This window comes from Porites lutea, chromosome 4 (assembly GCF_958299795.1).
Source record: "Porites lutea chromosome 4, jaPorLute2.1, whole genome shotgun sequence".
In the NCBI taxonomy this organism is placed as follows: domain Eukaryota; kingdom Metazoa; phylum Cnidaria; class Anthozoa; order Scleractinia; family Poritidae; genus Porites; species Porites lutea.
Window position 1 is genome coordinate 5813281 of NC_133204.1, and position 57500 is coordinate 5870780.

The 57500-nt window shown below is 38.9% G+C and overlaps 4 protein-coding genes across 4 annotated transcripts in view; 1 reads left to right on the plus strand and 3 right to left on the minus strand.

The window, feature by feature from the left end:
• The window catches only part of LOC140934075 (uncharacterized), a 15256-nt gene extending 5052 nt beyond the window's left edge, over positions 1 to 10204 (minus strand). The window contains exons 1-9 of the mRNA XM_073383758.1: positions 9687 to 10204; positions 9182 to 9290; positions 8977 to 9096; positions 5027 to 5087; positions 4063 to 4784; positions 3666 to 3758; positions 3042 to 3134; positions 2037 to 2210; positions 190 to 287 (exon numbers count right to left, since the gene is read on the minus strand). Coding sequence (XP_073239859.1) covers positions 190 to 287; positions 2037 to 2210; positions 3042 to 3134; positions 3666 to 3758; positions 4063 to 4784; positions 5027 to 5087; positions 8977 to 9096; positions 9182 to 9290; positions 9687 to 10204 — 1988 coding nt within the window. The remainder of the gene's footprint in view (positions 1 to 189; positions 288 to 2036; positions 2211 to 3041; positions 3135 to 3665; positions 3759 to 4062; positions 4785 to 5026; positions 5088 to 8976; positions 9097 to 9181; positions 9291 to 9686) is intronic.
• A 16614-nt stretch (positions 10205 to 26818) lies between these two features.
• LOC140934076 (major facilitator superfamily domain-containing protein 12-like) lies at positions 26819 to 32670 on the minus strand. The gene is made up of 7 exons (XM_073383759.1): positions 32536 to 32670; positions 32150 to 32242; positions 31532 to 31624; positions 30131 to 30304; positions 29394 to 29491; positions 28263 to 28396; positions 26819 to 27542 (listed from the first exon to the last, which is right to left on the minus strand). Exons 1-7 carry the CDS (start codon positions 32536 to 32538, stop codon positions 27493 to 27495), a joined length of 645 nt encoding a protein of 214 aa, XP_073239860.1. The 5' UTR covers positions 32539 to 32670; the 3' UTR covers positions 26819 to 27492.
• Positions 32671 to 34611: 1941 nt separating this feature from the next.
• Positions 34612 to 35882, minus strand: LOC140934849 (major facilitator superfamily domain-containing protein 12-like). Its single transcript, XM_073384412.1, has 3 exons — positions 35359 to 35882; positions 34848 to 34956; positions 34612 to 34761 (listed from the first exon to the last, which is right to left on the minus strand). Exons 1-3 carry the CDS (start codon positions 35874 to 35876, stop codon positions 34621 to 34623), a joined length of 768 nt encoding a protein of 255 aa, XP_073240513.1. The 5' UTR covers positions 35877 to 35882; the 3' UTR covers positions 34612 to 34620.
• A 5642-nt stretch (positions 35883 to 41524) lies between these two features.
• Positions 41525 to 42813, plus strand: LOC140934077 (F-box/LRR-repeat protein 12-like). Its single transcript, XM_073383760.1, has one exon. The coding sequence runs from the start codon at positions 41605 to 41607 to the stop codon at positions 42811 to 42813; it is 1209 nt and encodes a 402-aa protein (XP_073239861.1). The 5' UTR covers positions 41525 to 41604.
• Positions 42814 to 57500: the final 14687 nt, after the last annotated feature.

Consider the following 57500-nt stretch of genomic DNA (forward strand, 5'->3'; position numbering starts at 1 on the left):
GTCAGCTTCTTTAAGTTTGGACTTCCACTAAGAATGAGTGGAATGCACAGAACGCAATCTGATCAACCGTGTTTGGGGTTGGGAGCAAGAACGTTTTGACCTTGCAATTGGGCCGTTATCGCCCACTCTTATATTATTGGTTATATTATTACTAGTTAATACAGTAGCTTTTTTTAAATATTAAGTTACCTTTCTTGGGGGAATAGTTTCTGAATAACACCGAATAATGAACCTCCAGTCGCATTTGCCATGAAACCCATAAAAGCAAACACGACGCCAGATGTGCCCTGCAAATTCAAAATTTCTCAAGTAAAAATGTGAAGACCTAAAAAGGGTTTTTAAATGAAATTCAGACATCCAAATATTTGCTGAAAAAGCGAAGGACAGACACTGAAAGTTTTCTTGGAATTCACAACTTAAGAACCTAAATCTGACGTTCCTCAGTTAGTGAAGGTAGCTTTTTCCCTTGCAGTACTACCCTGGGAAATTTTCCACTGAGGCTCTCATGGTAAAGTGAATGAAGAAGAAGAATGAGAAAATTAAACGCCCTATCAAAATGCCTTATCTTTGAATAAAAGGGTCGTTAAATCTTCCCATGTTGGAAACTGCAGATAAACATATTGTATATCCCTTATTAATACATGTAGTTAGTCATGTAATTAGATATTTGTGATTATAGTGATTGTTCTCGGATTACAATTTCTGGTCGTGTACAAGGACGATATATAGTGCGTTGTGTAAAGCTTCACGAGGGTTTAATACCAGAGCGTCGATCACTTTGGTATCCTCTTCTTCAAATGTTGAGTAGATGATAAGTTACTTGTCTATTTATTTATTTTTTTTTTTTTCAAAAGTTAGCTTGACTTCATTTTAATAGAGTCAGTGTTTCCACTCACTCATGTGGCCAGCAGCTACTCTAGTTTATCGGAGCCCAAAAAGGGTCTTTTTTTTAGCCTGTGAACAGGCTCTCTCCCTAGTTTCCGCTCGACCAAAGGCGTGTACACAGGCTACTTTTTTTGCGTTTTAAGAAAAGAGTTCAACACTCAGGCGGAGGATTGTCATGGTACGTCAACATGGCCACCGTTTCCGAGTTGCTTTGGAACACCAACATGATGGCCGCTGCGACGTCATTAGAAAACAACTGTTCCTTTGACTCCCTATAACTCGAACCTTCAAGACAAATCGAAAACAGTTGGAGTTATCGGGAGTTCGAAGCAAATAATCAGAAATATAAAGGAAATGGGATGGAGAAGCAATGCAAGTATGATGCACACTTCACAGCACAGCGCTAAAACATTGTATTTCAATTGGACTGACGAAAAAGAAAAGACAAAGAATACACAGTTGTTTTGAAACAAATTTTAATGTTTTGGACGGCAGTTCGCTGCTTTTTTCGACTTGTCAGACGCTTAAACATGGTTCGAGTTATCGAAGGCAAAATTGTAATAGAAAAGATCTGAAGGGAAACAACTTCTAGGTAGCGGGAGAATCGCGTTATCGTGGGTTCGAGTCACCAAGGGTAAAATTACAGTAAATGTATGAAGGAAATCCAGGGGAAATCGATTTTGGTTCGTCAGTTAGCGCGAGGTTCGAGTCATCGGGAGTCGACTGTATTTATAGCACGTTTACAATACTCTTATTACGCCGTTTAAATGGTCGACTCTTAGATACTAAGCCCCGGTTGTTCAAACGCTGGATAACGCTATATATCTACTGGATAAATCGTTATTATCAAGCAGATAAGTATCAGGGAAACTAATTGCGTTATCCACTAGATAGAGATTTATTTGGTGGAATTAAGCGCTATCCACCTGTTGAAAAACTTTGAGCCTGGCCAAAAAATAAACCACCATTCAGTAGATACATGTATTAGGAAAACCAATTGCACTTAAGCCAGGGGATAGAGATTTATTCGGTGGATAGCACCATCTGCGTTTTTTAAAACAACTAAGGTCAGATGGAAGCATTGCTAAGTAGGCTCTATTTTGAACTTGTAACTTTGGACGTCATAATGTTGAGGCACGTGATAAGCTCACCTTGTTGTCCCCAATAAGTTCTGCTGCAAAGCTAAGGGCAGTAACAAACATTATGGAAAACCCAGATCCTAGCAAAACAACTGCAGGATATGTCATCACTTTGTTTGACTGGGTTATGAAATAAAACCATACACCAGCTCCAATCACGAATAAGGCAGATAGAGTAAGCAAATTCTGAGGAGAAAGAAAATCAATTAATAGCAGGTTAAACTACCCCCTCCGTATTTAGAAGACTGTCGTTTTGATAACAAAAACTCTACATAACAGAGATATACATGGATCTCCTTTTATAGGTTAAAGCCAGAGATCATAGGCCACCATTTTCTCCATTTGTTGTCTCCGCCTCGCTTGAGCGTTCTTTTTTATGCAAGCGAGTCTTCTTGACGTCAACGAGATCAACAGATTGTTCCACACGGTCCGCATATTATTGCTAAAAATAACTCTTTCGAAATTAAGGTATCCCCGCCAAGGTCTCCAGACTCCCTCTCTAATTATTTTCTCTTGGTTAAGGATGGCATTATGTCGAAACATAGAAGGCTTCTTGTCCATATTAAAGAAAAAAAAATGTTGCGCATTAGTACGCTTGTGTCAAAACAAGGGAATTTTTAACAACGCGATTCCGACGTGGCAAAGGACAGGACACACAGGTACTTCTTTCCTACCACAATTTACGAAGAGTAAGTGTTTTCCACGTGCCTGTACATGATGACGAGGGTCGAGTGCTTTTAAGCTCGTAAAGCGTTGTCGCGATATTGTGCCAACAATCTAGGAACCCGGGGAAACTCCCTCTAATAGTTTATACGAGGAGATTTCGGGTTAATGCAGTAACTGCAGTGGCGGATCCAGGGGAGCCCCCCCCCCCCCCCCCCCCCCCCACCTATTTTTAGACCAAACTAAGGCTCAAAGGGCCCAAAAAAAATTTTTGTTGAGCGGGTCCCCCCTTTTCCCTATTGATTTCTTTCATTTTGAGCAGTAAAACACATTGATACGGAGGGCTGGTCTAACCTTGTTTCCGATTATTTTAACAAGTTTCTTTGAGATTCCTGAGGACACTGTAGCGCTGATCAACATCACAAGTGGCAGATATGCAATCGCATCCTGAAAAGGGAAAGTGAATGATCGATAAGATAAAGATTGTCCTACTGTAGCTAATTTTGACAATCAGATTTCTTATCTTACGCTGGTAGCTTGAAACCTGAGACAAGTCCGACAGTGCGCTTACTTCGCCTTCCTTCTCTCCACCGGTGCTCTGTTTCGCTGGCTATTTAAAGCCTCTAAAGCGACACGGAAATTAAAAAGGGAAGAATTCGAAAAAAGGATTTGAGGTTACTGCTGGGAATCGAACTCGGGACCTTCCGCAAGGCAGGCCAGGCATATTAAGTACTTGCGGCGTTTTAACCAAAGCTTGCAGCACTATTATTGATTACTAGGTAATAATGTACCCGCTGATGCACTTATAATAAGAATAATATAACAAGGATTAAACCATTAAAACGTATAGCACTTTAATATAGTCAACATGACATGGATAATGTCCATAGAGATTGCATAGAAAGACACAGGGCCACAAAATAGTGACGGCCTGCGAGGCCTGAAGAAAAACACATTAACATAATTATGTACACTCACCTTCCCAAAGTCAACGCTGTAAATAAGAAACAGTGGCAGATACGCGTAGGCAACGTCTTGTAAGACTTTTGTACAAGCGAATATGATTGCTACCTTAATGTATGAAAAAATGAGATAATCAGTTACTGAAGATGATTTAAAATTTCCAATCAATGCTTTGTGCCTTGAATGCATGTATGTACAATAGGGTGAAATAAATGAATAAATAAGTACGTATTTAAATAAATAAATAAACACAATTGCATATATATCTATATTGCGCCTGCCAGGCTTCATGGATATACGATCACTTGCGCATTACAATAAGCAAAAATTATATAAAAGCAAAAAAAGCACAAAAAAACTAATTCACATACTAAATGAAATGGAAGGTAAAAAATGTAAAGACTATAATCACCATGTAAAGACGTGGATCCTTGAGCCAGGCTCTTATTGTTTTAGGCGGCAGAGCAGATTCAGGATCGTCTGACACAGCTGACAGCCTTTTGCAATTACTTGTAGTTAGTGCGTTTACATTTATCTTTGTGATTTGAGGATCTGGGAAGCTAGGACATATTTCCGTTTCACTGCACTCAAGTCCTTTATTGTCGACACCAAGCCGAGAACTGGGACAAGCATGGGAAAAGTTGTCTTCTGCTTCTTCTTTTCTTGAGCCGTTAGGACCACTCGAGCCTTGTATCTCTGTACACGAAATGGGCCTTTTATTTCCATTACATTCCCCTGACTTTTCGACGGTGACTTTGTCGGATACTTGTTCATCTCTATCGGTGTCTAACCCCACCAGACCGTAAACAATGCTCAAGAGAACGCTTATTTTCCGTTCTTGTGGTAATTGTTTGACATCATTCAACACTTCGTCATCATTTTGAGTCCTTGATTCAGAAGAAGGAGATGAATGTACTTCTAAGCCCTTGGAAACTGTTCCCATCTCTGCCTCGTTTACAGAAGGGGAAGCATCCTTTCCGTTATTTTTCTCCTCTTCATCTTGAGCAAAAAGGGCGCTGATAAAGTGCCTCGCGAAACTTTTTTTCCTCGCAGGATTGCCTTCCTCGTTGACTGAGTCTGTAGCCTTTAGAGTCCCAAGGAACCTGTCTCGAATAGCTTCCTTCTTATGCGTATCTATCACATAAATCAATGAAAAAGTAAAAAAAACACCAAAATATTTATATACTTAAATTTGATTTTATATATATGGATCTAAATTGCAATCCACTCTCAGTCTATATATCTGATGATACGAAACTGGTGCCAAAGCTTTCTTCATGGTCACACAACATAATTAACACAGCAAAGCCTAGCTGTCAAAACACCTTTAAATTATTTATTTGATAATTGTAAAAAAATGGCAGACACTATCTTACCTGTTCCCATGAAGGTCATCGACTGAACTATGAGATTTGAAGCAATGTAAGAGGACTTTCTCTGCGATAAATTTAAAACAGTTAAAGAGAACTACATATTGTTTTGGACTTAAATTCATCCATGCCTTTTTAATTAGCTCGTTTGGCGTCTTTTTAACCCCATTCAGAATGGGCTTTTTTGGGTTTTCTAGAACCGTGGTGGGAAAGGGAAGCTTGGAGATCATCTCCTATAACTTTAAAACCGCTAATTAAAGCCACCAAATTTACACACCATTATGATCCTGCATAATGTTATCACCGTTTTAAAATCCTCCTATATTTTTATTGTTGCAAAGGCGAAATGACGTCATTATGACAACAAATTGTTTAATACATTGGATGAACTCACATATGTATCACTATAGAATTCTTTCCACTAAAAATGCTAAATAAATCGGTAAGGTACTATAAAAATCTAAAATAAAATACTTCAGTTTTTTTAGTAGAAAAAAGGCAATAAATTGTTGCTAAACTTTTGGCTGTAATGAATCTCGGTTCCCGGAAATGTTGACGTAACGTCCGGGAATTTTTTTACTTTTTTATTTTTTAACTATGCTAAGTTTGTCACAGCTTCAACTGTTTTAGAATTATTCAATCATACAGTGAAATTGTATCGCGCTGTGCCTTATGCAAAATTCGAAGGAATTTGGGGTTTTTCTGTCCCGTCAATTCTCTTAGCGGACCTCTTAGGAAACACATGTTTACTTGCACGAGCTCAAAAGGTCCTCGTTTGTGATTCGTGATTGGTGGCTTTCGATCCGTTTCGTTTGTTTCGTGTTTCAAGGGCGTTGCTTTGTGATCGTCCTGTTTCGGGCAATAATCGACTAGTTAAGTTTGCTTCGCAGATTTTCTGATCTTTTTTATTCTTGTCCGGCTTGCAAGAATAAAGCAACGTCTGCCTCCTTCCTTCGACAAAAATTCCGCTCACCATCGCGATTTACCTTTGCTATTCTTGGGCAGTCTATAGAGTCATTCTCATCCGATGCAAGCTGGGCGAGCGCGTTACATTTTGATTTGCATTAACCCAAGGGAGGCAGCGTGACCGAGTGGTCAGCGCGTCGGACTCGCAATCCGGCGGTCCCGAGTTCGAGTCCCGCTCTGGCCACTTGCTGGATTTGTGCTCGGTCGTCCCGAGTTCAAATTCTCGGCCATGCTTGTAAATAGCCAACTGGTTGCCTTCTGCCAGTTGGGGTTTTTAATCCTGTTATGTTGTATTTGAATTATTTGTTTCTAAATATTTGAGTGGAGTGCCTGTAAATTAGCTGACTAGCTAAGTGCACCTTCCACTATAAACATGCCTTTAACCTTTTAACCTTTTAACCCGCCTTCGCTCAAATGATTGACGGAACAGAAAAATCCTAAATCCCTTCGAAGTTCTCAGGGCGCGGCGCGATACAACGAATTTCGCTGTAATATTGAGGGTATTCTCAAAATTGCACCCTTCCCCTGACCCCCGAGGGTTTAGAGAAAAGTAAACCTCATTAAAAGGTCTGATTTGAAAAGGTTTAAAACTTATGCATTTAGATGTAAAGTATAAACAAGCTATCAAGGTTATTTCATCATTAAATTATGCTATCTGGCTTATTATTTTCGCATTGCTTTCTGTAGTGTCTTTTAAAATTCTGACAGTTTTGGTTACTTATTCATTAGATTAAAACTATCTAGTTAAACTACTTGATAATCTACTACTATGAAGACAGAGATCTTTGTCACCCTATGTAAAGCTGGTATGTATTAATAGAGTGACAGATAAATAAATTTATTGCATAGTCCCTAGGCCTCGTTATTCCGCGCGGCTTATGCGTTTCGAGTCACGTGGTCAAATCGAAGAAGTCAGGCCTAGACAAAAATTCTCAGAAGTGAGACAAAAGTGAGATATCCCATGCGATGGTTTTCAAGACCAAAGTTTCGCATTTCAAAGTTAAAAATGTACCGTTAAAAAACACAAATGGGAAGGGAGAGTTCAAAAGAATATTCAGCCAGGTTTTTTCACTGGACAAAGGAAAGATTCTCGTTACAAATTTGTCCTTCGAGGAATTTGAGGTTTTTCTTCACGGCGGAGCTTTTTGCCTGTTTTGAAACACAACCAAGCAGAGAAGTTTTGAAGAATTTTCGCTTCACACAGCTAATGAATTTTATTTGAAAGTGTAATTTTTTTCTGATTATTTAAGATTTGTACTCTACTTGCTCTAAGTTTATTACACACGGTGTCAATGAAGTATCCTTTTTGAAGTGAATGCTTTAAAAATTCGCGCAAAACATATTTAGTTAGAATGAGAAGTCGAATGATAAGATTGAAGGAGCAGAAATCAATCTTCACAGGACTATGAATGAAAATTCTGATGGCTTTTCAAAGTCGGCAAAAGTCGATCTACAAACTATTTAGCAAATATCTAGAAGGGTTTTTTAAATCATGAATAATTGCTTGCTGTTTGCAACGTCTTGAGCTCCAGAAAGTCCGACTTTTCCGACGCACGCTTGCGCATTCTGTTTTTGTCTAGGCGCTTCCCGTCTGTTCGCCTCGGATACGTCACCGAAGGCAATTGACCGAGAAGGCTTGGGAAAACGCCGTAAAGGGACTAGGCAAGATAACTTACATCGGAGCTCTTGCGCGCGCGGAGCGCATGCAGCGGAGCACCATGGGTAAGAAATCTGTTAATCTAAGCATCCAAGAAATTTTGGTAATCACGTGATCATACACACGCCCGTCCATACCACAGACATACCAATGTAAAATAAGTCAATTAACAGGTCTTGCGACCCAAATGCAACACGAGGGAAATGGCATAGCCATGCGGACTTTTAAGAGACAAAACAACAATAACAAACTGGGTCGAGTCCGACTAAATTTAAATGTCTTTACTGGCGTGGATAACAGAGAAAGAGCTAAAAAACAGAAGAGACGAATTTGGTTGGAAGGAAAACATGAAAATTGGCAGTGAGAAAGTGAGTAATGCTAGAGGCCAGCAAGGTGAAAATAGGCGCCGGCAGTGAAAAACAAAAACGAACAGGAACACAGGCAGCGAAACTTTTGGTGAGCACATACGACATTTCCTTCATAAGATACGTAACTGAAAAAGTTTCACGTTGTAGTCGTGCAAAACAACTCCAAATAAATGTACAAAAAAGTGTGCTGCACGTGCAAAGTTGTTATTGTTGTTGTTGTTTTTTTTTTTTATTGGCTAATTAAACCTACTGATTTGTTTTTTGTTGCCGTCGCCGTTAAGCATTACACGATTTTATTCTTTTGCTTGCCGATGGGTAAATTATTAACATATTAACGAGAGCTTCGCTTTTCAAAGCCCTGGCTAAATCTATATATTAATACGGCTTATGGCCCTTACGTGTGTCTACGTCAGACGAGCAATTTCACCATCGTGCCTTACAATGCAAAATGACAGTTCCGAAACTGAGCTTGGTGGCTTGCCTAACGAAAACTTGCATAAGGGTAGGCTAACTAAACAGCCAACATTTCGCAAAAGGCCACCACTAGTTTTCTCGTGAAATGACGTCTGAGGAACAAGTGCAGAAATTCCATACTGATGACGTACCACCACCTTTATCTGGGCTGAGTGCTTCTGATTGGTAGTTCCACCTGGTAACTATCATCAACCAATAAAAAGAGCTATCCAGATCTAGATGGGCAGTAAAAGGCAGGCAGTATGGAATTTCTGCACTCTTTCCTGAGACTTCATTTTGCAGAGAAGCCAGTAGTGTCGCACTAACTGTCGGCTATTTTCTCAGGCTAGCATATTAGGTCTATTATATAACTAGCCTCCCTCACAGCCGTTTTTTTTTTTTTGGTCACGTAACGCTCCTCTCCAACGTTGCGTGACGAGACAATAAACGTCTGCGAGGGAGGCTGACTTGATGGTCTCTAGCAGTTTTCTCTAAGGAAATTCAAACCTTACCACAATGCCTGCAGCCGTCACAGACAACTTTTTGTTGATTTGACACGAAGGCTCTTTGGTTCCGATGTGGAAAATCAGACAAAACAAGAGACCAATTCCAACCAATATTAAAGACATGACCTGAAAAAAAGGAAGCAAGGAAAAAGTTTTATAACTTTGTAACGGATGAAGCTCAGTCACTGATGTCCATACTATTAATAATTACCGTGAAATCCATTGCATTTTCTGCTGTTAGATGTTCGCTATTGTCTTGCCCGAAAATAGCCCACGCCACAACTAAGGTTAGGATACCACTCAGGAAAGAAAAAGTGGTCCTTTAAAAAAAAATAAAACGAAAGAACAAAAGATGAGTGTTGGAACATGTCAATTTTGGATGTCTTATTAGTAACTGAGTTCGTAGTACATGTTGCATGGCCGCTTTGTTAAGAAATCTTAAAAAACTTTCAAATGGAAAAATTTTACAAACATTCACATTTCCCTCAAACACTGATATTCTTGATTTAAATTCACCATTTTTGTCCCCCCAAAAATGCAAAACAAAGTTCCATCAATTTCGCCGTAACAGCCGCCATATAAATTTATGTTGCAAGCATCTAAACAATAGCAAATAGCACCTGTTCCCTAATATCTAAAACGCAAATAATGAGAAAGTGCAATTTGACTCTGCATTTTGTTATTTTCATGTTTGAGTCATTGAGAAAATGACAAACCTCCATGCGCTCATTTCCACAGCTTCGCTTTGATTTTTAGCGATGACAGGAATGATCGACAAATGTCCGACGTTCATAAGAGCGCCTCCAAAGGCTAGAATGGTGTTGAGCACACCAATATATACCATCCGCTGCCATTGTCCTCCATCGCTCTGGCAGGGGAAGCAAGTGCTAAAAAACAAAGGTATAAAGACTGCTTCCACGATATTTGCTATCAGAAGCCAGCTTTTTCTTCTCCCCAGCTTCCAGGACAGAACTGGAATATTCATGCTGTCCACTAGAAAGGCGCAAAGAGGGGAGAATACCACGTGAGTCAGTTCCTTCTGAAGAATTAGCCAGCCAGCGTTAGCCGCAGAGAGGCTTAGAACTTTCATGAAGAAAACAAGTGTGAAGGAAAAAACGAGCTGACGAAATATGTCATCGATCACGTGACCCACACCACAGCAAAGGCGTTGAATTGCCGGCGTCCCAGAATTCGAAGCTGGCTCCATAAAGTAACGACAGCACAATATCCGCATCTTAACTGACACCTGCAAATAACGTTAGGAAAACAAAGTATTGCTAATTGGTTTCGATATGGTTTTGTTCCGATTTATTGAATACGTTTAATTAATAAATTGCAATTATGCGAAACTGAGCGGACTCTTCACGTTCCTGTATAATAGGCAAGTCAAGTCATTTCCAACCACGTTGTTAACCCCTTCACTGCCAGAGTGTTTGATGGAGTTTTGTAAGGCGAGTCTTAAACTTTTGAGTCCGTAGACGAAATCCTATGATGTGACCATTCAAATGAAAGCTCTCCGCCTGTACTTTCATGTGGTGCTATTTTTTTGTGTCAAAATTTTAGAAAATGAAATTTGGAAATTTGGTCGAAATTTGCCTTTGGCCACAGTTGGCAGTGAAAGGGTTAACAGATTTATCTATTCGATTTCTGCACCGGCATTTCTTGAGCCAGCTGCCCGAACCTTTTCTCTTCAATAGCGTTTTTTGCTAAGGACCAAACTTTGGCAGTCGGCTTAATTGTTAAATTATATCGCGAATAAAGTGACGTGAGAAAAATGGGCCATGTAATAATTTTAAAACAAAAACCAAGCAGAAATTTGAACTTTCCGATCCAAAAAGGCGGCATATGTTGAATGGGTTTCAAGCATACAGAATTTTGCTTTGTTTTTTGTTTTGTTTTGTTTTGTTTGTTTGTTTGTTTTTTTTTTTCACAATGGCAGGTCTAGATGGTGCAAAGATTTTTGTTCAGTTAACGTTGTCATGGTAATATCAATTTTACATAAAACATTTTTACATTTTTTAAAAGGTCAGTTAGTGCTGAAATTTTTATGGCCATCGGACCCGGATAAAAACGTTTTTAAGGCGATTGAAGAATACTCGGTATGGTCTCCGAAAAACTGTATCGAAACACCTTTTAAGTTTGACAAGTAATTGAGGAGTTTCGGTTTATCAACATGAAATGTTTCAGAGAAACAAATTTTAGCATCGATTTTATTATCAGATTAATTTTATACCATAACTCATAATAACTACAAAACACATTTGTTTAGACTGACTGCAACTCTACGCAAAAAAGGTTCACCACTGCTTTAAGGATTATCACATTTTTTTTTCTGTTATCCATTTTGCTTTCTTCTATTGCTTCTTTGTCCTTGAGCGACCATAGCCATCCAGACAGAAACACTGACAACATTAACAAATGACGGTATTCTTTCAGCGAAATTCTGTCTGCTCAGTTTGGCCTACATACACAATCAGTACCTGGAACCACAAACTAATGAATTCCAAATTAATTAAAAATAGTACAAGAAAGCTCGTATATGTTTGTTTTAACATGTCTTTCGCTCGGTGTAAAATTGTTTTAAAGTAAGGCACTTTTGTCAGTCGAAGCATGTGTGGTGAGACACACAAAAAGTTCTTTTCTTTTCTTTTCTTTTCCCAATTTTTTTTTGAGGATCGTTGCTGTTCTGTAATGACTATTAACACCTCGAGTGTGTGAAAAAGACTTTTCCGTGAAGCTAGGAAAAGGTAACTTAATTCATTGCTCAGTTTATAATTAGGAAGAGATGGCTTAACTGTACAATCGTCGGGCTTTTAACAGATTAAACGATTGCGGTTCACAGAAGATCGAGAAGAATTTGATCTGATGAATTAAAGTCTAACAACAGGGTTGGGTACTCACCTTTAGAAACGAAGTCTATTATGTTAATCGTTCAAGTGTTAGTTTACTTCTTGGTTGACTTCTTTAAGCCTCTGAAATTCAAACGAACGAACTTCGTGTCCAGCTGTATATTAGCGTTTAGGAGAAACAAATCGAGCCAACGGTTTCGCCCTTTATGTATTGCCTTTTTTGTTTTGCTAGAGGAAGTCGTAATACCACCACATTCGAGTTTGTTTTTAATGTTTTTAGACTAAGAATGAGCTACTAGCTCAGTCTACGTGTCTACGTGTATTTATCATAACAATGACCAAGCAGCCATCCAGGTACAGCTTTCCTTTTTTAACAACACAAATAGATATCGGTGCTCTTTTAACTTAACCGGATTGTTAACCAAACACGTGCTTTCTTAAGTGCCATTGTGCTTTGTATTCTTAATCATTACCATTAACTCATCTCAAGCTCATATATATAGCTCCATATAGCTAACCTGTATCAAGATTAAATGATTCATCAACCTTGTTCATTTTTCTCGTTTCAAATTTACCAGTTTATTTTGCGGCGAGTCTATATATATAACATCAGTGGCACGCGCCTACCAGCCGTGTGCAGTGAACAGAAACTCGAAGCATCCGCTCTGCCGGTAATTAGGAGGGTGGACCATTTGATTGAGGGTGGATGACTTTAAAAACCATGCCGATTAAATCGTAGAAACTGTTTTTGATCCTGCTATTAAATATTCTATTTTAAATATTCTATTTAAAATTATAAGCGGTTATCCTGGGACCACACTGACGACATTAAACGGGTTTTATGGATGTGCTGTTTCATTCCCTCTGAAGACCGTTACTTTTCAGTCTTTTTATTTTTTTAAATCTTTATTTGAAAGTCGACTAATAATATCAATCGTTATGATAATTTCGAAATTTTTATTTTGAGCAATAACAATAACAATAAAACAAGTTCTTTCAGTTAACGCTCTTTGATTTTGGTTTCCCTTCATCCTGGTGAACACAGATCAGGACTGCCGCCTTCACATGCACAATACTTTTGGGTGAAAAAAGGTTGGAATAGCCTCAACGAACCATCGACATTTTAAAATTTCTACAAGACACTGTCGCACATATCAAGGACAAAATTAAAGAAACTTAAAACTGGCTTTGCAAGCCAATCTCAATTGGAAGCTACGGTGCTGTGCTGTCAAGGTAAAGAAGAGCCCTGACAAAGAGCAGGCTTGAAAAACTCTAGATCGACCACTCGGCTATTATTAATAGATCTTGTTTGACGTTCTCATATTATGACAATTAGGTCTCTAACCATTCCCTCCAAAGACCAAGTTATGGCGGAAATACTTGATAATTTGTTACTTTAACTCCTAAATCTGTGAACGAATTCACAAAAGTGTTTGCATTGAAATGATACTCAGACTTAGAAACAACTTTAGCATATTACGTTTTTTTTTTTTTGGCTTTGTTTGAAAATCCTAGCGACTTAACAAGTTTAACAAATATATTGAAAGTTCCTTTTTTTTACTATTATTTTTGAAGTTTTTGCATTGATCACCATAAGCTGGAGCCAGGGGTTAAAGGTTAAAATTTTGATACATTGGTGTTTAAAATTCCACGTGGAGCACAACCAAAACTAGGCAGTGGCATTGGCCCACAATGGCAGTTAAAAGTTCCTCAGGAAATTGTGATGAGTGCCAAGTTCCTATGTCAATGACGCAAGAGGCGCCGGATACATTACTCCACCCTGACGTATTAGGTGATTGTATGACAAGCCATTAAAATGGAAGCTGAATCTTTCAGCGACATCATAAACCGCCTGCAGAAATTACAGACTCTTCAAGGTAAGATTTTTTTAAAGCGAACCATCTCTTCATATATTGTTGCTAGTATGTGTCAGTGTGCGTTTATTTTTCTCATATTTGTTCAGTGTTTTTATCAAACTAACTTTTATGATTAACATTGTTTGACTACGATAATCTCTGTACATTGGATGGACCGTTTTATAACAGTTTTAATTGAGGAACAAATGCATTCTGGAAGAGATAATTAACTCAATTTGAAGACATTTGATCAGCTACTGCTTGCCACGAATCAACTAAAGCACCACACTACATTTTGGGTGGAGTCATTTGTAATGAGTTAACCGACGATTTTTTTTCTGTTAATACATAATTAACTTTACCATCTCCTTTGCAAATTATTCGATCACTCACAGCCACACGTGAATCAAACCTAACCATTAACTTAAGTAAGAGAAATCCAACTTTAATAGCCAGTCGATAGGTGTTTTTTCTCCATTTCCTGCACTAAGTAATACCCTTGAAAAGGATCTCCTATCCAGAATTTTTCATACTTGACACATTACAGCCACATATAGGAAATTGAAAACCTTACTGTAATAAAAAGATGGGTTCCCGTAATTCTAGGGGTTTTTTTCCTAGTTGCGTACAAAATGTTTCAATGACTTGTACAACGGTAAAAAGTCTTAGACTATAAATCTTACTTATTAATAAACGTTTTCAGCAGAGGGATATTGCAAAAAATTTTTAGAAAAAAAAATGAACAGTTTTAACATTATCTTATACTTTTAATTTCTGTGCATGGCTCCAAATACGGAGTTGCACGTCCTTCATATCTATCTTGAAATGACGCAACTTCTACTCTCCAAATTTTTTTCTCTTTAAAACACGTATTTTTCTTGTAGCCTTAACGAGTAAAAAAAAACACTTGCAATAAAAGAGAAAGGTCACTCTTCTTGAGCCGTTCCAAAAACAAACAAACAAAAAAACAAAACGACGATTTCGGCTTCAAATGATCCTTTTGCGCAAAGGGATTGGGGCAAATTTCAAGACCAGTCGGGAAGAGCTCTCACAATCGCTATTAAAACCATCTTGCCCCTGTTGTTTAAACTGTGGATAGTGCTTTCAATCGGATAAATCACTATCTAGCGGCTAAATATTAGGGAAATGAATTGCGTTATCCGCTGGATAGTGATTTATCCAGTGGATAGCGCTATGCACCTTTCGAACAACTGGGGCCTAGACTACGAAAGAGGCCTTTTGTTACCTCTGATCTCTTTAGGCGACCGGCGAAAAACCCCGTCAGCTTCATGATGATAACGCAACGTTTTGCGCAGTGGGTGTCATGCCCATGGGCAGTGCAAAACAACAGAACTATTTTTTTATAATTAGTGACCAACTAATGCCAAAAACGCGAGGAAATTAGCGACTCACCCTACTTCAGTTTAAACGCCCTTTTGAAGTCATAGGTTATAAAGATATAAAATATTGCAAGAGTTTTTTTGTCTATGAATCCCATATCATGCATCCAGATTCTCAATTTCATGTATATATATCAAAGAATGGTTATAAATTTAGTTTTAATTTCATGATGTGACAGTAAAAACTAGCAGGTGTCGATCATATCTCTCCTTGAATGAATTTTAACTCATAATAATGAATAGAAAGCGGCACCACAAGAACATTAGCGCTGCCCGTTCTAGATCGATTATAAAATTATGAATCCTTCCAAAATGTTTTGGAGGCTGGGCGTAGTTTTTTGATTGACGGTTGGTGCTCATCCAGAGATAGTTACCCTGCTTTAAAGCTTACCGGAGGGAGGGAGGGAGGGAGGGGGTATACATCTCCTACCATGTCAGTATAGTGAGCATTTGACTTTAAATAATTCATCTGCCTGCCATTTTCCAGTTCATAAACTGAATGTGAATGGTCTTTAAATCCAATCATACGAGTGTATCGTTCACAGACTGAATTAAGTATTTCTCATTGGTCGCCCATCCGTGAAAATACTCTAAACACTCTAAAGGACGGTTGGTTCCAGGGGTTCAGATAGTAAAGCGCAAGCGAATAATTGACGAGGAAAAAAAAAAGAACAAGGGAAGGTTAGCTCTCTCCCAGTCTTTCCTCGTTATTTCCCTCTCGTTTTTCCCTCGTGCGATTTAACTCGTCTGAACGCCGCGCTGTAACTATCTGAACACCTGGAACAGGCTAAGGCTGACGTGAAGTCAGCAAAGGCAACAAAATGGTTAACAAGATTAATTTTAATTACTAAGTCATCAGGTGACTTTAGTTAGCGCATTCTGTGGAACTGTGGTTAGGGAAATTGAAAAAAGAAAAAAAACTTAATTAAACCTCTAGTTAATGATGTTATATTTTTTTGTTTTCAGAAAATAGTAAAGCGATTTACTCTTATCATATGCGCCACTAGAGGACTGTGGAGAATAACGGGCCATATTCAAATCTAAACATGTTAACGTTATCCAAGGGCATCCCCATGGTTTTGAGTGTCGTAGGTTTAAAGGGAAACCGGAGGCAAACTCAAGCAGGAACAAAACATGCAAGTGTCAATGGTCATAACATTCTTGCACCGGTGTTTAGCCTACACGAGGAAGTTGTTTTAAGGATTTTAAGTTTCCTTCCTTTGAGTGACTTGATCCGGGTTTCTAGAGTTTGTCGATGGTGGTACAGATTGTCTTTCGATCGGTTTTTGTTTAAGAACGTCGATTTAAGGCCATTTGCCACGCGCCTTACCAATCCTGTAAAGATGGAATTGCTATTTACGAAGCGAATGGCTTCAATAGTACAGTGCCTCGATTTAAGTGGATTTAATATTTCGGGTGAAACTTTAAGGATACTTGCTTCTTCTTGTAGCCAACTCCGTGTTTTAAAACTTAAGAGTGTAACTTTTACACCTGGAACAAACGGAAAAGATATTTTCCCTGAAAATCTCAAAGTTCTTGACATCCGATTTTCTCAAGGCCACCCGGGCGTGTACCGAGCCATTGCCAAAAACCTCGAAAACATCAGAAGCCTGAGACTCTGTGGTGCTTTTCTTTATACTCTACTACAAGACGGAACATTGAAAACAACAATTAAAAGCTTGAAATATTTGCGCGAGCTCGATCTTAGTCACTGCCATTTACTAGACGACAATACTTTGTCTCTGTTTACTTCTTGTAGCCGGCTGGAGGCCTTAAGTGTGCGCAAATGCTTTATGCTTACGGGCAGTTTTGTTAACGATTTTATACAGTCATGTGTTCATCTCAAGACTTTAATTCTTGATGGAATAAGTATCAGTGACAACACTTTGCAGAACATAATGTGGGATCATTCACACTTGGCGCATCTGGAGTTAGGATGCTGTCCGCTTATCTCTTCCCTCGCGTTAAACTTGGCCTTGAACCGAATAACAACCATTATCCATTCCCTAGAGTATTTAGGGCCCTTCTCAAATAAGGATAACAAAGCACTCGACGAAGAAACTATTCTTGAACTTGAAACAGGATTATCGAAAAGACGTGCATGTAAACTAACACTAACGTGGCTTAACCTCAGATGTTCGCAACTGGACATAACCAAAGAGTTTTCCTTTTACGAGGATTATCAGTCGCAAGATTTCTCAAGTTCCAAGTTCACAGCGGAAATGATGAAATACGCACCGGAGACTCTAGTTTGACTTTCAAGTCCCTTCAACTAAATGTAAGAGACTATTTAGGCAGCGTTTACACTTAGTGCCCGGGCACGGTGACCGAGTAAGGTACTCGCTGGGTGCACTAGTGTGAACACACTCTTTTTTCAAGCACCCACTTTTGAATTTAGGCACAATGCCGGTACCTGAGTACAAGGTCGAAATATGCCGTCAAATCCTGGACAAAATCCTCATCTGGTCTCGTCACAAATTCATGCCGTCGCGTCCTCTTCTCATCTCGCCAATTCATCGAGTCAACTCGTCGTCTTGTCAAGTTATCTCGTTGAGTCGTCGAGTCATCTCGTCGCGTCGTCTATATTACTTACAAGTCCATTATTCGTATATTCTTCAGTGATTCTTCAACTCGTCGTGTCGCACTTCAACTCGCCGTTCTCTATATCCGTATATCTTAGTGAGTGTAAGTCACATATTCATCTTATCCCCATGACTCTTTTTTTAATAATTTGCACAATCATTGGAGTTTCTGGTTCATTTGAAGCTCTGATTGAATTTTAGTGTACAATAAAGTTAAGGGGAAGGCCGTAGACACTTTCAGCTATATATGAGAATACTGATGAAACAAGATAAACCTGATTACTTACATCTGATTGTCAAGCTCGTTGTCTGACACATTAGTGAAGTCAACTTTTTTCAAATCAATTATATGGAAATTTGGATTATATTAATCGCAGCACAAAAATTAAGATTGCGATGTTGGTGTTTGGCAACTCAGGTTCAGTCAAAGTTGCAGTTGAGGGATGTAGAAAGTCACAAGAATCTAAATCTCAGTTAATAGGTAAAAATGCATGTTAATCATAAATATTTGCTATGTATTTCTCTCACTTGAAGACTTTGATCCCTATAAAACGTGTAAAAAATGTAAAACTGCATCATTTGATTGACCTTAAACTTCATATTGTACCGATGAAAATTACAAAGTCGTTCGCGTGGCCTGTCTGTCGAGCCACGCGAAAGAATTCGTAAACGCTAAAATTCATGCAAGGGAAAAACCACTGCTCGCGGGGTAGCTCTTTGCCATGATTTTCCTTTCTTGTAGGAACTAATAGGTGTTTCTTTAAAAATCTGCCAAGGTAGTGGTTGGTTTTGCATGAGGATTCACTTTTACTTTTATAGCTTAGACACCAAGGGCTGATATTGTTTCACGAAAGGCAAAATTTCTTTTTCTTCCTTGCCGTTCTGATTCAGGAGCGAATATTTCCAGTTTCTGTGAGTTTTATTTATTTCTAATCTGATAGCAATTTTGCTGTCAAACTGTGTTGGTAGCCTCTGTCTATCAAGCGCTTTTTTTTTTTTTGGAAATTTGAAATACTTTCCTCAAACGTTCTTTAAGGCAAAACATTTAAGGCTTTTCCTTAGTTTGTTTATAATGTGTCTTTACATCAAGGATAGCTTTAGCTGAATCCTGGCCTTTGTATACAACTGTGTCTAAAAATTTTGTCTCAGTGAATTTCGGTACATGGTGAATTTAATAGTAGAGTAATGTATTAAGTTTTGGTTATTTTACCAAAATGAAAAACTTTTAGAAAATATGTTTTATGAATTGTTTTAGAGATATTAAGTATAGGTAATCACATGATGTCGAGTGCAATTTTGAATAAATAAGCACGAGTAAATTGTTCAAAGACTAACAAAAGTGCACGAGCCCATAAGGCGAGTGCACTTTGTGGTCTTTAAAACATTCCGACGCTGCCATCGATGGGTGAGTGGAGCCACAGTTGTTGTGATGTCGGAAACTGCCAATATTAATATAATATTTGCTTTTTAACAACGCTGGGGTTTTCATTATTTCATTTGGCCTACTGCAAGCGTCATCGTACCTCTTCTTCGTCGACTTCATCGTATTCAGGTTAAGGAAGTTTATACCTCTGAGGCCAGTGACATTGGTGATATGCTCTGAACTTACGACTTCTGCTTTCTTCAGCTTCCTGACTGTTGTTTTTTTGCACAATGATTCGTAAACTTTTTTCTCACTTTCTTTAAGGCTAGTAACGGCTACGGATACTTTCATTATGTTAGTTATGATATTTTCTCCCATTGGTTTAGTTTGTTTGGACCAGATGTTTAAATTTTCGATTTCGTTTGCTACTAAGGTAGAAAAAAACAGACCATCGCATGGATGTTTTAATAGAGGTCTTCGCTCCACAAAAGACTCAAAGAGAGCAACCGGAAACTTTTCTCCTCCAACAAATAAAGTACGTCACTTGAAATCCCTGTTGTTATCATGGAAAACTTGTATCTTTGTTCGTTTAAATGCCTGAAAAGTGTAGCTGTCATGGTTTGCGTGTTGTTGCAACCGTTTTTGTTCTTTATTTTTTTACTTTAGCGTAGTCTGTTATAAGTAGCTTGTTTCAGTTTTTCTGGCTCACTTTCCTCGATTTTGTTGACTGTATTTTCCTCTTAGCACCGCATTTTCAATACATTTAGCCAGAAAGACGTACTTTTTACTGTGTTCGGGTTTTGGAATATTTTTAACTTTTCTATTGTTGTTTTGCGTACAAAATTAAATCCCGTCGTCGTCTGCTGAAAACCATGGCTATTTTCTTGAATTTTGTTGTTAAAACATCTCTAATATGATTGGTTCTTGGTGGTTTCTTTTGCGTTTTCAGCCAATCAGAAACCATTTGTAATCTGCACTCGTGTTATAAATTTTGCTCTCGTGTTACAAATTTGCACTCGTGTTACAGAAGAACTGCACTCCTTTCTCAGCCAATCAGATTTGAGTAATTCTTTCGTGTATATTATTATATAACAAATATTGGGCAGGTAACCAGTTTGATCAAAATAAAAACAGATTCTGTAATTTGCACAAGTTTATTTGAGCAAGGCTGTCATCTCCTAGTTTTTTCTTCAGCACAGTAGTACAATTTTGGCCAAACCAATGGATCAGATAAACTTCCCTCTCAGTTAACCCTCTTCATTTCCACCATCATCATCGGCAGCATTAACAACATCATCGTTCCCATCAGCATCATCATCCGAAGCCGCAGTCTCGATTTTCGGGGGATAGCGACGTTTCAGGTCGCGATCTTCGCATATTTCTGAAGGGCGAGGCGCCACGTCTATTGTTTTGAACCAAGGGTTATATTACATTAAGAGACCCTGAGCCTATCTTAAAGCTGTCAACAATGTTCGTTTTATTGAGCAATCTTTCATCTTCGACACTTAATCCAGTTTATCTTAAGTGGACACCCAACGTAGTTGCTATTCACGTGCACTGTCGAAAGCATAATATCAAAAAGACTTCAAAAATTCTGCATTAGAGCTTCACTCTTCGTCTTTAATTTTAGCCGACCCACCCAATAAACAATAAATAAGAACAATACTACCGAAAAATTATTACAACTGAGAACTTGATGAATAAACAATGAAAACAACAAGTGAATAATCTATGTACTATTCACTTTAAAAAATCTCCCTCCACCTCTTAAACTTGGGCGCGCCGCCTGTAAGCCAAGAGGGAGAGGAGAGAATAATCTACTGAACTATCCAAACTAACACAACGTATGAAAACTGCAATTGGCTAGCTAGTAAAACATAAACTATTCAAGCTACTAGTTTTTCACCCTTGAAAAAAACTCTTTTCACCTCTTAAACTTGGGCGCGCCGCCTGTAAGCTAAGAGGGAGAGGATAGAAAAATTCACTGAATTATCCAAACTAACAGCGCATGGAAACTGCAATTGGTTAGCTAGCTAAAACATGACGATTCATCTACGAGTTTTTTTACCTTAAAAAAGTCTCTCTTCACCTCTTAAACTTGGGCACGCCGCCTGTAAGCCAAGAGGGAGAGGAGAGAATAATCTACTGAACTATCCAAACTAACACAGCGTATGAAAACTGCAATTGGCTAGCTACTAAAACATGATCTATTCAAGCTACGAGATTTGCCCTTAGAAAAAAAACACTCTTCCCCTCTTAAACTTGGACGCGCCGCCTGTAAGCCAAGAGGGAGAGGAGAGAATAATCTACTGAATCATCCAAACTAACACGGAATATGAAAACTGCAATTGACCAGCTAGTAAAACATGACGATTCAATCTACGAGTTTTTTACCTTAAAAACTCCCTCTTCACCTCTTAAACTTGGGCGTGCCGCCTGTAAGCCAAGAGGGAGAGGAGAGAAAAATTTACTGAATTATCTAAACTAGAAGCGCATGAAAACTGCTATTGCCTAGCTGGCCAAAACATGACGATTCAATCTACGAGTTTTTTACCTTAAAAAATAAATCTCTCTTCATCACCTCTTAAACTCGGACGCGCCGCCTGTAAGCCAAGAGGAGAGAAAAATTTACTGAATTATCCAAACTAACACACCGTATGAAAACTGCAATTGGCTAGCTAGTTAAACATGATCTATTCAAGCTACGAGTTTTTTACCCTTAAAAAAAATCTCTCTTCACCTCTTAAACTTGGGCGTGCCGCCAGTAAGCCAAGAGGAAGAGGAGGGAATAATCCACTGAATCATCCAAACTAACACAGAATATGAAAACTGCAATTGGCTAGCTAAAACAAGATCGATTTAAGGATTGAGTTCTTTTTACTTAAAAAAGCTCTCGTCACAAAATGCGTTCCTATGATCCATTCTTCGAAATTTGGACCTGTAAATCACTATCGGTGATAATTTAATATCCTGCAGAAAATATTAAACGAGCTGGGCCCAGCGTGACAAAAATTGAAGGAAACCATCACATTCACGGAATATCACCCTTAGCTATTCAGATCCAGGAGGCACTTTGGAGAAGAATAAACAACCTAAAACTCTTATTTAGCCGCAAAGGAAGAGATTTACGTTTCAAAAGAGGTCGAAGAAAGTGCTCTTGCATCAGAGGGCAAATCATGCCGAACAGAAACAAGTGTCATGACCTCTCAGTATGAAAGGGTAGAACCCAGAATATAATATACCCACCAGAAAAATCAATTTTTGGAACAAGAAGCATTTTGGCACGAGGTAAAAGTCGTGTGTTACCTACCAGCCCCCTTTTACACTCTGTTAGATGGTTCGATCATTTTGGCGGGATCACGGCTCTTTTGGCGCGTTTTGGAAATGCCCTTTGAATTATATTATTTGCGCGTTATTGATAGTGATCGAGGATATACACAATACCAAAGGCGAGTAAATATTTTCCTCAGTTTGCTTTTTCCTGGAACCACGATGTGGTCGAACTCCACATTCGAGAGCCGTAACAAGCTGCTCCTCTACCTTTTAAATAATAAAGTTCTCTCTTACCTTATATCGGCGAACACAGTTTCTGTTCTTCGGACATAATACGAAATAACATCCAGAACTCTTTTTCACGTTGAACTTCTGAAACCATTTCGGCAACAATATGTAACTTACCAGGTAACGTACTGAATATTACTTTGGAGGGTTCAAATTCGACCTTCATAGGGCGCTAGATTTTGCCTTTCGCTTAAGTAACGAAAAAAATAGTTATTTTTTTCCAAGACTTTGCAACAAGACCCTTTTTTAACACCAACCATGAATTCAAGTACTTTCATTAAGCGACTTTGACGAGAACCATAGCTGAGTTAAAATATCTCGCTCCGATGATATAAATTCGGCGCGCAGAAGACAAGCTCTGATATTTGACGAAAATTTGTGACCTGTCCTAAAGTGAGTTTATTGACAGATGAACTGACAGAAAGCGATTAATGAGCACACCTGAGGTGCGCAGGAAAATGTGTCAAGACTAACGCTTTGTAGTTGCTTGAGTCCAGTTTGTGGGTATCTCCATGGAAATTAAGGATCCCTGGTGCGTGCACGAAAATCGACCTTGCAGCTCGTAATTTGGCTTGCGAAAACATCTGTTTCTCCTCGCTCTTCCCCGGCGGCGAAGAGCGAGGAGAAATGGATGTTTTCGCAGGCTACTCAGTAATTAGCCTGCGAAAACATCCGTTTCTCCACGCTCTTCGCCGCTGGGGACGTTTCCTCTGCGCGAAACGTCCCAGCGGCGAAGAGCGCGGAGAAACGGATGTTTTCGCAGGCTAGCTGGTAATGGGTGTTGTTGTCATTCTTTCTTTTCGTCAAGGTCAAGAAGTGGGGTTGTATGATGTGGAGTGGGGATCTAGAAAAACCTGAGTCCTTGGAGGCCATGGGGAAAAGAGAAAAACTCAGCGAGCGAAGCCAATCAAGCGAGGACTTGAGCTCTCACATTTCCCTCGCCGTGTCTCCTTTTTTTAGCCCTTTTCCCCAAAATGGAGGGAGAGCCTTTTCACAGGATAATAAACAAATGTGGCATGCCATAACTCTATTTAACGCCCATCTCGATTAAACGCCGTAGATATGAAGGAAATATACTAATCCATATCGATCGCTCTCGAATAAACACCGCACCCAGGCGAAGCAGCGCGCCTGTTGTTAAATAGGTCGATAGCACTTTTTCACCGAATAAATCACTGTCTACTGGATAACGCAATTGGTCTCCCGAATACTTTTCATCTGGATAGTGATTTATCTGGTAGATTATAAGGAGTATCAATCCTTTGAACAAGCTGACGGGGCCGAAGAGAAGAATGATTATTAGTGCGGCGTTTATTCGATGAGGCAATAATTAATGTAAACTCCCACACGATATTTAATTTATCAAAGGGACACAGTCAGCTGAAGTATATGCGCATTAGATACCATTTCGTAGCTGATTTGAATATCACAAATAAGATACGCGATTCATACTGTTTTTAATCAAATGCAGCTTAAAATAATGTTATAGGATACTTAAAAGTCGAAAACTTAGGAGCAGGTTTTCAGTAAAATGTAGAAGATCGAAGACTAGGCTACAATCAGGGACAAAAGTAGTTGACACAGTTGTTTAAAACGGGTGCTTTTAACAAACATTTCATTCATTTATTATTTCATTCCTTTTAAACGCCGTAAATCCCCCGACCCCCCGAATCAATGTTGTCTGAAGTAAAAAAAAGACTTGAGGGTCTAAAATTCAACATTGATTTTGGGGGCAAGGGGTTGGGGTAGACAGGGGAAGGGGATAAGTATATCCACTATGCAAAAAGGGCCCATTTTACGGAAGTGTGTCAACACTTTTGTCCCTCATTGTCTGAATGTAAAATTGTGCTACTGCACACAAGTTGAGCCGTGTATAACACTGATTTTAACTGAAATTAAAGGAATGAATGACATAATTATGTTATTGGTGGTGGGGGTGACATAGACTTATTCGCGACCGAATTATAGGGCCAATTCGAATTACGCGATGACGTAATAAAAGGGCTGCGATATCCAGAATTAACGTCGATATGGTTTACAAGCTAAAAACTGACGCTGAAACTCGCGCCTATGTACAACTTTTGATGAATTTCAAGGGGGTGCGTACTGAAAATATTTTTAATAAAGTGCATATTTCTCGTTCTTCACTTTATCCTATTGTTAAGGCCCAAACGATCACGGATAGGGTAAGGATTGACACGTAGTGGGGATAGTCACTGGCCGGCCACGGAAATATTGAGCGTTAGTGAGGAGCGGCCGTCACTGCGTTCATTATCGAAACTACGGAAAAGTGAAGGTAAATTCATGGCCAATTCAATGAAAAACTAAGGACAGCGTAGCAAACATTGCAAGTGTACACGAAAACAATTACTTTCAATCTCACCTCGTGACATCCTGTGTGACATGATAACGCAACGCAAATAGCGTGACATAAGCGCATATGTCTGTGTATTTCGACTGCATTTCTCAAGCGAAACCCTGTGTTTTTGTGTATTGTCGGCAGAGAAAATGAAAAGAGAGCTTTAAAACGTGAACTGGTATTTGACTCTCAAAGAAAACGACAGCTCAAACTGAGGAAAACACTGCTTCCTTCGTGTTACAACGGTTAACCACGTTTCGGCAAACGGAAAGTAACATTAGTCTGTTATGACCTCTTAATGTCGATATGTATTCTCGTGGTTAACCGTTGAAACTCCTTATTTGCACCACATCGCTGGAATTTTTCTCGCCAAGAATACGTATTGCCAAGCACTTTCTACATAGCGGGATCTTCTTTTGCCTTTTGTGAGGAATTAGCGCATAAAAAAGGAAAATTTTCCAGCGCACGGCCGTCATCGATCACGTGTTATCCCGCTTTGCTTGTCATCAGGTGAACTTCTGGGCCAAAGTAATTGCTGTTTTGGCGATGATACAAACTGGTGTGTCTATTTTGAAAACAATTTCTTTGGTATTATGTGATTTACGAGCTGGGAAATGAGATAGTTGTCCGGTTAACATCAATAAACAATCATGCCACTGAATAAATGGCTGGCGGTCATGTAAAATCATTACAAAAGTACATTCCTAACTTCGACGCCTACCTACGCTAAAGGTTTGGATCAGTTAGGTTAGAAAAGGTCTCAAAAAAATTAAAAAACACATCTATTATATGTAGGGCACAGCACAAACGGCTGGCCCATCATTTATGAGGTTCATAACCTGTATATTGTTCACGTCTTTTCACTAATGGCAAAGGTCACAATGTCAAAAATATTGCATGTGCCCTCTGTTACTCTGCAGTACTTCATTCGCTTAAGTTAACCATTTACCAGAACAATTTTCATTGTACCTTAATGTTTCCATCCTTTTTCCACTATTGATAATACTTGTGAAAACATTACATCCGCAGCAACGGCATTGATCACAACGCAAATCATTTCGTCTCGACCCGACAGGGTATCAGGAACGCGCGCGGGGGTACAAGATTAAGTAATGACATACGCTTCGTACATTTTACTCTACGCATACTACAAATCAGGACGAAACTCTATAAATTGATATTTAAAAACAAACAATTTGGCCCATAGAGTAACGTCATCGCACAAAAATTCAGCAGCGTCAAAAAGCTAGCCGGAAAACACAGATACATATTTCAGACAATCAGGGACAAAAGTAGTTGACACAGTTGTTTAAAACGGGTGCTTTTAACAAACATTTCATTCATTTATTATTTCATTCCTTTTAAACGCCGTAAATCCCCCGACCCCCCGAATCAATGTTGTCTGAAGTAAAAAAAAGACTTGAGGGTCTAAAATTCAACATTGATTTTGGGGGCAAGGGGTTGGGGTAGACAGGGGAAGGGGATAAGTATATCCACTATGCAAAAAGGGCCCATTTTACGGAAGTGTGTCAACACTTTTGTCCCTCATTGTAGATTGAAGCGAATTTCTACATATTCGAAGCTTATTTGATTTCGGGTTGAGGTCATCACTTGTCAAGAGTGTGTCAGTGATCTTAACTTAAGATCCGATGAGATATTCAAGCGACAAACTTGCAGTGCGAGCTGTCGTATTTGAATGAACACTAGCTAGTAATGAGGAAGACGTCTCAGAATCATTTTCGTTTGCATTTTACTGCTAAAACACCAACAGATTCAGAAAACCACAACCCGCAAAGCGATAAGAAAGACATCTTGACAAACAATCAGGACAAGAAATATTTTAATTCAATGAAACATTTAAAAGGACAACATTTTTTTTTATTACGAAGAAGTGTATTGTGAGTGAAGGTTAATTCGTAAACACTAGAGTTATTGTAGGCTTGTTCACGCAACTCTGCAAGTTTACCCTACTAGTTTCGTTCGAAACTGTTGTGTTACTGAGGAGAAATATTTAACAACAAACTCATAACTTTAAAGAGCGAAAAATTTTCTCTTGCACTTGTATGACAAGTATGCCGAGCAGGCGTAAACAGGCACGCACACAATTTCCAGCGCAAATGTTTTAATGACTTAATTCAGTAAGCAGAGTTAAGATAAGTTTGGACAGCTCTCCTGCACGAGTCAGACAGCGGTATCGTATAAGAGGATTACGAAGCGGCAGCGCGATAGATACTGGCCTCCGATTATTTTGTACCCAATCAGAGACAAGCATTCGAATGAGTCGTGGAACTGGTTTGTTAAGAGTAGCATCCGAGAGACTCTCTCGCCCGTTCTTAAAAAATTTCGCCGCCGTTTATTCCGACCCGACTGACAGCCCCTGGGTCTCCGAGGACGTACTAGTAGTTAAATAAACTGAAACAATAGGATTCTGGTAGATGTGGTAAAATGTCATCATGTGCAAATTACCATTGAAAAGATCTTTTTCCTGGCTTTACCATATATTACCTAACTATAAGAGGCTAAGGTAGCTTCAGGTTCTTCAAGGCTAAATTCTAAAAGCGTGTGTCTGTGACTGTCTCATTTTCGGTTTCCATCTTGGGCACTGCAATATAGATACGCATCACCGTCATGAAACACATCTTAGGACGAAGGATTAATATCTCAACAACATTTGCAAAGAATGTAATAGATACAGAATGAGCTAGAGAAATACGAAGCTCACGGAATTTCACGATTTAACAGGTTAACAACTTAGGCCCGGGCAGGTACTTTAGGAATGTTTGGGTGGGGATGCGCCGCTGGTACCCTGGACCCCTTAGCCAATACCAGAGATAGTTCAGCTGAATTTTGCTACCCTATACTAGACTAAACTCCCCAAATCCCTCCCTAACCTAGAGTAGCTTTTAGGCTGAGTTGCGTAAATTTAAACTTGCCGATTTGATCTTTTTATATTTTTGAGACTAAAATGTTCAACAAATTGGTAAAGTTTCCTGGAAAATGATACCCTATTCTAGACCCAAACTCTTTAATTTATATACCCTAACACCAGAGTAAACTGCTTGAAAACCATACCCTTCAGAGCGGCACATACCTATACAGCCCATATATGGCATGCCCTCCTCTCTCCCCCTGGGAACTTAGGTCACCGATCGTCCCAGCTTGGCTCTTCAGCCTTGAAAAACGTCATCTTGGCACTATGCGCATTTTCTTATCAACAAAATGTCCTTAACAAACCGTTAAAACTGTTTCAGCCATTTCACTGATCATGGCGAGGCGAGTACATTTACATACCCTAATGCTGGCAGACAGACCTGACACTCACCATTTTGATTCTTTACTGTTTGTGAAACTTGAAGCAGGAGAACAGTTAGAACACAGATGGCAGCGAGAATTCCTGGTACGAATGAAAAAACGTGACGGACATAATCCCCACAGTCTTTACAGTCTTCAGAGTTGCTGAAATGAAAATGCAAAAAAACCAACTGCTTACTTATATCTGCTATTTGGTAAGGAATTAATTGTACGGGGCGGGGGGGGGGGGGGACTATACGGAAAGGCTTCGTCCGAATGGAGTACTTTTTTCAGGCTTCCGGTGTATGGAAGGGTAGGGATCTTACTACCTGAAATACATGGGTAGGGAAATCTGACATTTCGGTCTGTACAAAGATCCAAAAGGGCTAACAGATGCATTTTATAACTGTGAAAAAAAAAACAAAAAAACAAAACAAAAGCTCCAGCTTGAGGCAAAAGCTGCCATGTTTTAGTATGCGCGCTAATAGACCTCTTTATGTTTTGTTTTTCCAATGCAGGTCAAGTAATAATACTCTAGATAATTTTTTTTAAATTTTGTCTTATGCACGCGTGCATGTGTAGGCATAAATTATGAAAAGACCAAGGGTGAAGTTCCCTCGGGACCTCTATTGGGTAAACAAAACAAACAAGCTAAAGAGGTCTATTACGCATGAAATTATACACAGTAACGTTGCGCAGCGCAATACCAAGGAGGGCGACAAGAGGAACCTTCAATCCTAAATCTCTGGGTTGCTATAACACATGTACGGCACGTGCGTAGTCAGCTTCTTCGTTTGGACTTCCACTAAGAATGAATGGAATGCACAGAACGCAATCCGATCAAGCACGTTTAATAATAATAATTATAATGTTTATTTCTTATATTGCGCAGTCTAGCATGCGATAAAGATATGATCGAATGCGCATAACAACACTAAAATCTTCAAGTAATAAATGGCTAATCAAATAATGATAATAATAATAATAATTTACAATTTTCGGAAAACAATAAAAGTAAAATATGAGTTAATAAAAGAACTAATAAAGAGCTAAGTTTGGGGTTGGGATCTACAGCGTTTTGACTTGGACCGTTATCACCAACACTTATATTATTGGTTATATTATTACTAGTTAATAGCTTATTTTTTTAATATTAAGTTACCTTTCTTGGGGGAATAGTTTCTGAATAACACCGAACAATGAACCTCCAGTCACACTTGCCATCAAACCCATAAAAGCGAACACGACGCCAGACGTTCCCTGCAAATTCAAAATTTCTCAAGTAGTCATGTGAAGGCCTAAAAAGAATTTTTTAAAATGAAATTCAGACATCCAAAAATTTGCTGATAAAGCGAAGGACAGGCGCAGAAAATTTTCTTGGAACTCACAACTTTAGAACATATATCTGACGTTTTTCAAATCGATTTTGGTTCGAGTAAGCGCGAGGTTCGAGTCATCTGGAGTCCAATGTATTAATTGCACGTTACTTTATAATACTATTTATTACGCCGTTTGAATGGTCGACTCTCAGGTACTAAGCCCCGGTTGTTCAAACGCTCGATTTATTAACGCCATCCACTGGATAAATCGCTATCAAGCAGATAAGTATTAGGGAAACCAATTGCGCTATCCACTAGATAGAGATTTATTCGGTGGAATTAAGCGTTATCCACCTTTTGAAAAACTTGAGCCTGGCCAAAAAATAAACCACCATTCCGTACATACATGTATTGGGAAAACCAGTTGGACTTAAAGCAGGGGATAGAGATTTATTCTGTGGAAATTAGCACTATCCGCGTTTCTTAAAACAACTAAGGTCTGATGGAAGCATTACTAAGTAGGCTTTATTTGAACTTGTAACTTTGGACGTCATAATGTTGAGGGACGTGATAAGCTCACCTTGTTGTCCCCAATAAGTTCTGCTGCAAAGCTAAGGGCAGTAACAAACATTATGGAAAACCCAGATCCTAGCAAAACAACTGCAGGATATGTCATCACTCTGTTGGACTGGGTTATGAAATAAAACCATACACCAGCTCCAATCACGAATAAGGCAGATAGAGTAAGCAAATTCTGAGGAGAAAGAAAATCAATCAATAGCAAGTTAAACTACCCCCTCCTTATTTAGGGGACTGTCGTTATGACAACAAATAAAAACTCTACACAACAGAGATTACATCTCCGTTTTATAGGTTAAAGCCACAGATCATAGGCCACCATTTTCTCCATTTGTTGTCTCCGCCTCGCTTGAGCGTTCTTTTTTATGAAAGCGAGTCTTCTTGACGTCAACGAGATCAACAGGTTGTTCCGCATGGTCCGCATATAATTACTAAAAATAACTCTTTCGAAATTAAGGTATCCCCGCCAAGGTCTCTGCTAGACTTCCTCTCTAATTATTTTTTCTTGGTTAAGGATGGCATTATGTCGAAACATAGAAGGCTTCTTGTCCAAATTAAAGGAAAAAAAATATTGCGCATTAGTGCGTTGTGTCAACACACGGGAATTTTTAACAACGCGATTCCGACGTGGCAATGTACAGGACACACAGGTACTTCTGTCTTACCACAATTTACGAAGAGTAAGTGTTTTCCACGTGCCTGTACATGATGACGAGGGTCGAGTGCTTTTAAGCTCGTAAAGCGTTGTCGCGATATTGTGCCAACAATCTAGGAACCCGGGGAAACTCCCTCTAATAGTTTATACGAGAAGATGTCGGGTTAATGCAGTAACTGCAGTGGCGGATCCAGGGGAGCCCCTCCCCCCTCCCCCACCCTCCTAAGGTCCAAAAGGACGAAAAAAAGTTTTTTGTTGACCGGGTCCCCCCTTTTCCCCTTTTCTAAGAATCTGGATGACGGCCCCGCCCCCCTCCCCTCCCCCCTCCCTCTTATCTCTTCTGTCTGGATCCGGCACTGTAATGACAGGGTAGGGATTTTACATGTTGAAGTATATGAAAGGGTAGGGCAATCTGTCATTTCAGTTTCTAAACTAAGGACCTATAAAGGCTCACTGACCCGTCTCATGGCTGTGAAAGACTAGGAACTTCCTGGTTTAGTGATAATTCATATTTAAAAAGACGGTGCATTTGCAGCAGATAATGGAAATGCAGTGTTCTAAACTAGATATATCCCCCTCCTCATCCCAGTTCTAGGAATCGTGCTCTCCTTAACCCCCCCCCCCCCCCCCCGCCCCCACGCGTTTTCTCCCCCTGCACCCCTTCCCATTTTACATACATATCCGAACCTCTATTGATTTCTTTTATTTTGAGCAGTAAAACACATTGATACGGAGGGCTGGTCTAACCTTGTTTCCGATTATTTTAACAAGTTTCTTTGAGATTCCTGAGGATACTGTAGCGCTGATCAACATCACAAGTGGCAGATATGCAATCGCATCCTGAAAAGGCAACGTGAATGATCGATAACATAATTAAAAGTTTGTCCTACTGTAGCTAATTTTGACAGCCAGATTTCTTATCTTTCGCCGATAGCTTGAAACCTGAGTCCGACAGTTCGCTCGCTTTAATTTACCTTCCCTCTCTCCAACGGTGCTCCCTTTTGCTGGCTACTTAAAGCTTCTGAAGCTACACGGAAAGGGAAGAAGTCGAAAAAAGGATTTGAGGTTACAGCTGGGAATCGAGCTCAAGACCTCCAGCAAGGCAGGCCAGGCATAATCAAGTTCTTGCAAATACTTGCAGCACTATTATTAATTTCTACTGTGTAGGTAACAATGTACCTGCCAATGCACTTGTAATAAGAATAATATAATAATAATTAAACCATTAAAACGTATTACACTTTAATATAGTCAACATGACATGGATGTTTTCTATAGAGATTGCATAGAAAGACACAGGGCAACAAAACGGTGATGATGGCCTGTGAGGCCTGAAGAAAAACAAATTAACATATCCACACTCACCTTTCCAAAGTCAACTCTGTAAATAAGAAACAGTGGCAGGTACGCATAGGCAACGTCTTGTAAGACTTTTGTACAAGTGAATATGATTGCTACCTTAATGTATGAAAAAATGAAATAATCAGTTACTGAAGATGATTTAAAATTTCCAATCAACGCTTTGTACCTTGAATGTACAATAGGGTAAAATAAATAAATAAATAAATAAATAAATAAATGAATAAATAAATAAATGAAATTTCATATATATCTATATTGCGTATGCCAGGCTTCATGGATATACGATTACTTGCGCATTACAATAAGCAAAAATTATATAAAAGTAAATGAAGCACAAAAAAATTATTTCACATACTAAATGAAATGGAAGTTGAAAAGACTATAATCACCATGTAAAGACGTGGATCCTTGAGCCAGGCTCTTATTGTTTTAGGCGGCAGAGCAGATTCAGGATCGTCTCACACAGCTGAGAGCCTTTTGCAATTACTCGTAGTTAGTGCGTCTACATTTATATTTGTGGTTTCAGGACATGGGAAGCTAGAACATATTTCCGTTTCACTGCACTCAAGTCCTTTATTGTCGACACCAAGCCGAGAACTGGGGGAAGCATGGGAAAATTTGTCTTCTGCTTCTCCTTTTCTTGAACCGTTAGGACCACTGGAGCCTTTTACCACATGTATCTCTGTACACGAAATGGGCCTTTCATTTCCATTACATTCCCCTGACTTTTCGACGGTGACTTTCTCGGATACTTGTTCATCTCTATCGGTGTCTAACCCCACCAGACCGTAAACAATGCTTAAGAGAACGCTTATTTTCCGTTCTTGTGGTAATTGTTTGACATCATTTAACACTTCGTCATCATTTTGGGTCCTTGATTCAGAAGAAGGAGATGGATTTACTTTTAAGCTCTTGGAAACTGTTCCCATCTCTGCCTCGTTTACAGAAGGGGAAGCATCGTTTCCGTTATTTTTCTCCTCTTCATCTTGAGCAAAAAGGGCGCTGATAAAGTGTCTCGCGAAACTTTTTTTCCTCGCAGGATTGCCTTCCTCGGTGACTGAGTCTGTAGCCTTTAGAGCCGCAAGGAACCTGTCTCGAATAGCTTCCTTCTTATGCGTATCTATAGAACATAAATCATTGAAAAAATAGATAAAACACCAAAATATTTATATACTTAAATTTGATTTTATATATATGGATCTAAATTGCAGTCCATTCTCAGTCTATATATCTGATGATACGAAACTAGTGCCAAAGCTTTCTTCATGGTCACACAACATAATTAACAAGCAAAGCCTAGCTGTTAAAACACCTTTAAATTACTTATTTGATAATTGTAAAAAAATGGCAGACACCATCTTACCTGTTCCCATTAAGGTCATCGACTGAACTATGAGATTTGAAGCAATGTAAGAGGACTTTCTCTGCGATAAATTTAAAACAGTTAAAGAGAATAGCACATTGTTTTGGACATAAATTCATCCATGCATTTTTGATTAGCTCGTTTGGCGTCTTTTTAACCCCATTACGGATGGGCTTTTTTGGGTTTCCTGGAACCGTGGTGGGAAAGGGGAGCTTGGAGATCATCCTCTATAACTTTAAAATCGCCAATTAAAGCCACCAAATTTACACACCATTATGATCCTGCATAATGTTATCTGTGACCGTTTTAAAATCCTCCTATACTTTTATTGTCGCAAAGGCGAAATGACGTCATTTTGACAACAAATTGTTTAATACTGTACATTGGATGAACTCACATATCACTATAAAATTCTTTCCACTAAAAATGCTAAATAAGTTGTAAGGTACTATAAAAATAGGCCAAAATAAAATACTTTTTTAGTGGAAAAAAGGCAATAAATTTTTGCTAAACTTTTGGCTGAAATGAATCTCGGTTCCCGGAAATGTTGACGTAACGTCCGGGAATTTTTTATTTTTATTTTTTTAGTTTTTAACTATGCTAAGTTTATCACAGTTTGTCCGAAACTGAGCTTGGTGGCTTGCCTGACGCAAACTTGCACAAGGGTAGGCTAACTAAACAGCCAACATTTCGCGAGATCACCACTGGTTTTCCCGTGAAATGATGTCTGAGGAACAAGTGCAGAAATTCCATACAGATGACTTATCACCACCCTTATCTGGGCTGAGTGCTTCTGATTGGCAGTTCCACCTGGTAAGTATCTTCAACCAATCAGAAGATTTACCCGGATCTAGATAGGCAGTAAAAGGCAGACAGTATGGAATTTCTTCACTCTTTCCTCAGACGCCATTTCGCAGGGAAGCCAGTAGTGTCGCACTAACTGTCGGCTGTTTTCTCAGGCTAGCATATTATGTCTATTATATAACTAGTCTGCCTCGCAGCCGTTTTTTTTTCGTCACGAACGCTCCTCTCCAACGTTGCGCGACGAAACAATAAACTTCTGCGAGGGAGGCTATTATATAACTGACTTGATGGTCTCTAGCAGTTTTCTCTAAGGAAATTCAAACCTTACCACAACGCCTGCAGCCGTCACAGACAACTTTTTGTTGATTTGACACGAAGGCTCTTTGGTTCCGATGTGGAAAATCAGACAAAACAAGAGACCAATTCCAACCAAGATTAAAGACATGACCTGAAAAAAAAGGAAGCGAGGAAAAAGTTTTATAACTTTGTAACGGAGGAAGCTCAGTTACTGATGTCCATATTATTAATAATTACCGTAAAATCCATTGCATTTTCTGCTGTTAGATGTTCGCTATTGTCTTGCCCGAAAATAGCCCACGCCACAACTAAGGTTATGATACCACTCAGGAAAGAAAAAGCGGTCCTTTAAAAAAAAAGAAACAAACAACGAACGATGAGTGTTGCAACATGTCAATTTTGGTTGTCTTGAGTATCTGAGTTCGCAGTACATGTTACATGGCCGCTTTGATAAGAAATCTTAAAAACTTTCAAACAGAGAAATTTTACAAACATTCACCTTTCCTTCAAATACTGATATTCTTGATCACCATTTTTGCCCCCCCCCCCCCCCCACCAAAAAAAAAATGCAAAACAAAGTTCCATCAATTTCGCCATAACAGCCACCATAAATTTATGTTGCAAACATCTAAACAATAGGAAATAGCACCTCTTCCCGAATATCGATCGGGAACGAAAAACGTAAATAATGAGAAAGCGCAATTTGACTCTGCATTTTGTTATTTGAGTCACTGAAAAAATTACAAACCTCCATGCGCTCATTTCCAAAGCTTCGCTTTGATTTTTAGCGATGACAGGAATGATCGACAAATGTCCGACGTTCATAAGAGTGCCTGCAAAGGCTAGAATGGTGTTGAGCACACCAATATATACCATCCGCTGCCATTGTCCTCCATCGCTCTGGCAGAGGAAGCAAGTGCTAAAGAACAAAGGTATAAAGACTGCTTCCACGATATTTGCTATCAGAAGCCAGCTTTTTCTTCTCCCCAGCTTCCGGGACAGAACTGGAATATTTATGCTGTCCACCAGAAAGGCGCAAAAAGGGGAGAATACCACGTGAGCCAGTTGCTTCTGAAGAATTAGCCACCCAGCGTTAGCCGCAGAGAGGCTTAGAACTTTCATGAAAAAAACAAGTCTAAAGGAAAAAAGGAGCTGACGTAAAATGTCATCTATCACGTGACCCACTCCACAGCAAAAGCGTTGAATTGCCGGCGTCCCAGAATTCGAAGCTGGCTCCATAAAGTAATGACAGCACGATATCCGCATCTTAACTGACACCTGCAAATAACGTTAGGAAAACAAAGTATTGCTAATTGGTTTCGATATGGTTTTGTTCAGATTTAACGAGTACTTTTTATTGATAAATTGCAATTAGGCGAAAGTAAGCGGATTCTTCACCTTCCTGCATGTAAAATAGGCAAGTCGTTTCCAACCACGTTAATAACAGATTTATCTTTTAGGTTTCTGCACCGGCATTTCTTGAGCTAGCTGCCCGAAGCTTTTCTCTTCAATAGCGTTTTCTGCTAAGGACCACACTTTGGCAGTCGGCTTCTTAATGGTTAAAAGACATCACGTATAAAGTGACATGAGATAAGGCCATTTATTATATAGACACGAGTGTGTTACTGGAAAATATACCACTCGTAAAATTCATAAAAACTACATCCGGGAGCCGAGTGATTTATTTTCCATAATCTCACACGTGAGTTTATCGATGACGTAATCTCGGTAATTTCCCTGTATTATTTTATCGATGTCTTTTTGTCTTTTTATATAATAAAAAGAACATTACACGGCGGCTTAAAGATATGAATTTTATTGTTAAGGCGATTGACGAATACTCGCTATGGTCTCCGAAAAACTGTATCGAAACACCCTTTAGGTTTGACAAGCGATTGGAGAGTTTCGGTTTATCAACTTGAAATGTTTAGAAACAAATTTTAGCATCGATTTTATTATCAGATTAATTATATATCATAAAACGTAATAACTACAAAACACATTTATTTAGATGCTGACTGCAACTCTACGCAAAAAAGGTTCACCACTGCTTTAAGGTTTATCAAGTTTTTTTTTCTTTTATCCACTTTGCTTTCTTCTATTGCTTCTTTGTCCTTGAGCAACTATAGCCAGCCAGACAGAACGCTGACAACATTAACAAAAGACGGTCTTCTTTCAGCGAAATTTCGTCTGCTCGGTTTGGCCTACATACACAATCAGTACCCAACCAAAAGCTAATGGATTCCACTGAAATTAATTAATTAATTAAAAATAGTGCTGCAGTTTTCCGTTCATAATATTCAAGCTTATTACCAAAAAAGACGGACCTCTTTAATTAATTTACGGCTCTGAAGAAAAAAATCTAATTTAAAAATACCTTTAGGCACCATTCTAATAACAGTATACTCTCGACTGATTAACCTCGACCTCACCAATTACATTTTTCCAAACGTGCTCCCTCTTCTTGAAAGGGATGACAATGATGAAAGTGAATAGTACAAGAAATTTCGTATATGTTTGTTTTAACATGTCTTTCACTCGGTGTAGAATTGTTTCAAAGTAAGGCGCATTTGGCAGTCGAAGCATGTGTGGTGAGACACACAAAAAATTCTTTTGTTTTCTTTTTTTTTTTTTTTTCTTTTAAGATCTCGGCTGTTCTGTAATGACTATTAATACCTCGAGTGCTACATAACAAAAAGACTTTTCTGGGAAGCTAAGAAAAGGTAACTTAAATCTCTGCTCAAGTTTATAGTTAGGAAGAGATGGCTTAACTGGACAGTCATCAGGCTTTTAACATTAAACGATCGATGGCGGTTCACAGAAAATCGAGAAGAATTAGATCTGATGAATTAAAGTCTCACCTTTAGAAACAAAGTCTATTATGTTAATCTTTCAGCTGTTAGTTCACTTCTCAGTTGACTTCTTTAAGCCTCGGAAGTTCAAACGAACTTCGTGTCCAGCTATATATTAATGTTTAGAGAATAAGTCTAGCCGAGGGCTTCGCCCTTTATATATTACCTTTTTTGTTTTGCTAGAGGAAGTCGTCATACCACATTCGAGTATCTTTTTAATGTTTTTAGACTGAGAATGAGCTACTAGCTCAGTCTACGTGTCTACGTGTATTTATCATAACAATGACCAAGCAGCCATCCACGTACAGCTTTCCTTTTTTAACAACACAAATGGACATCGGTGCTCTTTTAACTTAACCGGATTGTTAACCAAACACGTGCTTTTTTAAGTCCCATTGTGCTTTGTATTCTTAATCATTACCATTAACTTATCTCGAAGCTCTTATATATAGCTCCATATAGCTATCCTGTATCGAGATTAAATGATTCATCAACCTTGTTTATTTTTCTCGTTTCAAATTTACCAGTTTTATTTTGCGAGTCTATTTATATAACATCAGTGGCACGCGCCTACCAGCTGTGTGCAGTGAACAGAAACTCGAAGCATCCGCCGTGTAGGTAATTAGGAGGGTGGACAATTTGATTGAGGGAAGTTGACTTTAAAAACCATGCCGATTAAATCGTAGAAACTGTTTTTGGTCCTGCTATGAAATATTCTAAATTACGTTAAAATTATAAGCGCTTAAATAGCCAGGACCACACTGACCACATTAAACGGGATTTATGGATGTGCTGTTTCAATCCTGGAGACCGTTACTTCTCAGTCTTTTTTTTTTTTTTTAATCTTTATTTGAAAGTCGACTAATAATATCAATCGTTATGATAATCTCGAATTTTTATTTTGTGCAATTATAATAATTATAACAATAAAATATGTTCTTTTAGTTAACGATCTTTGATTTTGGTTTCCCTTTATCCTAGTGAACACAGATCAGGACTGCCGCCTTCACATGCACAATACTTTGGGGTGAAAGAAGGTTGGAATAGCCTCAACGACATTTAATATTTCTGCAAGGCACTGTCGCACATATCAAGGACAAAATTAAAGAAACTTAAAACTGGCTTTGCACGCCAGTCTCAGTTGGTAGTTACGGTGCTGGGCAGTTAAGGTAAAAGAAGAACTCTGAGAAGAGGAGGCTTGAAAAACTCTAGATCGCGATCGACCACTCGACTATTAGAGATCTCGTTCACGTTCTCATATCGTGACAATTAGGTCTCTAACCATTCCACCCAAAGACCAAGTTATGGAGGAAATAATTGTTACTTTAACTTCTAAATCTGCGGACGAAATCACAAAGATGTTTGCATTGAAATCATACTTGCATTTGCATTGATCACCATAAGCTGAAGCCAGGGGTCAAAGGTTAAAATAGTGAAACCTTAGTGTTTAAAATTCCACGTGGGGCATAATCAAAATTAGGCAGTGACGTTGGCCTACAATGGCAGTTAACAGTTCCTCAGGAAATTGTGATCAGTGCCAAGTTCCTATGTCCATGACGCAAGAGGCGCCGGATACATAACTCCACCGTGACGTATTAGGTGATTGTATGATAAGCCATTAAAATGGAAGCTGAATCATTCAACGACCTCACAAACCGCCTGCAGAAACTACAGACACTTCAAGGTAAGATTTTTTGAAAGCGAACCATCTCTTCATATATTGTTGCTAGTATGTGTCAGTGTGCGTTTATTTTTCTCATTTTTGTTCCGTTTTGTTAAGTTATCAAACTTACTATTATGATTAACGTTGTTTGACTACGATAATCTCTGTAAATTGGATGGACCGTTTTTATAACAGTTAGTAATTGAGAAACAAATGCATTCTGGAAGAGATAAACTGATTTGAAGACATTGATCAGCTACTGCTTGTCACGAATCAATTAAAGAACCACACTACATTTTGGGTGGGGCATTTGAGTTAACCGGCGATTTTTTTTTCTTATATAATTATCAACTTTACCATCTCCTTTACAAATTATTCAATCACTCACAGTCATATGTGAATTAAATCTAGCCATTAAGTAAGAGAAATCCAACTTTAACAGCCAGTCTATAGGTGTTTTTTCTACATTTCCTGCAACGTAAGTAATTCCCTTGAAAAGGATCTACTATCCAGAATTTTTCAAACTTGACACATTACAGCCACATATAGGAAACCGAAAACCTTACTGTAATAAAAAGATGGGGTCCCGTAATTCTAGGAGTTTTTTTTCCTAGCTGCGTGCAAAATGTTTCAAACTTGTACAACGGTAAAAAGTCTATAAATCTTACTTATTAATAAACGTTTTCAGCAGAGGGATATTGCAAAAAATGTTTAGAAAAAAAAATGAACAGTTTTAACATTATCTTATACTATTAATTTCTGTGCATGGCTCCAAATGAGGAGTTGCACGTCATTTATCTCTATCTTGAAATAACGCAACTTCTACTCTCCAGTTTTTTTTTTCTCTTTAAAACACGTATTTTTCTTGTAGCCGTAACGAGTAAAAAACACCAATTGCAATAAAACAGAAAGGTCACTCCTCTTGAGCCGTAGCAAAAACAAACAAACAAACAAACAAACAAAACGACGATTTCGGCTTCAAATGATCCTTTTGCGCAGAGGGATTGGGTCAAATTTCAAGACCAGTCGGGATGAGCTACCACAATCGCTATTAAAACCATCTTGCCCCTGTTGCGCAAACTGTGGATAGTGTTTTCAACCGGATAAATCACTATGCAGCGGATAAATATTAGGGAAACCAATTGCGTTATCCGCTGGATAGTGATTTATCCAGTGGATAGCGCTATGCACCTTTTGAACAACTGGGGCCTGGACTACGAAAGAGGCCTTTTGTTACCTCTGATCTCTTTGCGACCAGCGAAAAACCCCGTCAGCTTCATGATGATAACGCAATGTTTTGCGCAGTGGGTGTCATGCCCATGGGCAGTGCAAAACAAGAGAACTTTTTTTTTTACAATTAGTGACCAACTAATGACAAAAACGCGAAGAAATTAGCGACTCACCCTACTTGTTAGGGTTTAAACGCCCTTTTGAAGTCATGCGTTATAAAGATATAAAATATTGCAAGAGTTTTTTATGTCTATGAATCCCCTATCATGCATCCAGATTCTCAATTTCATATATATATATATATATCAAAGAATGGTTATAAATTTAGTTTTAAGTTCATGATGTGACAGTGAAAACTAGCAGGTTTTGATCATATCTGTTCTTGAATGAATTTCAACTCATAATAATGAATCGAAAGCGGCATCACAAGGAAATTAGCGCGCTGTCCGTTCTAGATCGATTATAAAATTATGTCATCCTTCCAAAATGTTTCGGAGGCTAGGGCGTAGTTGTTTGATTGACGCTTGGTGCTCATCCAGAGTTAGTTACCCTGCATGGTTTAAAGCTTACCGGACTTCGAAAAAATCAATCCAGGGAGCGAGGGAGGGAGGGAGGGGGTATACATCTCCTACCATGTCAGTATAGTGAATATTTGACTTTAAATAATTCATCTGCCTGCCATTTTCCAGTTCATAAACTGAATGTGAATGGTCTTTAAATCCAATCATACGAGTGTATCGTTCACAAACTGAATTAAGTATTTCTCATTGGTCGCCCATCCGTGAAAATACTCTAAACACTCTAAAGGACGGTTGGTTCCGGGGTTCAGATAGTAAAGCGCAAGCGAATAATTGACGAGGAAAAAAAAAAAGAACAAGGGAAGGCTAGCTCTCTCCCAGTCTTCCATCGTTATTTCCCCCTCGTTTTTCTCTCGTGCGATTTAACTCGTCTGAACGCCGCGCTGTAACTATCTGAACACCTGGAACAGGCTAAGGCTGACGTGAAGTCAGCAAAGGCAACAAAATGGTTAACAAGATTAATTTTAATTACTAAGTCATCAGGTGACTTTAGTTAGTGCATTCTGTGGAACTGTGGTTAGAGAAACGGAAAAAAGAAAAAAAACTTAATTGAACCGTTAGTTAATGATGTTATATTTTTTTTGTTTTCAGAAAGTAGTAAAGCGATTTACTCTTATCATATGCGCCACTAGAGGACTGTGGAGAATAACGGGCCATATTCAAATCTAAACATGTTAACGTTATCCAAGGGCATCCCCATTGTTTTGAGTGTCGTAGGTTTACAGGGAAACCGGAGGCAAACTCATGCAGGAACAGAACATACAAGTGTCAATGGTCATAACATTTTTGCACCGGTGTTTAGCCTACACGAGGAAGTTGTTTTAAGGATTTTCAGTTTCCTTCCTTTGAGTGACTTGATCCGGGTTTCTCGAGTTTGTCGATGGTGGTACAGATTGTCTTTCGATCGGTTTTTGTTTAAGAACGTCGATTTAAGGCCATTTGCCACGCGCCTTACCGATCCTGTAAAGATAGAATTGCTATTTACGAAGCGAATGGCTTCAATAGTACAGTGCCTCGATTTAAGTGGATTTAATATTTCGGGTGAAACTTTAAGGATACTTGCTTCTTCTTGTAGCCAACTCCGTGTTTTAAAACTTAAGAGTGTAACTTTTACACCTGGAACAAAAGGAAAAAATATTTTCCCAGAAAATCTCAAAGTTCTTGACATCCGATTTTCTCAAGGCCATCCGGGCGTGTACCGAGCAATTGCCACAAGCCTCGAAAACATCAGAAGCCTGAGACTCTGTGATGCTTTTCTTTATACTCTACTACAAGACGGAACATTGAAAACAACAATTAAAAACTTGAAATATTTGCGCGAGCTCGATCTTAGTCACTGCCATTTACTAGACGACAATACTTTGTCTCTGTTTACTTCTTGTAGCCGGCTGGAGGCCTTAAGTGTGCGCAAATGCTTTATGCTTACGGGCAGTTTTGTTAACGATTTTATACAGTCATGTGTTCATCTCAAGACTTTAATTCTTGATGGAATAAGTATCAGTGACAACACTTTGCAGAACATAATGTGGGATCGTTCAAACTTGGCGCATCTGGAGTTAGGATGCTGTCCGCTTATCTCTTCCCTCGCGTTAAACTTGGCCTTGAACCGAATAACAACCATTATCCATTCCCTAGAGTATTTAGGGCCCTGCTCAAATAAGGATAACAAAGCACTCGACGAAGAAACTATTCTTGAACTTGAAACAGGATTATCGAAAAGACGTGCATGTAAACTAACACTAACGTGGCTTAACCTCAGATGTTCGCAACTGGACATAACCAAAGAGTTTTCCTTTTACGAGGATTATCAGTCGCAAGATTTCTCAAGTTCCGAGTTCACAGCGGAAATGATGAAATACGCACCGGAGACTCTAGTTTGACTTTCAAGTCCCTTAAACTAAATGTAAGAGACTATTTAGGCAGCGTTTACACTTAGTGCCCGGGCACGGTGACCGAGTAAGGTACTCGCTGGGTGCACTAGTGTGAACACACTCTTTTTTCAAGCACCCACTTTAGAATTTAGGCACAATGCCGGTACCCGAGTACAAGGTCGAAATATGCCGTCAAATCCTGGACAAAATCTTCATCTCGTCTCGTCACAAATTTATGCCGTCGCGTCCACTTCTCATCTCGCCAATTCATCGAGTCAACTCGTCGTCTTGTCAAGTTATCTCATTGAGTCGTCGAGTCATCTCGTCGCGTCGTCTATATTACTTACAAGCCCATTACTCGTATATTCTTCAGTGATTCTTCAACTCGTCGTGTCGCCCTTTAACTCGTCGTGTCGCACTTCAACTCGCCGTTCTCTATATCCGTATATCTTAGTGAGTGTAAATCACATATTCATCCTATCCCCTTGACTTTTTTTTTAATAATTTGCACAATCATTGGAGTTTCTGGTTCATTTGAAGCTCTGATTGAATTTTCGTCTACAATAAAGTTAAGGGGAAGGCCGTAGACACTTTCAGCTATATATGAGAATACTGATGAAACAAGATAAACCTGATTACTTACATCTGATTGTCAAGCTCGTTGTCTGACACATTAGTGAAGTCAACTTTTTCCAAATCAATTATATGGAAATTTGGATTATATTAATCGCAGCACAAAAATTAAGATTGCGATGTTGGTGTTTGGCAACTCAGGTTCAGTCAAGGTTGCAGTTGAGGGATGTAGAAAGTCACAAGAATCTAAATTTCAGTTAATATGTAAAAATGCATGTCAATCATAAATATTTGCTATGTATTTCTCTCACTTGAAGACTTTGATCCCTATAAAACGTGTATAAAATGTAAAACTGCATCATTTGATTGACCTTAATCTTCATATTGTACCGATAAAAATTACAAAGTCGTTCGCGTGGCCTGTCTGTCAAGCCACGCGAACGAATTCGTAAACGCTAAAAGTCATGCAAGAGAAAAACCACTGCTCGCGGGGTAGCTCTTTGCCATGATTTTCCTTTCTTGTAGGAACTAATAGGTGTTTCTTTAAAAATCTGCCAAGGTAGTGGTTGGTTTTGCATGAGGATTCAACTTTTACTTTTATAGCTTAGACACCAAGGGCTGATATTGTTTCACGAAAGGCAAAATTTCTTTTTCTTCCTTGCCGTTCTGATTCAGGAGCGAAGATTTAGCTAAGATTTCCACTTTCTGTGAGTTTTATTTATTCCTAATCTGATAGCAATTATGCTGTCAAACTGTGTTGGTAGCCTCTGTCCATCAAGCGCCTTTTTTTTTTTAAATTTGAAATACTTTCCTCAAACGTTCTTTAAGGCAAAACTTTTAAGGCTTTTCCTTCGTTTGTTTATAATGTGTCTTTACATCAAGGATAGCTTTCGCTGAATCCTGGCCTTTGTATACAACTGTGTCTAAAAACTTTGTCTCAGTGAATTTCGGTGCATGGTGAATTTAATAGTAGAGTAATGTATTAAGTTTTGGTTATTTTACCAAAATGAAAAACTTTTAGAAAATATGTTTTATGAATTGTTTTAGAGATATTAAGTATAGGTAATCACATGATGTCGAGTGCAACTTTGAATAAATAAGCACGAGTAAATTTTTCAAAGACCAACAAAAGTGCCTGTGACATTGGTGATATGCTCTGAACTTACGATCTTTGCTTTCTTCAGCTTCCTGACTGTTGTTTTTCTTGCACAATGATTCGTAAACTTTTTTCTCACTTTCTTTAACGCTAGTAACGGCTAAGGATACTTTCACTATGTTAGTTATGATATTTTCTCCCATTTTTTTAGTTTGTTTGGACCAGATGTTTAAATTTTCGATTTCGTTTGCTACTGAGGTAGAAAAAAACAGACCATCGTATGGATGTTTTAATAGAGGTCTTCGCTCCACAAAAGACTCAAAGAGAGCAACCGGAAACTTTTCTCCTCTAACAAATAAAGTACGTCACTTGAAATCCCTGTTGTTATCATGGAAAACTTGTATCTTTGTTCGTTTAAATGCCTGAAAAGTGTAGCTGTCATGGTTTGCGTGTTGTTGCAACCGTTTTTGTTCTTTATTTTTTTACTTTAGCGTAGTCTGTTATAAGCAGCTTGTTTCAGTTTCTCTGGCTCACTTTCCTCGATTTTGTTGACTGTATTTTTCGCTTAGCACCGCATTTTCAATACATTTAGCCAGAAAGACGTACTTTTTACTGTGTTCGGGTTTTGGAATATTTTTAACTTTTCTATTGTTGTTTTGCGTACAAAATTAAATCCCCTCGTCGTCTGCTGAGAACCATGGCTATTTTCTTGAATTTTGTTGTTAAAACAGCTCTAATAGGATTGGTTCTTGGTGGTTTCTTTTGTGTTTTCAGCCAATCAGAAACCATTTGTAATCTGCACTCGTGTTATAAATTTTGCTCTCGTTTTACAAAGTTGCACTCGTGTTACAGAAGAGGCTGCACTCCTTTCTCAGCCAATCAGAGTTGAGTAATTCTTTCGTGTATATTATTATATGACAAATATTGGGCAGGTAACCAGTTTGATCAAAATAAAAACAGATTCTATAATTTGCACAAGTTTATTTGAGCAAGGCTGTCATCTCCTAGTTTTTTCTTCAGCACAGTAGTACAATTTTGGCCAAACCAATGGATCAGATAAACTTCCCTCTCAGTTAACCCTCTTCATTTCCACCATCATCATCGTCATCATCGTCATCATCGGCAGCATTAACAACATCATCGTTCCCATCAGCTTCATCATCAAAATCAACAACACTTTGCTTCTCGAAATTACGACTAGCAGAATCTATATGATCAAGAGTATACCCCTTAAAGATAGTCAGTTCCCTCAGTTGCCGAAGTGACTGTGAGATGGAATTTGGGCCTTAAAAATTAGAGTGCTTGTACCTTTATATACTATTCTTTGCAAGGCTGGGTGGAGGGGGGGGGGGGGGAGTTACAAGCTGCAGTTTCGATTTTCGGGGGATAGCGACGTTTAACGTCGTGATCTTCGCATATTTCTGAAGGGCAAGGCGCCAAGTCTATCGTTTTGAACCAAGGGTTTTTTTCACTAAGAGACCCTGAGCCTATCTTAAAGCTGTCAACAATGTTCGTTTTATTGAGCAATCTTTCATCTTAGACACTTAATCCAGTTTATCTTAAGTGGACACCCAACGTAGTTGCTATTCACGTGCACTATCGAAAGCATAATATCAAAAAGACTTCAAAAATTCTGCATTAGAGCTTCACTCTTCGTCTTTAATTTTAGCCGACCCACCCAATAACCAATAAATAAGAACAATACTACCGAAAAATTATTACAACTGAGAACTTGATGAATAAACAATGAAAACAACAAGTCAATAATCTATGTACTATTCACTTTAAAAAAGTCTCTCTTCACCTCTTAAACTTGGGCGCGCCGCCTGTAAGCCAAGAGGGAGAGGAGAGAATAATCTACTGAACTATCCAAACTAACACAGCGTATGAAAACTGCAATTGGCTAGCTACTAAAACATGATTTATTCAAGCTACGAGATTTTGCCCTTTGAAAAAATCTCTCTTCACCTCTTAAACTTGGGCGCGCCGCCTGTAAGCCAAGAGGGAGAGGAGAGAATAATCTACTGAATCATCCAAACTAACACGGAATATGAAAACTGCAATTTACTAGCTAGTAAAACATGACGATTCAATCTACGAGTTTTTTACCTTAAAAAATCTCTCTTCACCTCTTAAACTTGGGCGTGCCGCCTGTAAGCCAAGAGGAAGAGGAGAGAAAAATTTACTGAATTATCTAAAGTAACAGCGCATGAAAACTACAATTGCCTAGCTGGCCAAAACATGACGATTCAATCTATGAGTTTTTTTACCTTAAAAAATAAATCTCTCTTCATCACCTCTTAAATTTGGGCGTGCCGCCAGTAAGCCAAGAGGGAGAGGAGAGAATAATCCACTGAATCATCCAAACTAACACAGAATATGAAAACTGCAATTGGCTAGCTAAAACACGATCGATTTAAGGATTGAAAGAAAATTGATGAGAATTCTCAATTCTGGACACATCCGATTTCTAATCATGCGCGTACTTAATAAGTAACCAGTAAGTATAAACGCCACAAACATGATTATTAAGCCTAAATCCGCTAACAAACCAGGACATTGAGCTGCCATACAGTTGGGAGCTAATGTATCTTCCAACACTTGAAAACGAACAATCAGCCTTAAACTTCATCAGTCAAATAAAGTATCGAAATATGCATGCATTTCGACCACATCGACCGGTTTGATAACGCGCGTTGTGTCACAGTGTGTGACAGTGTAAAGATCTATCGATCCCCAATCATTATTCATCGAATCTCTCTGTGTATATCTCTACACAGCCAGATTTTAAATCAATCATTGATCAGTTATTAAGTTTTGAAACTTCCAAAATTCGCATCAACCATAGCGTAACATTACCATGCAGTGTAATCTAAATAGTAATCTAATCGATTTTGACACAGAACCGCAGTTATGGTGAACAAAGATAGAATAAGCCCTGAACAAAATTATATAAATAAACGCTCACCTCATGTGTTGCATGAAGAACCAAACGCTCAAGAAATCCCCCCACATCGATATCTTACGTTTATAAATCATGCTGGATGAATAAAATTTGCTCGAGTTAGCACGCGCTCGGGGACTTCCCGCGGAAAAGAGTCACGTGGTTAAACCACGTGCTAAGGAACAAAGCATCCATGTATTTTTAAATAATAGAGTACCGAAGTGTGACGTCATAAAAAATGAAATTTGTGAAATTATGGGATTTGTTAAGCTATTCTGAAAGAACAACGTCCAAGACGCCTACTCGCCAAAAATTAGCAATTTGGGGCAGATTGTCTCTGAGATATTAGCCCAGTTATGCTCCGATGACTCCATACAAATCCTTCTAAATCTTGCCTGGTTCCTAATCTTATGAACCAAGCCAAATTTAGAAGCATTTGTATGGAATCGTCACAGCATAACTGGGCTAATATCTCAGACACAATTTGCCCCGAATTGCTAATTTTTGGCGAGTAGGCGTCTTGGACGTTGTTCTTTCAGAATAGCTTAACAAATCCCATAATTTCACAAATTTCATTTTTATGACGTCATCACTTCGGTACTCTATGGCGGACGCAGGGGCGGACGGCTGTTGATGGTTGGAACGTGCGTTGCGTTGCTCTTTACTGCGCAAAAAGAGTATTTGTCAACTCTGTGGACTGTCCAGACGCGCAGATTTTGTTTTAATCACGAATCAAAATGTCTTCGAGTTGTCAGCGACTGGCTTTTACTGTTAAAGGAACGGATCTAAGTTCAACTGGTGGACACACCACACACGTACTGTACCGGTGTTTGAGTCTTCGCGATGCGAATAAATGTGAGTACGATTGTTCCTTATTTTAGAATAATCTGTTATTGGAACGTCTAGGCATACGCCTTATGAAAAGGACAGTTGGATATATGGCGTTTCGAAGAGCGCTGTCAATTAATTTTATTACCAAGAGCTATTTTGGATTTTGTTTATAGGCAGTGTTTGCATACCGGTCGTTTTGATACAAAGTAATTTCGATACACCAGGCGATACATCTCGTTCAGATACAAATTGATTCAGTCGAGATGTCCAACCAATATTTCGCGACATTTGTTTTTCTTGCTCACGTGCAATAACTATACATCAGGTAATCGCAATATTTTTGCAGTTTCACTGCTTAAGTTCGTATCGAAATGACTCTTTTCCTTTACAGTTAATTGATCAGATTACATTCTTGCTAGCCTGAGTATCAGGCGTTTCTGGGGAAAAGGGGAAAGATGGAAGGGAAAAAGGGAGAGAGCTGAAGGAGAGAAACGCCTGACACAGATGCTTTTACTGAAGCCTTCCACCCCCACACAGCATGATTCAATACCATCCAATCAAAATCACTTCCGGTCACTGGGTTGTCAGCTTCACGTGTCAAAAAGCTCGCCTGAAATAAATCACACGCAACGGTTTGGCCGAGCTCCGGTGCTTGTGTTGCTACGATTTCGTTTTTTTTTTAAACCTCCAATGATCAGTTTTTGAATATTTGTAATGTAAAACATTACAGGAATTATAACATGTCTTAAAAATTGTGTTAGTGTAAGATCGCCAATGCTCTTGTTCGTAAATAAACATGCCCCAGAAAATTGTAAATTGCTTTTGTTTACAGAGTTACATCAGGCGCTTGTCTGGCAGCTAAAAAGCTGATGTTATCCCTTGTATCCTCGGGCGGTGGAAAGGAGCTGCAAGAATAAATAGGAAGGTGCGATGGTGAAACACCTATGCCTAGAAATTATCAAGCAGCAGCAAATTCCACCACTTCACGGAGAGCTCGTGAAAGCTGTTACAAGTTTTAAAAAAGTGAGAGCCTATAGCAAAGGTCAATCCTGTTGGCGAAATATGATGGCGCCCGCTTGAGCTTAAGACATTTCAAAAGTGAGAGAATTTTGGAAGAGGAAGCGAACGAATTCCAATCACGTACGCTATCGTAACCGCCACAAGCAAAGTCAAACTTTTTAAAAGCATTGGTGCTGTCGGCTATCTCAATACATGGCTACCTCGCTCTATTTTCAGTTACAGTAACAATCCCCTTTTAACGGCAGGATGTTGTAAATCAGAACTTAGATATCTGAAACACTGATATCGTCGTCTTTGTCCCGGTCTTTTGAAACCAATACTCAGACATAGTTTCGGCAGAAGCTGGTATGTATGAGGCTTTTCCATACTCCGAGTACATCTTTCCTTTAAACTACGAGGCCTTGAAAAGACAATTCTTGCTCGGATTTTATTTTTATTCCAGGAAAGAACTTGAGAGCGCCCTCTAGAGCCGTTTTGAATTCCTCTCTGCATCCCCTCTGTCCATAAAAGTATCCATACCGGTAACATGAAATCAAAACATCTATGAAAAATGTCAATTGCTTCTTGCCGATCGCTCTTGCGGTCAGTGACGTCAGGGGGTATTGTGTGTTATCCAATCACTGCCACATCCAGATTTTGGATGTGTCACACGGTTTGCTGAATGGTTTTGTGTCAGGTCTTCCTTTCTCTTCTCCCCCTCCCCCTCCCCCATCTAAAATCTCCTCTCCCCTAGCCCCTTAGGAAGGCCTGATACTCAGGCTACATTCTTGCTCTCTCGCCAAATGTGTCACGTTAATTAAGCTTTGTGTCCGTCCTCTTTCGCTCACACATAGCAATACCAACCACAAAACCAATAGTGAATACTCTGGCTCAGGCCTTGCAAGCTTAGTGATGATTTTAGTGGAATCAAATATTATTGTGTTACGTCTTGGGAGAATGAATGTATGTATAGTTGGCAAGTAAAATTCAATAATGAAATTATATATTATAGACATTTAACTTATTATATTGACTCAGTTAAGCTTAGAATGGTTATTTTTCTGCTTGGGAATCCCTAAAGAGTTTATACATACACTGACATGTACAGCTGGTTCAATAAAGGTTGCTTTGGGCATTGGGAATTGAGAAATAGTAAGCTATTGTCTGGTGGTCACTCAGGGAAATCATATTGCATTGTTTGGTATGCCCAAATGCCCAATAGCCAACCTTTAGTTAATGAGCTATATACAGTGTAGCTTCTGGGGAAGCGACAACCACAAGCTATAAATGACATCCAGTATTTTCATTGATTACATTTTAAACCAAAATCTTCTGATAATCTCTTGTCCATACAAAAAAATATGCAGTGACTTTGTTAACCTCTGCATCCTGTATTCCTGATGCATAAAAATCCCCAAAGATGCAAAATAATAATATTCATGGCATGCATTCCAATGGATGCAAAGATCCATAAAAAATCTGAACATGTGTATTTGTAGAAATATCCTGTTTGCATATTCTGTGGCAGTTATTATGGCTGTTGTTGAAGGATGCATATTTCCTTTAGCCTTTAGAAGGACTGTATTTTAATTTCAGTTTACAACAGTTTATTTTCTACTACTGTAGACAACTAGAAGAATTTACAAGAAAATAATTATAAATAAATAAATAAACAGAACATACAGTAGTGGGACACCCAAAATAACTAAAAAGCTAAACTAGCTAGTTAGATCACAGTTTATTTTTATCTTTGTTTCGGAAAGGACAATAACATCAAATTAATGCTGTAGATCTGATAGCAGCATTGTCAAACCATCATGGTTAGCAGAAAGGCTTCTTATGTTGAAATGAATTGTACAAAAGAAAGGCATAGATTTGCTCTGAGAAGGCATAGATTTGCTCTTTGTACTGCAGTAATACAGAGTTTTGGAATCTGTCAAGCTAATAAGTCAGATTAACTGTCTGGTTACACAAAGGCCCAAGCTTTTTCAATTACAGACTTGTATATTTTTTTTTACCTGGGACTCAATGTTTCTGGACTGATATTTTATTTATTTTGATATTTTTCACAATATGAGTCCCAGGACTCACCATAACTATTTGTAACCAAAATCACTGAGTATATATTCACGTCTCCAACTTTTCCATTGAAAAGCAATACCACCCAAGCATTTTGTTGCACCATTCTTGTACTTAACTCTTTGAAAATAGACAAGTAATGTCCTTTTCTGACAATCCCAAGGAACTGTTGTTTATTTAGGCTACGTCGATATCCCTGCCAGTTTCTTTGTATAGCCTGTACTACAGTGTATCTAGCATCAATTCTGTTTGCCTTGTTCATATTCCTTATGCACTAAAGAACAGTAATTTATCAAGTCCTAAAAAACGTTTTCTTAGGACCTACACCTGGAAGAGAGTGAATCCTCACTTTTTTCTGTAAATTCAAACAATTTTATACAGACACCCATTGACTAATAGTTATTAGGACAATGCTAGCAATAATAACTTAAGGAATACAAAAACCTTTTTTTTTAGTCAACAGATTCGGTCACAACTAATCTTGGTTAATCTTACTAATACAGTTTCTTTCTTATCAACTGTTTGCTGTAATAAGACCTGCAGTGTACATGTGCTTTTCTCAAATTGAAAAAAATAATACCATTACTTAATTGAAACATCATATTGTCAACGTTCACAGATTGTTATGTTTAATGACGCTAGTGTCCTGTTTTATTTCTCTAGCAGTACTTTTTAATTTTTTTTTTTTTTATGGTCCCCCCAGTGTCTGTATTAACAGAGTTTCACTTTTTGATTAAAAGTAATATATGTCAAACAGTCATACAGACTGTGAAAGTAGGACAGTATCATGGAAATTAACAACAAAAACAGACTGTGATGTACAATTAAGAACTCAGATGCTATCAATACAGTGTAGATTATATATTTTGTACCCTAACCCTCATTCCTGAATTAATGGTGGAGGAAAATTGCCTGTCCTAGCAACAGTGCAAGTTACTTAATGATTGTTGGATAAGGCAGCTAGAAGGCATTTTATTATATGTCACTTAGTTTTGCCAATTACATGTACAGTTAACAATTAATGAATGAGGCTGAGTATCTTATGAAGAATTATGGAGATCTCGGAGGGTGTTATCCGCCTCGGCGGATAACACCCTCCTCAATCTCCATAATTCTTCATATGATATGAAAGCCGAATTCAATAATTGTTTTATTATTCATTTAAAATAATTCCTACTTTAAAAACATGGCTAAAACATGCGGCAGGTACAAAACGCAGGTCACAGGTCACAGGTCACAGGTCACAGGGCACAGGTTACAGGGCACAGGGCACAGGGCACAGGGCACAGGTTACAGGGCACAGGGCACAGGGCACAGGTCATAGGGCACAGAAAACGCAGTAAAAACAGTTAAGACACTCCATTAGGCTTTTTTGTTTTATTTCCGGTTACGCCACAATCAGGCATATGCTTGCCATCGACCATGCAAAGCCGTTTATTTTCGATAGCAAGCTTAAAAAGCTAAATGAAAACCTACCAAAGTATATCCCAGCAAAGATGAGGGAAATCTCCAAGAAGATCCTTGTGAGGCGAGCTCGGCTTCTTTGTAATCTGTTTCCTGTAGAATTAAAAAAAAGTAATGAAAACAGAAATGATCAAAGCCACATTGCATATCCTATACATCTTCTTTCATTCGCGTAATAAAATGGAACAAAGCTCGGTCCTGATGCATGGACCGCTAACAGCGATACCGAACAAGTACGTTAGGTTTTGAAGATTATAGTTATATAAAAAACTTTCAAATTATGCAAACGGTCTTGGTCTAAAAGGTGTCACTATTCGTAACTACGGCTAGAATCATACCATGTTTCCATTGCTCAACTTAATGACAACTTAAGTCTTAAACATCAATGTACGCAGCAACAAACCGAAATCGGCAATTCACGATTGCAGCACAGTCGATAGTTAGCGAAGTAGACGTGTGTTGATAATTCACTAAGTTATTTTTCAGTTCTTCAGTGGAACTGAGGCCAAAATAACTTGTCAGCAAGTGCTGTTTTCTTACCTCGAAACTCTGGTCTTCCGCCATGTTGCTTTCTGCACAGACGAGGCTATTTTCCGTTCCATTCTCCTCTCAGAGCCTCGTTCCAAGTCCGCTCGCGTGGAGCGAAGAAAAAGCCTCGTTTCGAGATCTCCAGAGAAGGAACTCCTCAAGTTCCAATACAATGTGTAACTTTAGCCATTTACTTGTTCAACCCTCAGTACAAAACCGGAAAGCATGGTCGATGGCAAGCATATGCCTGATTGTGGCGTAACCGGAAATAAAACAAAAAAGCCTAATGGAGTGTCTTAACTGTTTTTACTGCGTTTTCTGTGCCCTATGACCTGTGCCCTGTGCCCTGTGCCCTGTAACCTGTGCCCTGTGCCCTGTGACCTGTGACCTGTGCCCTGACCTGTGACCTGTGACCTGCGTTTTGTACCTGCCGCTAAAACATGCTAACCTCCATCGATCCATCGATGTTAAGTGCATCTTCAATAGTGCACGTTTAGGTTTGTCCAGTTCCACAAATATTCTCCAAATAGCAGATGTCGCCCTTCGAGTTGTCTTCTTGCCGTTCTTGCCATGTTTTTAGCTATGTTTTTGCCTAGTTCTTACTCTTGAAACGAGTAAAATGTCCGCCATTTTTCAATTTCACAATCAAAACAACTCAACCTCGTCCCCAGGTCTTCTCGGTTAACAGTGCCTTAACCTGCGAAAACGGTGCATTTTTGATGTCATTTCCTCGTTAAAGACAAAATTCTTCCAAATTTGGTCATCAGTAACTGGTTATGGTGAATTAAACGAGTGCTTTTAGCCAATCAGAGTCGGGAAAATATTTTGAATGAATAAATAATACTTGTTATTATGAAACTTTACCTTAGAGAAGAAATTACCTCTAAGCAATATTAAATCAAGCTTTATGAAGAACAAACAATATAATTATGTCTTTCCAGCATTTTTATTTATTTCAGTTATACCAGTGAAGTCTATTCTAGTTTTTGTTAATTTGGCCTATCTGTTCTTAGATCTGTAGCTGTTGTTTCATTGAATGATCCTCAGCGTCCAAAGAAATTAGTGTCTGATAGGCCAGGGCCAGTGGATTTTGCCATCGGCCTAGTGATTTTTGTTCTTAACTTGCCCGACACGCAAGTGCTTTTTTTTGGGGGGGGAGGGGGGGAAATTCAAAATAAAAAAGGATTGTAATCAATCCCGCTAATCAAAAAGGGTTTTGGGGCTAGTTGAAATGACTTTTGGGCTATAGTACATGCTAGGTACAGCTTGCCCAAATGGCAGGCTGTAAAACTGACTTTCTTTGCACCCTGGATCCTTTAGTGTTTTACTAGGCAGTTATTACTGTACCAACAACTTGTGACCTTTGTTTTGTTCAAATAAATTTGGCTAATAGTTGTATTATAGTAGGAAAGAAAATAAATTATCTCTTCCTTTAGAAATCTTTATTAAACCTTTAGTTAGTGATTTCATTAGACAATTTTAGAATACACTTTTCTAGTAGTGTTTTAATTTTTAACAAACAATCATACAACTGTATGTGAATATGGTGAGTTTTAAAGAAAATTCCCAAGACATACATGTACTTGGTTTAGACAACTCCAGATATGATGTCATTTTTAAAGGGTTTTTCAGCTGGCTTTTAAGGGTGTTTTTGAAAACTTGCTTTTGTTTTCAGTGTTTGTTACAAAGAAAATGCTTACATTTTTATTTTATTTGTAATTAAAAACAGGTTAAAATACCATCAAAAGCAGGTTAAAACACCTTTAAAAATAGGCTATAACACTATTAAAAGAAAGTTAAAATACCATTAAAAGCAGGTTAAAACACCTTTAAAAACAGGTTAAAACACCATTAAGAGCAGGTTAAAACACCTTTAAAAACAGGTTAAAACACCATTAAAAGCAGGTTAAAACACCTTTAAAAACAGATTAAAAAACCATTCAAAACAGATTAAAACATCATTAAAAACAGGCTAAACAAGGTTAGACAACATATTAAAGGCAGGTTAAAACACCATTCAAAACAGGTTCAAACACCATTTAAAGCAGGTTAAAACACCTTTAAACACAAGTTAAAACACCATTAAAGACAGGTTAAAACACCTTTTAAAACAGGTTAAAACACCATTAAAAGCAGTTTAAAACACCTTTAAAAACAGATTAAAACATCATTATTCTGTAGGCAAGTAACGCAAGATAGACATCTGCCTTATCCTTCTTTGCCTTTTTCAACAATTGCTTGCCTGCTTTAACTGCATTCTCTGCTTTACCATTGCTCTTAGGGTAACGAGGAGATGTTGTGTTTAGCTGAAACTGCCAGGTTTTACTGAAGCGCTGAAACTCCTGGTCAGCAAATTGTGGGCCATTATCTGAGACAACCACGTCGGGGATGCCGTACCGAGCAAAGTGCATCTTTATTTTCTTGATAACATCGCTCGACAAGGTTGATTGTAAGGGTTGTACCTCCCAGAACCCCGAGAAGTAGTCAACAATGAGCAGGTATTGCTGACCATTGAGATGGAACAGGTCTACAGCTACCTTGGCCCATGGTCGTGATGGTACATCGTGGGGCTGTAGTGGTTCCTTCTGCTGCATTGAATCTGTGGACCGACACACGTCACACTGCTGTACATAATCTTTGACCTCACTGCTCATTCTTGGCCAGTACAGACACTCGCTGGCGCGCCGCTGACAACCGTCAATACCAAGGTGTGAGGCATGAATGCGCTGTAGCATATCCCTGCGGAGAGACTTAGGTGTTAATACCACTCTTTTCGCCCCGGAAAAATCACACCATTCTGAACGGTCAGTTCATCGCGCACATTGTAATATGGGACTGCTGAATTAGGGACTTGAGATTTATCTTCAGGCCATCCTGTCAAGATAACTTTGATAAGTTCTTGCAGTTCCTGATCTTCTTCCGTGTGTTTGCGAATGTCATCCACTCGGGCTGCTGGGAGATCTTGTGCCATATTTACAGCCTCAACTTCTTTCTGAACTGATGTCAGGTTTACTTCTGGTAGATAGGCCCGGCTCAAAGTGTCTGCCAACTCCATCTGGCTGCCTCTCCGATATAGCAGGTTAACATCATACACCAACAATCTCAATAGTAGGCGTTGGAGACGCTTAGGGGCCTTGTACACTGGCTTCTTTACAATAACCTCTAGGGGCTTGTGATCTGATTGGACAGTGACTGGGCGGCCATATATGTGTACTGGTGAAACTTCTCGAGCCCGAAAACCACTGCCAATAACTCCTTCTCAATTTGCTCGTTTGCTTGTTTTTCTCAATCGGACAAGGCTCTGCTGGCAAATGCTATGGGCTGTCCATTCTGGGTTAGGACTGCTCCTAAACCTGTATTGAACGCATCACTCTGAAGTGTAAGCTCTTCCTTAGGCTCAAAGTACTTTAGGACTGGTGCTTCTGTTGCCACCTGCTTCAGTTTGTTGAAAGCTTGTTCTTGATGTTCTGTCCAGTGCCACTCAACATCTTTCATAGTGAGGCGTCGAAGAGGTTCACATACTTCACTCAGTCTTGGCATGAATTTACTCAGGTAATTCACGAAGCCAATGAATCACCTCACTCCGGCTACGTCTTTGGGCTTGGGCATTTCAATAATAGCTTTCACTTTTTCAGGGTCTGGCTTCAGTCCTTGGCTTGTCAGCAGGTGTCCAATGTAGGGGACCTGATCCAGGCGGAGCTTCATCTTGTCTTTGTTGAGCTTTACGTTTTGCTCTCTACAACGCATCATTAGCTTGTGGAGTTTTGCATCATGATCTCTGCTTGCTTCTTCATAAGTATCACCTTGTCCATACAATAGGATGTCATCGTAAATAGTCAAGACACCTGGGAGTCCTTCTAGCACTTGATGCTGTCTCCTTTGGAATTCTTTAGGTGCTGGAGCGAGACCAAAGGGCATTCTCAACCACCGATAGCGTCCAAAGGGGGTGTTGAAGCATGTGAGCTTTGAACTTTCCTCATCTAACTCAACGTGCCAGAACCCATTTTTTAGCGGGGCTCCCTCGCGCGAGAAGCGCGCGTGGGACAGAGCCCCAGACTCATAGAATATGGTCAACCTCTTTTCTTTTGGTTGTCACGTGACTGACCGAGCGTACGTACGTACGTACGCGTCTACAGATTGTACGGGTAGGGTAGGGGAGACTATCAAAAGGAAGGGAGGGGT

Coding starts and splice junctions, on each gene's coding strand:
- LOC140934076 (XM_073383759.1), bottom strand. Junction 31,625..32,149: donor ACAGAGTTGACTTTGGAAAG/GTGAGTGTGGAT, acceptor TTGCCTTTTCAG/GATGCGATTGCATATCTGCC. Junction 30,305..31,531: donor TTAAAATAATCGGAAACAAG/GTTAGACCAGCC, acceptor CTTTCTCCTCAG/AATTTGCTTACTCTATCTGC.
- LOC140934077 (XM_073383760.1), top strand. CDS start 41,605: ATGTTAACGTTATCCAAGGGCATCCCCATTGTTTTGAGTGTCGTAGGT.
- LOC140934849 (XM_073384412.1), bottom strand. CDS start 35,876: ATGCGGATATCGTGCTGTCATTACTTTATGGAGCCAGCTTCGAATTCT. Junction 34,957..35,358: donor TTGGAAATGAGCGCATGGAG/GTTTGTAATTTT, acceptor TTTTTTTTAAAG/GACCGCTTTTTCTTTCCTGA. Junction 34,762..34,847: donor AAAATGCAATGGATTTTACG/GTAATTATTAAT, acceptor CTTTTTTTTCAG/GTCATGTCTTTAATCTTGGT.